At 37.3% G+C, this 72089-nt stretch overlaps 1 protein-coding gene across 3 annotated transcripts; it reads left to right on the top strand.

Moving 5' to 3' along the window:
- The first annotated feature begins 28730 nt into the window (after window positions 1-28730).
- On the top strand, window positions 28731-65776 carry LOC121304820 (leucine-rich repeat and fibronectin type III domain-containing protein 1-like protein). 3 transcript variants are annotated; one of them, XR_005948005.1, is made up of 7 exons: window positions 28731-28862; window positions 40656-40821; window positions 50350-51751; window positions 59373-60016; window positions 60537-60636; window positions 61150-61413; window positions 65525-65775. XR_005948005.1 is itself a non-coding variant. In XM_041236226.1 (5 exons), exons 1-4 carry the CDS (start codon window positions 28844-28846, stop codon window positions 60590-60592), a joined length of 2121 nt encoding a protein of 706 aa, XP_041092160.1. In that variant the 5' UTR covers window positions 28731-28843; the 3' UTR covers window positions 60593-60636; window positions 61150-61489. The 3 variants fall into 3 exon arrangements, 1 of the variants encoding a protein (XP_041092160.1); XR_005948004.1 differs by lacking the exon at window positions 40656-40821 and having other exon boundaries at window positions 65525-65776; XM_041236226.1 differs by lacking the exons at window positions 40656-40821; window positions 65525-65775 and having other exon boundaries at window positions 61150-61489.
- Window positions 65777-72089: the final 6313 nt, after the last annotated feature.

The following is a 72089-nucleotide window of genomic DNA, read 5'->3' as shown; positions in this document are numbered from 1 at the left end:
TAAACCCCTCTCACATATGCACCAATTAAAGTGTTTATCTACAAACAAAATTATTTCAAAAGCAGCAAGCTTTCTACAGTCACAATCCATTAATAAACATGTAACAGCTGGCGTTGGAAGGGGAGCCCAGACAATTAAACCTGTGTTTCAGAAGTCGTGAATAAACACATTAAACTAGAACTAAAGACCAATAATAAAAGTCATGTTTGCACAGCTGTGTTTTTGGAGGCACAGTGGAGTAGTTACCATGACAAATCCTTGAACATTCAGTGCTGTTGCAGCCGTATCATCATCAGGTATATAGCCAAAGATCTAAGCCTCATCAGCCCTCGGAATATAGGCAAGACTGGACCTCTAAGTGGTTTGGCAGCACTGTTTATGAAAATGAGAAACATCATGAGAAACTTCCATCAGATTGTAGTAAAACCCCGATTTAGGTTCATATAAACAAGTAGCTAGGAAACTTAGGTTTACATTAAGCGTCTCTAATAACTATGTATTTACACCATAATACATGTGTACTTACACATAATTACAATGTTATTATGCACAGTTACAATGTACTTAATGTGTAAATCTTTTTGCACAATATATTTAATTACACAATTGTATCAGGAAAGGGTCAGATGTTAACAGAGGCACTGCGAACATGGCATCCTGTTTTTTATTTAAACTGCTAAAGAAAATGTGTAAAATTACAGAAATAGGCAGCCATAGACCAGAGACCATTCATGTATAATAAGCAATATGGAACAACAGGGTGTGTGTTGTTTTGGGATACAGCAACTATGGTTATTTTTAATGAACATACAGTATATGTGATAACATTCCGCCCAAGAAAGTAGTTCTCCAACTGTGTTCAATATTAAACAGATAAATATGTAGATACTATGTGGATAATACATTGATAATACTAATATTAACTTTTGAATCTGCCACAGATCTTTTTTGAACATTTCCATTGAAAACACAACCTTGAAAGTAGCTAGATGGCATAAAAGTAATGTTTCTTTACTGACATTATTTCCTGTGCTTGGAGTCGTATTTCAGACATGGTGAAAGAAAGAACGAATTTTGAAAGACAGAAAGAACTGTGATGAAGCTGTAGTTTCCGAACCGTGGGGACGTCTGGAGAAATCGTCCCAACTCTGACCTAACCCTAACCCCCCCCTATGAAATGAATGTCAGGTTGATTCTTGCCATTGCATAATTCCAATTAGCACCATTGCTTGTAGCTCCATGTCTTTGATAAACCTTGTTATATTGACTTTATAATATTGCTTACTAATTTTATTGACTAATAGATATTATCACTGACAGTTTGATGTCTTATTAGCTCCTTGAATTAGGCAATTGAGGAAGACAAGCAATTTACTAATTCACTTACTGTCTTGCATTGTGTGGAGAGGGTTTCATGCAGTTGGCAGTGTGCCTCTAGTAATTAGTTGATGTAAGATCTTTATGAATCCCAACATTAGATTTCCGAGGTACTGGATGTCTTTTCACTCTGATTATCACTATCTTTGATTTAGCTTCCCCCTGCACTGAAAAATATCGCTGGCTAAAATCAATTTTCTTGCCTCCTCATTTATTTAGTGCTATGAAACTTCATTTCCATTATTATAAAACAGTCTAGGGACATGGATTGTTTAAAGGAAGTCCTCCAGTAGAGTGAAGTTCCTACCCAGAACTACACGGCTGTCTTTCTTTAGACTCATTTTGAGAGATGTTTCCTCTATTTGTGGTTTGTGCTTCAGAAAACACATTGAGAAAATGGTGCTAGGACAGGTGCTGTGTAAATAAAAGAACTCACAAAATGACCATTTATTTGTGAGACGACCTAGACAGTATTTATTGATCTACACCACTGGCTTGGCAAAATAGGTCCATGGTTTTACCACTGTCTTGTACCTATTATCAATGGCTTGTTGTGTTGTCACTGCAGGACAGACCCACAGTGTTGCCACTGAAGATAATTCGGTAAGGAGGAGGTCGTTTTAACTGTGTATCTATTGCTATTGTTCTAGTCCCTTAGTCAAGTCACACTCCCTTTGATTGTCCTCCTAGTTAGTGAGTCTTGTCAATCTTGGTATTAATCTGATGGCCATCTGGTCCCATTTTCCATCAGTGCCCATGAGGCTAATAAATATACCCTGAGATAAAGGATTGCTTGTTACAAAGTAATTTCTGCAGGCTTTTAACTTAATGACATGATTTAAATGTGCTGCACTGTTAGCAGTGAACAATATCTATCCTTGCCTATTGTAATAATGGACTAATGTCAATTTGAGTTGCAATGCCTCAGGGATTTTCCAGGTTTCAAACCAGGTCTGGTTAGATCATGCAGGTCATCTTTGATTGCTGTCCCTAGTCAGGAATCAAGCAAAGAAGTAGTCAAAGAACCTAGTCAAAGAACCTCCAGCTGATGAGTACTATAGGCAGACTAATTTGATGTCTGTAAATGAGTGTGTGCAATACCAATTGTTATGTTAGTAAGGTTCCATTTATTGATTCCTATGTTTAAAAAAAATTACACACACACATTGTTTCAACATTATTGTTAGACACAACAATGTAGCACCTAGTTATAATTGATCACTATCAGAAATCAGGTAGTGATCATTTTCCTAACTTTCTGGAAGAAAGTTCAGGAATGGAGACAGTCTGTGGTCAGGAGAGGATTCAGGTATCTTTTCTCCCTCGCATTAATGAGTGCCTGTCTTACATATCTTGCCAAAATGCGTGTGTGTGTGTGAAGTTGAACTTGACGAACACTCAGTTTTCTAACAATATCAAAACACTCAATTTCTTGGCGTGAGTTACAATGTTGTTCCAGACACAGAACATATATCTCTTCTGCACAACGTCAAACGTACCCCGCTTTATCGATTCTTTGTTCCAATTACCTTCTTAGACCCCTACAAAACTATTTCCACCTGTAACACAGGCTGAATCATGTCCTGCAGTAATCTAGAGATGTACAGACTACAAGATGCTGGAAGGTATCTTCAGCGATTCATTCAATTGTTATTATTTCAGTCTTGAGAAGAATCTCTAACCCTTTTTTTTTCCCCCTTCTGTCCAACACCGTTGCCACTGCTGTCTTTTGGAATCCACGTCCCTCTGTCCTCCTATTGCTGACACACTATTGTTACTAATGTCTCAGAGCAGCCAACCAACAAGATTGTCCTTGCAACTGTCTCACCTACCCGATGTGCACCCACTTTCATGTCTCTTTTGAAATATGTTTTACTATTACTATTAATAACAATAATAGTTTTGCACCTTTAATTGAGGCACTACTACAATGGCACAGACGACACACATGTGTTGCTACAATGGATCGTTTTAAGGTTTCTGGTACAAACAACCATGTTTAATAATTATCAACAGCCCACTACACCGTTCACAGCCAGCTGGAACATTTTCAGACTAAATACATCAGGAAGGGTGAATGCAGACACTACCAAGAGGGAATGAATCAGCACAGGGTCTCCTGCTGCTCCTATATGGGCCACTTCAACCTGCTCAATTACTTTTTCATCACTGAGAACGAGAGGAAAGCCAGACTGCCCCCCCCACCCCACCCCACCCCACCTGACAAACCAGATGATTTGTAGATGCAGAGACATTTTAATATGAAATGAATCTGTTAAGAGTGGAATGACGTTAAAAAAAAGAAAAGGTGGAAAGAAATAATATAAGATGAGGTGAAAATAATATACTTTTACTATGTTTATTAAACTGTTTATGTGAATTAGTTTGACATGAAGGAACAACATTGTTTGTAATTCAGAGAATGTGCCATCTGGGTTTATACCAAATATGTTTGAGTCTTGAATAAATTGGGTGTAAATGTTGATATTTCAACTATGTCTACTACTACTACTACTACTACTACTATAATAATAATAATAATAATAATAATAATAATAATAATAATAATAATAATAATAAAATAATAATAGCAACATTGTTTCATTTCATATCTCTAAATTACAATTGTCTTGCCTCTCCAATTACAATGCTTGTGTTTATACAAGCCAATTAGCATAAGTCAATTACTTATATATTATCACTTTGTGGCATAATGAATAAATCCACATCATTTTCGACTTACATGATTACTGTCTTCCAATTGTTAATGAGTGGGCTTATCTTATCTCACTTTGCATAAATAACAAGGGACTTCAATTAGGAATCGCGCTGCTATTGTTCGCTATGCACAGAAAATGATTGCCAGTTTGCTTCATTTTCACATCCTAGGGAACTTGAGACAATGCGATACAATACAATTAGCATTGCTGTAGCACCTTAAAGGGAATATTGCTTCCAATGCCATGTTTAATTCCCCCCACTTTTTTATTTACAATGGCATTCATTCTGACTGGCCCTGAATTCATGATGAGAGTGATACACCTGAATACATGCATTGTGCTTGATAAACTGTAAACTGAAACAGCCTGGCCACCCATTTATTAATATAAGGGTGATTAAACTGGTGATGTAAGTATGTAACCAATTTGTCTGCGCTTTCCTTTGGGGGATGTGCCGAGAAAAACATTGCATTGAGGAAACCTACAGAGATGAACAAGTATCTTACAAGCTTCAGTGGATAAACCATCTTCACACGCCAAATCAGTTCTGCAGAATATCATTCCATTTTCTTTTGCCTTTAGTTTCATTATGTAATCATTCGGCTAATTTGAAGCCCAGGGTTTTCCAGGAAACAGCACTGAAGAAACAAATGCAGCCACATCCTCAGAGACTAATTATCTTATTGGTACAAATAACGAGGCAATTATCCCACTTCAAAATGAAAAATGCCAATAAATCAGACTACTGACTATAAGTCTACTGATGTAAAGTCATTATTCTATTGAAATCAACCAATTACTTACAGTACAGTATATTATCCTGCATACAAGATTAAAAAAAAACAACAATACTTTTGTAAGACAACTAATTAATGTGATTTATTGATTCCAATATTCAAAAGCTACACATCTATAGTGTAAACATTTATCGCTAGACACAACAAGTTTTAAACAGAAATCAGATAATGATCAGTTACCTAATATTCTCGGCGATAGGTCAGGAACTTGCCATCTGTTTAAATTATTCCTGTGGAATACTTGCCCAGTCTACAACGAGTTAAAGTCAATGGGGACGATAAAGTGTGAAAAGGCCAAGACAGCATCCATAATCCATAAGCCTATGTACGTGTCTTCAAATCAATGTTTAAGCTATGTGCCATTAAAGATGGTAAGCCCTCTGGTTCGACACAAATCTTTCAACTTCCAGTACCCAGAGTTGCAAGGAAAATGCATTTTTATACACACACACACATAGGTGTTTGTTGAGGATTTGTCTTCAAAAAACATTACACAGTGATGTAACCTGTAACACCTTCATTGCAATCCTTCTTTAAAAGAAAACCTTTTGACATCACGGAACCAATTAGAATTTCAACATCAAAGACACCAATTGCCAGTGACACTTAGATCTACAATTTACAATACAATTTATGACACACTAGGCCTTGTTTGCCTTGGTAAATATTTTAAGACATATGTAGATGGTTCTTATGGAAAGCTGAGATTCCATTGTACTCTGAATGGCAAGACAATGAATTTGAGACAATACATTTTTATACTGGCCTTAGCAGCAACACTGCCTCTAGTGTATTTAAGTAATGCACTAACAAGACATATTGGTAATGCTTTATATTGTGTGGCATAAATTAATATTAACTAGATATGGAATTGATATTAATGTTAAATTAATATTTAATAAATATGCAATAGCTGGTTTCTTGCTAAATATTAACCAAATGTCGACTGAAAACGTAATTGCACATCACGTCCATTTATATTGCGTTTTGTTACCCTTTGAAAATATGCAATAATTTCCCATTGTTGAAATGTTTTTTAATTGAAAATACAGTTAATCTGACTTAAATGTTAATGGAAAGTAACAAGGAATAATTGAAGTAAATTTAATATCAATTGCATATCTATTAAATATTAATTTAACATTCATTTAACATGCAATTGCATATCTATTTAATATTAATTTAACATTCATTTAACATGCAATTGCATATCTATTTAATATTAATTTATGCCACGCAATATAAAACATTACCAAAATATTATATTGAACAAACTGGTATTTCTTACATCCACTAGGGGCAGTGTTGCAGGGGGACAGGTTAATCGTTACACTCTGATGTACTGCATGTACTTAAAGATCAGCCATGATTCTGAGAGCTATTTTAAGGTATTTCTAAATGTAGCACTATTGCATTCTTAAAAATGATGGTTGATACATTTATTTTTTTATCGTGTACTACTGATTGCTTGGGGAAGTTTAAAAAAATAAAGTCAACAGAAAGTAAGGAATTGGTTCTTTGCCTCAAAATTGACAATAAGCAAGACAGCTAGACCTCCACTGAATTAATCAAGAAGCCAGTCAGCTAAGACCAGACAGCTATTACAGAAAAAAAAAAAATAACATATTAGCTTTCTGACTTCTGATCCATGGAATCCTATTTTCTTTCAATATCATTCAGATTACTGCCTACTGTGAGACCACTTGAAAACCCTTCCTGTAAAAGTATAGGTTGCCGATGTGAACATATTGATCACGTCTTTGCTCACACCAGTCAATATCAAGCTGGTGTCAACGTGGTATTGATCTGATAATGCAGATGTTTATCACTTAGGTGATAGTGTGAATCCCTTGGCTGTTTTAAATTCAGATTATAACGGATGAGAAATACTGTTTAAATGTAGTGAGCTGTCAATCTGTCTGTCAGTCTATGTTTTAATGCTTTGTTTAAAATTGACACAGTGAGGCATGTTTTAAAGATGTATTCAAATGATCTTCAATGGAAATGGTTTTGTACAAATGCCTTTTTGGATAAAAGAACCATACAATCTCTCTCTCTCTAGTATCATAAAATAGTAACAACTTTGATTGGGGTCACTTTGTTATTGGCGCTGGTATCCTATTTAAATGACTCATTTTCAATACTATATGCATGTCATGAATGTTAAAATGACTGGAAGGGTATACAGAGACATCCATACAACCTAATACTCCCAATAATTTCTAAATAATGTTGCTGTAACTGTAACACATGGTCGCCTTCACTATATCCCAGTTGCCAGGGATACTTAATGGGGGCCAAGACATTTGCAAAAATAAAGATAAAAAAAGAGTTTCTACTGACTGATTTTTGTGATTTGTTCATTGTACACAAGCACAAGAACTGATAATTTATTGGTGCTATTTTGTGACAAAAGCTACAATTTTTTATATAAAACACACACACACAGAAAGGGAGAGAGACAACCTCTATAGTACCTGGTGCACTTGAGCTGGAATGACCCAACAACAAGCACCATTACCAGAGTAAAACCAGATGTCACCTGATAGAATGCCCTGTATTACTGACTGTGTTATAGTTACGCATTAAATATAGTTTGCAAATGTATTAATTTGCTTGGGAGGTTAGTCAAATCTCTCAAAGATTGACCTATGTGTATCTGTTTTTATCTGTTGCATTTATAGTGTGCTTTCACACTTCATTCAGAATGAAAAATATTTGCTTATTAAAATCTGCAATTTTGAAGGGGTTCCAAAATTAATGCTGAAGCCTACTGCAAATCTGTGAAGGGTTGTGTGTGTGTGTTGTACCACATATATCATGTCAATATGGCACCGCTACATTTAACAATGTATCTTTTTGTTCGTTGTAGGTTTTTTTTTGTGTCATTCTTTTTAAATTAAATTAATCGATTCATTGTTTAAATGTATCCAACCCCTAACCCTATCCCTTAATGAGAAGTGTTAGCATAAATGTGTGCCAAAGTGTAATAAAGCCATAGTGAAATCAGGGTAAAGCATAGGTAATAAATCAATGTGAAAATGTACTATGGGGGTGTGTGGGTAAATGGTTCTGATTTGGCCAGTGAGCTAAGCCCAAAAAGCAAAAAAAAAAACAAAAAAAAAAAACAGCAGTTCTCTATACTATGAGGGTTTATAGTTTCCATAACATTCTGTTCTTTTTTTGTACACCAAGACTTTATTTTATCCATGTTTCCCTGAATCAATACCAGCTCCCGTTTTAAATAACCTCCATAATGAAAAAATTGATTCTCCAGGAAGAGTAATAAGTAAACTTTACTTAGCCTCTCATTGCCTCAGAGGGAATCACAATACATAAACATGGTCCATCTTTCTAGCTTCCAAAACCTTTGTTTATTCACCCCATACTACTAAAGTAATTAGCACCTGTGATTCATTTTCTAATGTTCTAATCACGGTTTTAAATGAATCTATGGATAAATCTAAATTACTTTGAAGTTTAATTTGAACCTCCTGGCCCCAAGAAATGGAAATCTCTAGAAAATATGCAGGTAGATTGAATAATGGATTTTACTAATGTGTAAAAGAGAAGAACAAATAATTCACTGTCAAGTTTGTTTTTTTCCTTCAACAAACTTATACAATGTTAAACGGAGATGTACCAAACTAGGAAAACACCATTCAGTGGTACATGTGAAGATGGAATGCTCCCTCACCCCTCAAGAGAGAACCGGTGGTCTCACCTGTCCAGGGAAGGCTTGAGGCATGGAGACTGAACTGCTCCCTCCCCGAATTCATTGCAAAGTAGTTCCATAACTAGGGCTATTTAGCTCTTTTTCAAAGTTTATTTTTCAGGGCCTCACAATATATAGTAATGAATCACTTGCCTTTATGTATTTGACTGGGGTTTTGCCACTTAAAAGGGTTTCACTTCCAGGTTAGGAGTCATTTCTGACCATGTGAGTTGACGGCATGTCGTGTCTGTGGAGACATTGGTATCCACGGTCAACAACGGGAAAGCATCAGATATGACTGACAGCCGTTTGTGTTGTGATTTTCTTTAGCTTGGATATCTCCACCTGGCCACACCTGGTCAACTGCTGTTCAGAAGCAATGAAATAATTAGAAAAACATTAAGTAGCAAAGGCCCTGAAACCCATTGCAAATTTGACAGGTGTTTTTTTTTTCCTGTCAGGTGCTTCATTTATTTATCATTTCAAATAGCATGAGGAGGTCATAACCCTTAATCTTTATTCAGATATTGCCCTGACGTCAGTATTCATTTAGCTGTGTATTCATATTAGAACTCCATGAATAATGCATGACATTAATAACAAACAAACACACACAAAAGAAAAAAAAAAAATCTTTGTTGACCTTGTTAAACAGTACAGGATGTTCTGGAATTCTCAGGAAGATTATTACTCACTAACGCGTAACGTGAATGTATGTATGTGTTACGATCCTTCCAATTCTTCGACAAGTCACTCGGTGACACTGTACAAAGCATCAGTGGTTTATTAAGGTCCTTAAGAAAATTATGGGCCTTCTCACATAAAATGCCTAAATGGTTTTCAGACACTGTAAATGTAATTTTTATGGCCGAGTTATTTAATTGTCAGTCATATATTTGTTTTCATGTTATTGCTGATGTTCTTAATAAAACAAAATGACACAATATGTTGCTCATACTTTTGTATAATAACGAATGCAATAAAAATCTTACTGCAGTATGTGTGAGATGTGTATACACATATATATTATATATATATATATATATATATATATATATATATATATATATATATATATATACACACACAAGACTTTACACTGTCACTAATTGTTATTATTGTCACTAATTACTATTTATTTACATAGTAGTTACTTTGTAAATACACATGCTTACACATAATTACAATGTTATTATGCATAATTACAATGTAGTTAATGTGTAAAGCTTTTTGCATGAGATATGTAAGTACACAATTGTATCAGAATAGGATTAGTGTTAAGATTAAGGGTTATGGTAATATTGTGCAAAAAATATTTACACATTAAGTACATTGTAACTATGTAGAATAACATTGTAATTAAAGGGATTTTGAAAATTCTACACCAAAGTCAATCTTCTTTTTCACCCCTTCATCCCTGTCGCTGTGCTCAAATCTGTCATTGTAAACCCCAGTGCCTTTCCTAGACTATTGAACATCATGACTTGAATCTGGTGGACCCCTTTGGGTGTCAGTAACAGCTGTCACTTTTGAAAGGCCTATCCTTGCAGAAAACTGGTGTCACTCTATGCAGCGGAGTGTACTAACTTAAACAGAACCCTTTTAACTTTTGTGGTGGCAAGTTAACTAGAACACTATACACCCAATACATGCCACATAAAAAAAGTTATTTTCAATAATAATAACTGTAAACTGTAGTATTACAATATTTAATCCATAGCAATGAAGCAGTCAATAGCCCTAAATTAAGAACTACTAAAAATAACAACAAGTTATAAACTCAAAGACAGTCATTTTGACTAGATGTCTTTCTTAATGCTTCAATGTTGAAATTAGTTTTGTGGATTCGCGACCCAATGGTTAAAGTGTAAAGAAACTCCTATTGGTCCCATTTAGAGAAATTTGCTTATGTGATATTTAAATACAAGATATTTATTTTTAGGAATGTAGAATGACTAAGAGATTTTATCGCCCAGTTATTCTCACTCGGGGACGCCAATCTCACTAAATACCTTGGTATCTCTGAATAGATAATCACCGGGCTCTTTAAATATATGCAAATGATTTTAATGAGCAATCTATCCCACTAGCGGTACCCCCAATGTAATTTATTTACAGCCAAGTGGGAGACTTGTCATGTATGTAAGTTTCTCTAAAATGGAGCGCTCCAAGTCTAGAAAGTTTTTAAAACAGCAGACTTCAAGTGAATAGAAAGAAAACACAACACTGCTATTTTTAGTTAGAACATCTATTTTTAAGTGCAGGACTGCTGCACAGCACTTTAGCTCAGAGAGTGTTGTTTCAACACCACAGCCTATTTTTGCATTACGCATTTCTATAAAGAAGAACGTTACAGGGGCATTGTGATGCTTCTTTAAAATGCAGTTCTGTACGCCTGGTCTGGCAGCTGCAGTAATTGATTTGTGGCACACAGTGATTGCAGAAATAAAACCTTCCGTTTATTGACCCAGCAATTGTCGCTGACTACTTTTATTTGTTGTTTTTATTTTTTTTTATTCATGGCTTTGTCAGCACAAATCAGTGTGCTTCCTCTGGGGAAAAAAAGGTTAAATTAAAGCACAAAAAGATGCACAATGAACATTTAATTGTCCATTTAGTTCCAATGCATCAATATTTCAGCCTGGGTTTTATTTATTGAGAAGATTTAATGCACATTTTTATTTCAATTAATATATGCTGTTGAGTCTGTTTGAGTTGAGCTTTGGGTGTATGCATATTAAAAGCTTTTTTTTGTTTTTTAAGTCGTTTATTTACTGGTTTATATCGGTGACCACACCTCCAGGATCATCTTTGGCAATTCAGTGTACAGCGACAATGATATGAGGCTGCTGTTGGCATAATGATACAACCATTAAAACCTTTTTCATAGTTTTATTTCACAAATGCACGGCATCCATCAATCCTTCAAGCCTGTGCTGGCTTCAAGACTTGTCAGCAACCTTGAAACAGAATGACTGGGGTGGAACATTCCTACTACAGTAACTAATTATCATGGTATCCCAGAATTCTGACTGCCATGGTATCATATTTGTCAAACAGACAGGTGTGATATCGTATCAGGGCCACTCTACTGTTAGTACAGATACCCTGTGTTGCCACTGCTGTGGTGTAATTGTTCTGCTAAGATTTCTTCAGAGTACCGCACTTATATTATTATAAGACCCAAATGCAAAACTTTCTGTAAGGGTAACCCTATTTATACATCAGTGGCTGATTATTAAAGCGATGCATGGCTGTTGGAATTGAAAATGTCTTGTTTCAGTAAAACTAAATGTTTTGTCCCAGTAACCTTTTCCCTAGCAGGTACGTGTTTGAAAAAATTGTCATTTTTGCCAAGGTTCCGTCATTTATGCTGACTGGGAAAAATATTTGTCAGTACAGGAACATTCACAACTTTAGCCATGCATAATCTTTGAAAAGCTAAAGAAACTTAGTCTGGAAAAAAAAAAAAAAAAAAAAAAAAAAAAACACAACAACATTTGTCTTCTCCTCACTGAAATAAAGAACATTACAATTAATCACGCAACATCCACACACTGCTTTCCTGTTGTTTCCTTTGTTTTCTATGGAGATCGGCCTTCTGTTATTCGTGAATGACAGAAAAGATGACATTAATTAACAGCTCCTGTTCTAAAACACTGTTTACTGATGAAACACTATGAGCCTTGCTCTCGAAAGTTAACTCTTTTAGTGGACGTCATGACAGTAATGATGGAACTTATTTAATTAGTGCATACGCCCTCTGAACTTTATTGGCTCAGGGGTTCCATTATTGTATCATAACATGCCACAGTAAGGCATTTATCCCTTAAATATAACCAGGATTATAATGCTCTTATGCAACACCTAAATAGGCAAGAAAGAAAGAAAGAAAGAAAGAAAGAAAAGAACTATAAATATTAAGAGAAGAAAGAGAAAGAGGATTTATGAATAGGCAAGAGAAGCTTAGAAAGAAAGCCAGACAGGAGAAAGAAAGAAAGAAAGAAAGAAAGAAAAAGAACAGGGTGGAAGAAAGAGAGAAAGGATAAAATAGTGGTAACATGTTTTGATAAAGCAGCAGTATCTTATATTGCTATATAGTGTATGCTGGCCCCAATCTCTCCTACGTTATTCTATTCAGTCCCCACCCCAAGCTATTACCATGGACCTTGATTCTGATACAGCTTGAAAGACAGTCCCCATCTTTAGAAGAAGCTAAAGTGAACTGGTGTTGTCTCTAAACGAAAAAGCCACGGCCAGTGGCCTCTCCACATCATGGCACAAAACACTAATCACTTTAATGATTGCTCTCAAATGTAGATCACAAGACATTATACAGATTCATGCAGCACTGTACTCTGTGCAAGGTTTGAAACTTGCACTAGCCTCGCACCCAGTCCTAGGTTTCACAACTTCCCTTGTTTGGGAGTATTACCAGATGCCAGCAGTCTGAACAATCCTGTCAAATCTGCTCTGAATTAATCACCGTGCTTAAGGGAGGGAAAACTATGTGTTTAACATGTTTTGACAATCTGATGCATCTATGTATCCCCCAAATTATCCTACTCTTAACGACTTTTGCTAAAGGATGATTAATCATAGCTAGATTGGTGGTTGGTTATGTGTTTGAAATTAATGAGTGTTGTTACTTCAATGGTGAGTTACTATCTTTTTTGTTCTTAAATCTGTCTTTTCTTGGCTTTGAGATTGCATACTACTCCGTAAATGTCTAGAAATAGTGAGGATACACACACACACACACACACACACACACACACACACACACACACACACACACACACTTAACATTCAAAGCTATTTACTCATAGATTTTGGAACATAAATATATTATCAAATGCATGCAATCACTGCATGGTCCACACCACATTTACATCTCATTTCATCTTATATATATATATATATATATATATATATATATATTATATATATATATTATATATAGTATTGTTGTCTGCAGTACTGAAGTCAGTCCCCTCCCTCCCTCTCCCACCACCACAACACCCCCTTTCAAGTTTGTAAGAGGCTTTTACTCTTTGAAATTCTTGCCTTCCAGACATACAAGAAAAAGACATCTTTGTAAATGGCCATTAATAAAGCTTTTTTTTCTTACCATATGCTCAGAGTCCTGATCCCCGTTGTTAGCATGTTATTATGCATAGTTACAATTCACTTAGGTTATAAATGTTTTGCATTAAATAGTAAACCCTAACCCTAACCATTTTCTGATACAGCTGTGTGCTTCAGGTCCACCACTGTTAAGATCGATTGTACAGTCTCCACTTTTTTCTGTTCAGTTTGTATGACTGATGTCTTTTTCAGCATAATATTTTATTCAAAGCCACCAAACTGAGCAGCCTTTTACAGATAGGTTGGTGAGGTCAACACTACCTTACAACCACTAAGGGCCATATTCAACGTCTCAGTGGGTTTCACTAATGGCAACCTGTTGTTTTTTAAAGTTCTCTCCTTTTTCCTTTAACAGCTGTTGACCCGAACCCCTTGCAAAGCATTCTTTTTTTTTTTTTTTAAATCACACTGGAAATCTTCACAGAACACAGCAGGTCGGTTTCATTTCTAATCAGTTAAGACATTTTCTCCTTCCCACTGCCAGGCACTGTAAATCAAACTCTTGCATCTTTTAAGTGAGTCTCTGGGTAGCAGTGGTTCTCAGTGTAAATTGCCACGTTCTGTCTTTAAAAGCTGGCCACTCATTCGAAAGCTTATAATTAGGTAATGTCCGGTCTCCAGGGAGACAGAGAGATAACATCAGAGCATATCACTGCCTTTTATTTCCTTTAATTCCCTTCTGCAGTAACAGGAAGAACCTGTACTCAGAACTCCAGTCAATTACAGCAATGTGTAGCCAGCCTAAGGTTCTGCTTGAGCTCGTCACATGAGAGAAAATTACTTTTTACCATTGCTGTGAATTCAATGAACACAGCAACTTCAAAACTACACTTCAAAATACAGGTATACTAGGAACAACTGCATACAAGTGAGGAGGCTCAAAAACAGCGTACTCTTCACAAAAGCCTTCAAAACACAAAATTTCAAACAAAATCTTCCATTTCAAATTCATAACTCATTCATTTTCTAGAGCGTTTCAGGTCCTACCCATACGGCCTCTGGATGTAAGTAATGCCTCCATGATGCCAGACAGATTTCAGCCCAGAAAAACTGATTTAACTTTGAATAGTGTGCCTATCAGTGGTTAAAGCCATTATGATTATCACCCTTTAGTAAATACGATGTGAATAAAGCTCATTTCATTATTCAGAGCGGGGTGTCTCATTTAAATGCATTACCATACAAATCACATATTCTGATTACCCATAGTGTGGCACAATAAAATCACTGTGTGCCATAAGCAGCCCACTATTTCAATGAATAAAATAGCAATAGTAAACATGAAAATCATGAACATGCACACTAATTACAATTATGTTACACCATAATATTAAGTGCCCTTTTGTAAATGAGGCCCTATGTGTATAAAACAAACAGCTAGATTCAATTGTAGAGTTAAAAGACACACACACACCACTTGATGTTGACTCTGTTTGAAGGCAACTAATACATCATAGGAGCATTGATCTGCCAATTATTTTTGACCTCACAGAAGCAAATTAATTATCAAATAAATACTTATTAAGGTTTTAGCATTGGAGGTAAAGTCACATGTCTGAGTTAATCAGTTCTACTTTGTCTACACACATTACGTTTAATTAGTTTTATACTTAATGTCACTGCAATATTAATAATAATTTTTGTTTGCACCTTAGAGACTTGTAAAAACACATTCCATGTTAAAAAAACACGTTCTGAATAGCGAAATAAGGTCTGGAGAATGCCAGTACATTAATGGCCCTCGGTGAAGACTGCGTGTTGTTCCATGATTTTTCCACCCCTCCCTCTGCAAAACGGGGTTTATTTTGGTTTTCCATATGGAGACATAGTACGGTCATCTACTTAAACACTTGATTGCTAAGCTTGCCTTTAGCTGAATGGTAAGGCATCCATCTCTGATTTGCCTTTTCATTTAATGGGTGAGATGTCAATTTATTACAACAGTCTGGCTCAAAACAAGATGACGTATTTGAGTATGTGTGCCACCCTGTTGATTGGTAACACTGAATTGCACCTTTTGAAGATTTATAATTAAAATAAAGATCTTGTCAGCTCTTTACTGCAGGTGATAAAACTTGACTGATAAGAAATGTGCTTTGCCATAGACTCTATGAAGTTTTGGAAGAATGTATCTAAGCACAGCAGGTGGAAATGTATTTTTTTGGGGGGCTACATGAGATCATTTGCACACACTCAGTACTGTGACCCATCACAAAGGCTTACATGTATGTATCTTTCTTGTAGACTATAAACCTTACCCTTGCTCTCCACTTGTGTAGTTTATGGGTAGATCTTTTAAATACAGCACTATGTATTTGTTCCTTTCACCTAGCCATTCTCTGTGCTATAGGTCACGTGATCCGATTGCAGTAACGCCATTGGAGAAAAACTGACCTGCAATTCAGGAAATGATTAGGTGTATTCCAGATTAAATTAAATTGTGCCACAAAAGACTGCCTGCTTGACAAAGTACTGGCATTTATCCTTTTTATGGTTTTCATCCACATTGACAGCAGATCGTTACTCGAAATTGTAATGAAGCTCATTGGAGCCAGTGTTTGTCAATATCAAAGGTTGCCAAATGCGTGTCCCTGTATTATTTACACCTACATGCTGTGCAGAGCCATTGTGCAGAGCACTTTCTTCTTTCGTTGTTCACAACAGCTTTTATTCTGAAATACAAAGCAAAGTCTCTCAAGATTTCTTATTTCTTTGTATATTTTTCCCATGTGTCCTACTACATGTTCAATGCACCTGTGTGCTCTACATATACATTAGACTATAATGAAAACACTGGTAGACAAAACTGATTTCTAATCCAAACCATGGTACTGTAATTTCTGTTAAAAGCAGCTGTAGAAACTGAATTTCCACACAGGTGAACTATTACTGCAGAATGTAATAATATAGTAATAGTATTAAAACCATAAATGGCTACAATTATACTGAAGTCACTAATAACATTTCTCTTTATATGTTAGTCACAGTAGCAGATTTAAATATCCCAAAACTCACATATCTATTACCATTGTATTATTTTATTATATAGGTGATAGCAATAAACTAATAGGAAAACTGTTGTTGTGTTCATACAGTCGTGTGTAAATGTATGAGAACACCTCATTGCTTCTGTTGTTTTGATTGTTGGGCATATGAAATCTTAACACTGCAACTGCAAATTTATAACATGTGTCAAAATAATCAAATTAGTGATTTAATTGATGAATTTAATAGGCCACACATGCAATGCATTTAAGAAAAGGAACACATAGCCACACATGGTAAAATGCATGAGGCTTTTTAGAAGATGCCTAATTAAAGCACAAAGTGATCTAACATTTTCACACACATGAGTGCCTATTGTTTCTATATGAGATTGTCACTCCCTGATATTTTCATGTAGGTAGGTTATCACACTACTGTATAGGTTTGTAAAGTGCCGATATTTAGGTCTGCCACTGTTTAGATAATTAAAATAGACCTCAGACATTTAAACAAATTAGTTTGAGGTGTGGTGGCCAGGAAACCAGCTACTTACATCACAAACACACAATCATATATTCTACTTTATGCATTACCCAACTTTAATCATAACTCACCCCCCTTCATGCTACTCAGAACTCCCATCACCTTCTAATATGCTGTACAGTGGCACAAAGTCTGAAGCATTTGTGAGCAATCTTTTTTTGCGATGTTTTGCAGAGGTTAAAACAATACAAAAATAAAAACAAAATCCAACAAATAAATGTAAAATATTGAACTCTCTTTCTAAACTCCCTACCACTAAATCCCTGTCTTGTTAGTGGAGAATAAAATGCCAGATAAATGTCATGGCTGGCTTTTAAAGGATGCTAGACAAATGGCAGTTTTGCTTTCTGTAAAGCTGCAGAGCTTCATGACTAAAGGGAGTTCTGCAGTGCTATACAAGGGAATATAAAGCCAGTAAGTGGTGTGGTAAAAGAAAAGCAATAACACTCCTAACTAAATTTGGTGCAAGCCATCTCACTTGAGAAACATCCCAGAAAGCATTTGTGTCTGTAGTAGTGTGCACATCTATAGAAACACCTTAAGATTTGCCATTTCTATCATTTATATTCTGTTTCTGAGGTTTGACATTACAGTTTTTTTTTATTCACAGTAACAAGAGACCTTAAAATTAATAGGCACGGTTTATAGATTATTGATTATGTTTAGGAAGTTGGATTCACTTGCTGAAAAGATTGTGTTTTGAAAGCCCACTCCCGCCCCCAGTACATTTCACCTGCATTTACTTCCAAACTCCAATACACTCACTAAAAAGGTCTAATTAAGCGCATTATTAGTTCAATTTAACTCAATTAGTTAAGTAATTGAGAGTGGTTGGAATGAAAACCAACAACAAAGGAGGTCCCCAGGACCGAGTTTAAGAAGCCCTGAGGTAGACAATCATTGAACATTTGAGTTAAACATACAATGTCTGTCAACCTTATTAAGACCAGTACCAACTATCATGCTATTTCCCCTGATCACAGCCTTGACACAACCTGACATAGACTCCACAGGGTGCTTTCAGTGGCCTAGAAGGGAGTCATGCAGTCATTACATTTCACGCAGATGGCACAGAGAGATAGGTAGAGAATCCCAATTCTGGTCATTCAATTAATTTCAAGCATTATCAATTGCATTAGATTGTGGTGGCACTGGAAGACACCAGAAGTCATTGTCCTCAAACCAATTGCACACAACTCTGGCACAGCGCATGGGTGCATTTAGAAAGCAGCCATTGTCATCAGGGTACAAATGTAATATTATTAAGTGGACCAGATCTGTTAAGATGCTTCAGTAAATCCAGGTAACAGTAAACAGATCCTAATAATAAAGTGGTCGTCAGCGTGTGTACAAACACGAATGCAGTAAGGCGAAGTTTCAATACAGCTGTAAGAGCTCGTATTGTCTTGTATGACACCCAGCTCAGCACATAAAGAGCAATTTAATTAGCTGATGGTTTAGGCACGTTGTCTCTTGTCTAACTGAGTTAAGCACTTACGATGCTTGCAGGGAAGACAAAACCTTACCCCTCTGGGAGTAATGAGGGCTTGCCACTGAAAATGAAAAATAGACCTTTAATAATGAGAACTAATTATGTTATTGGAGAACGAGAAAGGATACCATGTGGGTTTTCAGCACTCAATTAGGCTGCTGAACAGGTAACTGACTTGCATGTAGAGTTTGGTAATGGAAATGGCAGTGCAATACTGCTGGTGCTCTAGGAGGAGTTTTCTAACAAAGACAGTGTGATCTAATTAACATGTCAACAGTGTTTTCAGAGCCCTAGGCTATCTCTGACCTACAGTGCTGTAGCAATGATGAAACTCAAAAACGGCATTCTTTAGTTATTAAGAATATCAGAATCTGGGGTTATATACACCTGACACAGAAAGAGAAGCTTTCAATACCTCAAGATCATTTGGACCATCAGTGTAGCAACTGAGGGCTCTCTCCAGGGGAGGTAATCTAATTAATTGCCTAACTCTGTTAATGCTAGTGACACATTATATCTAAACAATAAATTTCAATGTAGAATGTAGTGTGGGCATTTGTTAAGATTTAAAACATGGTCCATGCTCATGCTTACAGTGTAACAAAGTAGTTAATTCTAAGTGTACCATAATTAATAAACCAAATTGATAATGATCTCATCTTTAAATATATGCAAAAGATTTTCATTTCAAATAAGTTCCACAGGTGCAATGACATCCCAAATATGTACTACCCATTCAGAATGGCTGTGGGACAATGGTCCTTATTTGACTGAAAAACATGTTTCTGCAATGGTGATACACACTGATTTTTTTTCAATTGTGATGAATCTTGTACATCATTTGTACCTTATTTAAATCATTTGGAGCATTGGAATCTTGGGGTAGATGGATACAGCTGTCTGCATCTGATCGTTGCCTGGTTAATTACCCAGTTTGGTCATTTCTGTCTCCAATTTTTTTTTGTACCCATTGTGTATTGAATCAGGCACTCACATAACACAGAGAGAGATAGAAAGATTCTCCTAGTAAATGCAATTATGAAAGGATAACAAACCTGGGCTCTCTTTCTATTCAAATCAATGCTGTTCTCACTATGTCTGGAAGAAGCAGGGCCCTGTCTACATTTACAAGACAGGGCATATAAATACTGAATGCTCAAGTGGCTTTCATACCAGATAAAGCAAAATAGTAGTATATTTAAACAGGGGGAGGGGAGCTGCTTTAACAATCCCATGTAAAATAGAACAGTTGATCACAACTGCATCTAAACAGGTGAGGGAAAAAAAGGATCATAGCGGATCAGGGCTTGGTAATAGAGGTCGGCAAAATAGCAGAGATGCAATCGGCAGTCAAGAACGAAGAATGCATTGAGAACATTTTAGTATTTAGAAGCAAGCAGAACAAAAAGTGAAACCATGCATGTGCATATTATTACACACAGCATGCACTGAGAGAAGCAGCTATTATTAAAACGCAAGCAGGATGTTTTTTTTATTATGTCATCGCATAATAGATGCAACGACTTTAGTCCAGCAACGTGCAAGAAAAGCACATGTTTCTAAGTAGCTAGCTACTGAGGCCCCTAAGAGGGTGATTAATCGATTCAAGTTTAATTGAGGCTAGCGAAATTAAAGGCATGGTGTTCGAGTGTTTGACAAGTCAAGCACAAGGAAGGTGCAGCTGTCCCTATATAGATTTTCCATTTAGCAACTCAGTTATTAAGTTGCACAGGAGGCAGAAATTACAGGGGTGGGGTTGCTTATGTTGCAATATCTTACAATATGTCACATGTCTGCATCCATGAATCAGTAGATAATAATCTAATCTTATGTGCATTATATTATTTTAATGAACCGAAAATATTCTATATTCACTACCTCAATCAATCTTAATTTATATTTGAAGATGGTTATCAATTGAGGGGTACATTAGTTTAGTAGGCAAGGTGTCTAAGAATGGCAACATATGCATTAAAAGCACCTATAAAATAAATAGCCATATGTTTCCTTGTTTTTGAACTGCAGTATTTTGTGTATTAGTTATGCATCCAAAAGTACAACTATCAATACTTTATTTGCTGCTGTTTTTTCAAGGAAAACATCCAGTCCTCTGTGTGACATAAAACTTTGAAGAGAAGCAATAAAAGCATTGTATCTTCCACACAGGAGAAAAGAATGAAGCTTACAATGGCAAATAACACTCAAACCTATAGAACACGGCTTTTAAAAATCAATTTCTGACAGTGTATTGGTGTTACAATTTCCAAGGCAGCTAAAACACAGCACACCACAGTGTTCAAACAAAGAATGAAAGCACTGTTTAAATTTTGAACAATGAATCATATGAAACATTTATTAATGTTTGTCTAGTTGATTTCTAGCTGAACATTTTTCATACTGATAATAAATGGAGCATTCAAGCGAAAGTCTATTGTGTATAAAATCTATGTTAAATACTGTATCTAATGCAGACACCAGGATCTAGGCAAACACTAGATCACTGCATTGTAGGAACTATAGATGTACTGGAAGGTATTATTAGAAAAAACTAATTTGCAGCAATTTCAGCACCATAGACAGCTCACCAGAGAGCTAATCCACCACATGAAATGCAGAAAACATTTACATTTGTCTTGAAACATAAGACCATTTTCAATCAAGGTTATTTGGCACATCAGTGCTGGCACAGTTTCTAGCAGCTGATTGTTATCAAAACTTTGAGAAATTGGGTCTTGAAGGATACCAGGGAGTCAGGACCAACAACATAGGCAGGTAACCCATTCCATACCTTCATCGCTTCTATCCTCTGTTCTCAGTTTGTTTCTCTGTCTGTTTACATTTGACTTGGTGGATAGGCATACAAGATCAATCACTATTGTTATTCATTTTTGTCCCCATTTCAAAATTGATGGCTTCAAATCTATCCCTGCAGTGTGTGTGTGTGTGTGTGTGTGTGTGTGTGTGTGTGTGTGTGTGTATCGTTAGTGAACAATTCCCAAGAGGAGTTATGTCATTTATCATTGCAACACCATATACACGCTCACATACCAAAACAAAAGAAGAACCCTTGTCTTTTCTTTTCCTTACAGTTGGTTACATTTAATCAAACAAACAAACAATACATCGCATGACATTGCAGCTTGATGAATGGATTGTAGCACTGCATTCAATATTAAAAATGAAGATGGTGATCAAGAATTCCAGGTCTATTATTTGGAAGCTGCATTCTGAGAATTAGATGAAAAGCATTGTGTAAATAAGCTGTATTTTAATACATCAGAAAACACTCAGGAGTTTGCGAGTGCTCACATAAAACAATGTTCATTTGTCTGCCTAGCTCGACATGTTAAACACATTACCAGTTTTCATTTTGCACCAATCTTTACAAAACTAGTAACATACACTCAGTCTCCTTTAGGTGTTTAATATTAACCTTTCCAAAAGTTCAATTGCAATATAATGGCTCTACAATGGTTTTGCACTAAGTTATATAAACAAAATACACACTGCTAGTAATCCATTGCAATATATTTGTTTCATTATGTTTAGGTTTATCCAGGATAAATTGATGTTTGTTCATAATCTTTATAAATTTCCACTCTTGTGTTCATATTTTCAATACACATACAGTAATGAGAAAATGTATTAGAACAGCCTGTTGCTTCTTTTGTTTTGAGTTGTTATGCAAACCATCTTGGAAAATTGTCAAAATAGGCAAATTGGTGACTGTCTGATTTAATTGATGACTTTAATATGCCAGACATGCAACTCCTTTCAAATAGTAAGAGAAAAGGATCACAGAGCCACAAATGGTAAAATGCATGTTTTTATTTTCAAAAGTTGTTTAAAGAGTAAATAGCAGGATTTCTAAGAAAAAAAATGTTTTCCATCCCCATGTGTTGCTACAACTATTTAAAAAACATACCTGTCTTTTTTGTGTTCATTGTTAACACTCTGACAACGTTTTACACTTACAACTTTAAAGTCTGTTTCAAAGCTCTTTTCAAAATGTCCGCTCTAGTGCACTAGGGTTTGGGATCTGTCCTCTAAATCAGGGGTTTCCAGTCCTGGTCTGGTTTTCATTTCAACTGAGTTATCCATTATTTAATTAGACCCTTAATTGAACTAATCTTTAGCTTAATTATATCTTTGTATTTGTTTTCAGGTCTTAAACAGTAGGAGATTTCAAGTTACCTATACAATTTTATAAGTAACTTGAAATCGGCAACTTTTTAGGAGCTGAGAACAATTAAAAAGGTCTAATTAAGCACATTGTTAGTTATCTAGTACTCACTACAACAGCCTAGCTCACTCCCTGGATCCTGCTGTCCGACTTGCACAGTCACTCTGAATTATACAGCTTGAACCTCCACTGAATTGCATTCTCATTCAATGCACTCACAAACGGGCAGTGATGCTGATAACACATTACAGAGTTCTACTTAATTACAGACCCTTCCAGTACTGATAATGAGACAGAATGCTGTTACATGCTCTTTGCTCATGTTCATCTCAAACATGCTCAATTGAACTGAGATATGGGGGAGACAAGAAGTCAAGAATTGAACTGAGATATGGGAGAGACTTGAAGTCATGTCCCCCAAGTCATTCATGCACAATTCTGGCATGGTTGATGGATGCATTATCATCTTGAAAGTAGCCAGGATACAAGTGCAGCATTGCTGTGTGAACTTAATCCACAATGATGTTCAAGTAAACTATAGCAACTTTATAATCCATGAAGAGTGTACCACCAAATATGCCCAAATAAAGTGTGGAAAATGTAATTAAAATCAATATTAATTCAATGCTACTAAAAATACTGAAATTAATAGGGGGTGTCAATAACTATGATCACCACTGCATATTTAGCCTGGGAATCATGTTCCTGGTTCAACAGACACATCCAGTACTTCTGGAACTGCAGTGCTTTTATAACATCTTCTGGGGATAATTAATGTGTTTAATGAAAATTATTCATGGCCTAATGCCAATATTGTTGGATAACACACTTACATTGCCAAAATTCCTGCAACATGACTTTTGGCACCAATCCAGTCTTCTTTTAGGTTTAATTGTTTTTTTTTTTTTAATTTCTCCAATTAATCATTGTCGTAAAGCCACTGCAGAAGTACAGTTTCTCTTGTGTAGATTTGCTGATAGTGTAACGGAATCCTTTCTCTCAAGACAATTCAGACTCAATAAGGTGTAGGGCATTGAGGGTGTGTGGTTAGCCAATGTTAGGTTGGATTTCTGCAGATTTTTTTCTTCTTCTGATTTTTCTTATTTTCACTACCATATTCCTAATGTTGTTTATATTCACTTTGTATCATTTTTTTGTCAGCACATTCCTGATGACTTAAAAAAAAAACTAACAATTTAAGTCTAATCTCGAGTACACTGGAGTGTAACGATACACCTGTCCCCCTGCAACACAGTGTATGTAAGAAAGCTCACATTGTTTGAAGTGGTTTTTATTGCTGATATATTTGATATCAAAGTGGTGCAGAGGTAAAGGTTACTAGTTTTATATTGGTGTTCCAGATGTGCTTTAAACAGGATTCTGAGAGTTCTGTTGTGGCTACAAAATCAATGCTTTAAAGTTCTCAGTTCACTAGGGTGTGGCGACTAAAACATGAAAATAATAGCATGTCAATCTAATCAACAAGAAGAACACATTAGGTAAAATAACTTATATTTTACTCCCATATCTAATTGCCCTTTAAGGGTTTCTGACTCTGGTTAGCCTACTAAAATGTATCAGATTAGGTACTATGGAAATTGAATTTTGGGTGCCACAGAACATACTGCAATGGTCACATTTTAAAGTGAGAATGATAACTTATTCAGTGATCCCAAGATATTTAGTAAGGAAGTGTGTATTTAAAAGAGCAATACATGTCACAGATATCATCATTACTTGAAAATGCATCTTGGGGAACCACTGGTCTTGTGAAATAGCATATTAATTATTTGCATATATTTAAAGATGACCTGATTTGGGCACCCCTGTTCTACAGTATTGTATTTAGAGTAATGTTCTTTTGTAGGTCTGTTGTTTGTTTTATCTGAGATTTTCAAATATAGGAATCTGCAGCTGTAAGGTTTCTCCTTCAAAATAATAGGATTTGCCCTCGCTGCAAGCGGAACATTTCCATCTCCTTAACCCCTACCTTTTCTTTGACCTTCTCATAAGGGGAAAGGGACGAACAAAAGCTTTACTGAGCACCCGCGGCTCCCTGTAGTAACCTTCATCTCAATGTAATCACTCCATTCTGATGGTGCTGTTTCTGTCTGGGAGTTATTTTTCCCTACAGAGAGCTAAATGAACAATTACCGACACAGCTGTAATAATATTTCTGTCACACACATACTTGCACTTGTAGTGGGGTGGATGGTGTGTGGGGGAGGATGCTGCTGAATTTATTGTAGAACCTTGAGGCATAATTAATGGTAATATGGTCTGGAACACAAAGGCGGCTTGACCCACCGATGATAAATGTCCAATGTTAATTGAAAGTAGACACACTGTTGTGTTATAAATGATATACGCTATAAATCACTAGACTCCTATTACCAGGTGTTGCTCTACCTGCAAGATTTGAATGCTGAACCTGATAGAAACGGCTAGAGAAATGACATTGGTTTGTTTGTGGTGATCAAAGTGCTTTTTCTCTGCAACTGTCCTTCTAGAAAAGTGTACCATTGACAAAAGGTTTTAATAAGAGTTCAGTGGATGGAATGAGTTTAGTGGAAGTCCTGCTATGGTACTGGAGTGTACTGCTATTATTTTACAGGGTAATGAATTACAACAATGGCCAATGCTTTGCCATTTTCAGATTGTTGTAATGCATGCAACTATGCTAATATCGTGTACAACTTGTGTGCATTAAGGACATGCTTTATTTTAGATTTCACTAATTAATCCTTAACTAGTATTAGCATTACACTGGAGTATCAACAAATATACAACCTAGGCTCTGGCAGGAGACACTATGAAGATTAATTACACTATGTAACACAATTTTTGTTCCTGGGTAGTAAGTGTTATTTCCTAATTGCTTATGCCTCAAAAGTATAGAAAATGGCTATTACTCCCCACAAACTTTGCTTTTGTGACCAGGACAGTGATATTTCAAATCGGGCAAATGTGTGTCTTTTCGTTCACATAAAGTCAGAAAAAAACAACATATAAATCCAAACTAACATGTATTTATACCAAAGTAATACAAAAATGACTACAGAAGATTTAGAAGTGAGTAGTTTTTCGAGATTTACGATTATACTGTAAATATATATTCATTCCACTGGACAATTTATTTACAAGGATCTATTAAGTTCTCTGCAAAGGCATATCGTTCACAGAAATAGGAGATGTTCATTCCATTAATACCCCTTCCTACACCGATCAAGTTATCTATCTCAGTCTAAGGTTTAACTTGTTACTTTTAAGTACTTTCATATATTTTATTCAAGCGTGTTTAAAAAGTTATTCAATCTGCATTACACGATATGACAGAGATTGATGAATTCACTCATTTGCTCAGTGAAAACTGGTTGGCAGATTGCAAAGTCTCCACTCTTTTAAAATTACAGTTGACCATAATTGACTAGGCGCTGTCTATGGTGCTGAAATTGTTGTGTCGCGCTAATGCCCACCACACAGCCTTTGCTTCGATAGAGATAAGGGTGGAGATAGGGGTTCTCGCTTCGAGCCGACCACGCCCACTTTTGCAAGCTGGTCCTGTTGCAAAACCGCTTCTCTGGTTAATCTCTTTTCAATGCACCAACCAATAGCGTTCTGCACGACTCCTTGTTAACACACAGGACAGACAACCGGAGCCCTGTTATTACACAGAAATTAAGAAGGAAATTAGCGAAGGGAACAAAAACGCAGTCATTCTTTAAAATCTAGCACCTGAACCCTGCTGCACGGTGCTGCGATAGAGGAGACGTTAAAATAAATAAATATATAGTGCGAGTCAAGTCGTTTCAGACTGTGTGCTGCATGTTTAGAGAGACACAGCGAAGTGCAATCGGACAAGAGCGAGGCATCAGATGAACGCCAAAGCGGTCTTACCTGAGCTGTCACATTGAGACAAGGAGGGGTGCCCTGTCTTAGGTGATCGTCCATTCTGAGCGTAAAACAGGCGTGCAGAACTACGATCAGTTTTATCTGATTTAGCTAATATAAGAATGGCACCGTCGCTCAGAAGAACAAAGAGAAAATAAGACTGCCTTGTTTTCTTTCTACTGGTCTGTGTCTGACTCTTCGGACTCTTTTGCCAGTTACTATAGCACGGTGAGATGGATTTATTCCTAATGGACCATACGCTTTGGGATTGAGTTATTAACCATTTTGAAGTCAACAAACTAAAACTAAAAAAAAAAAAAAAAAAAAAAAAACATGTTATTGTATATGAAACACCTACAGATATTTAAATTTTAGTGTTCTTCTTTTTTTAATTGACGTGGACATTTTACTTTAAAAAAAAAAAAAAAAAAAATCTTAAATGGACCTAATCTTCTGCTAATTCATTATTAATAATCATTATAATATATAATATATATTTATATATCTACTTATATATATAATATATATATATAATAATATATATATATTTATTTTTTTTTTTTTTTTCTGAGCTAGTGAGCTACTTTATCATTATTGACAACAGCATGTTGCTTTGTGTAAAGCAGATTTCATTAAACAGCCTAGAACTGAAGAGATCTTGAGAGCCATTGGATTTAATTTTTCCTTTTCTCTATTGGAAGGTGTCTCAATACGTGATCGTTTTGAGTTCAGTTGGGGAGGGTCTTTTTTCCCCCTCAGTGACTTATCATATTTCAGGATCGAGTGGTTTCCATTTTTATTCTTTGTTGGACTTTCTCTGGATAACAGTGAACCGAATTCTCTATAAACCCGATGCAGCCGGTGGACTGCAAAAATATCACGTTTATTTATTCTGTGAGACGTGAATAGGCTGGAAAATGCTACAGCAAAGGTGCGGTTCAATCACGATTTGTTAATCATGGGAACATCCGGGGGGTCGAATTAATGTTCATCAGTGACTTTATTGGACAAGACAGAATAATGTTCCTATACAGGAATTGAAGATATTATTCTGTGGTTATTGATTTCGTATTGGGGAGTAAAAAGGCGATTGTTTGCTGGCGACACGAGGTCCTGCTTGCTTTAAACACCACTGCTGCGCTGACTTGGCTATTATATAAAAACGCTGTTTGATTTGTGAGTGAAACAAAGGGCCGGTGGGGCTACACAATCCCTGTACACAAGGAGAGAACTGCAAGCTATCGTTAATCTTCATAAACTAATGTCCACCATTCGAAGGAGAGTCGAAGGAGTTTTCCCTTGCTGTAGCTATACAGAAAAACGCGGACTGTGGTGTAAAATTGGAACATTTACTTCTGGAAATACATCGGGCCAGCATTGATAAAAAATAATATAAATGCTGAAGGCGTACGGGATATAGCCACTGAGATATAGACACTAGGAACAGCATAGACCTTTAGGGGTAGTGGCCAGTGAAGAATCTCCATCGCTAAATGATTCTTTGAGAAAGATAGTTGGCGGGGACTTTTAAGAGGTCGTCTCGGGTGCCTCTAGCCAAAAAAATAAATAAAAAAGAAAGAAAAAGAAAGACAGATCTAAGAAGCGAGCATTTTCTCCTATGCAACTTGTAAATGTACGATGCACCCCAGACCTTGCGCGGATTTCTTTTGCGAAAGGTGAGCGCTGGCTTTTTGATGCGTTCAGCGGTATCGACCTGCATTGCATAGTGACAATCCACACGAAAAACAGTCGTGATAATACTGTCAGAGTGAATCCATCAGAAAAGGAGCAGAGAGAGAGAGAGAGAGAGAGAGAGAGAGAGAGAGAGAGAGAGAGAGAGAGAGAGAGAGAGAGAGAGAGAGAGAGAGAGAGAGAGAGAGAGAGAGAGAGAGAGAGAGGCCAGGAAATCGGAGAGGGAGGGGGGGAAAACAACAACCTACCCCTCACTGTGAGACGAGTCGCTAAGAAATAGAACCACGTTCTTTAAATCAAATGCACCTCTTCGGCAAAGGTAAATGTCTGTTCTGTGAAATTTTGCTTAGTGCTTGGCGAAGCGTGCCACAGCCTAAATATTGCATTAAACTGTTATTGTAGGTTGAGGGTCACGATAAGAAAGGGGGTACTAATGGAAAACACTATTATGCAGCGGGCTGGTGATCAGTGCACTTTTAAGGCAACATCATATACAACCCATTTCCCACGAGTAAAGGGGAACGGTTTAACGAAAATATTGTTTTACTGCACTAGTATGTGCTGTTTATAACTTAAACAAACAAACTCACAAACAAATAAACAAACAAACAAAAAACCCGGTAGTTATATAAGCTGTATTTTTGTTTTTATTCACCGATATCTGAAATGAATAGCAGTAACACTATGCTTTGTATTATTTTTCATCTCGGTTATTTCTGAATGAGGTCGTCATCTTTGATCACTGGATGTCAAGGCTTTGCATTATAATTCTTCAGTCGATAATCTATTTCACGCTCTGAGCAGCGCTACGTTGTGTGATGCAGGAGAACTTGACAGTTTCGCTTTAGTTTTTTCTGTTTCAATGTTGTAGTGGTAAGTACATGCCTAATATATTTTTTTACTGTCAGACTTTGGCGAAAGGGAATGCCCCAGTGGTATTTAGACTATCTGTGTGCGTGTAAACTGGCAATTAATGCAATGTTAACAGGGTGCCTATCTGTATTACTGATGGCAAGAAAATGGAAACACAGTGGAAAACAATGCCAGTTGCTGTTACAGTACCTGGGTTTATCTTGCTACTGAATTACATTCTAGTTTTGCTTTACTGAACAAAATGTGCGAATCGTGATTCGTGTTTTGCTCATATTAGAAGCGCTTTCCTTCACTCCAAATGAATGCCAATACCGCGTCTCATGGAATACTAGATTAACTACAAAGATGCAGTATATTGTAAATGTTCTGCCAAGTGTTCCCATTGATCACTGGTCTGTTTCTTTGCGTATTTGTTAATATTCGTTGCACCCCTTGCTGCTCATAAACGAAATGGACGGGTACAACCGGTATTTAAGTTCTTTATAATGATTACGTATATAAGAATATCATAGCTCCAAGCTTGGAAACTAAGGGCATTGCACATTTGAAATTAATGTACCTGACAGGAAAAAAAGTGTGTAATTTACCAGTTGCAAAATGAAATCTTTTAACTACGTTTTTCCTGTTAATAATATTGTTTCAGTGTGTAGGCATATACATTATGATTTGAGCATCCTAAATGCACATGCACATTGACAAAGAGAATATCTGAGCACAACATCACCTCCATGCCAAGACAAACAGTGCCAAGCTGTGATCCAGAACAAAAACAGAACACCAAACAAGAGTGCAACGAAACAGTTAGTCTACACATTACACAAGTTGTATTTTGCAAAGGTTTGTTTGATATAATTTAATGTGATTTGTCTTTAAAATGTTTTCATCTGAGGAACAGTTGCTTCACAGTCTTGTTAATTCATTACATTATCACAAGCAAAAAAATAAATAATACATGTATGTATGTCTGTCTGGACAGTATTTACAGTTTATGCAGTATGCATGAAGTCACTGCTGCTATTAGCTAGTACAGCTACAGCAAGCTTGTCGTCTCTATTGGAACAGGCAGGGGGCTGTGTGGTACTGTTCGTTGCAGCAAGGGAAACACACTTCCTGGTTTTCCACCTGACAGATATTCTTCATTCTAGTTTCACCGTCCTTAAAGCAGCAGTGTGCTGCACCTTTATCGTGTTTCATTTACATCATCATCACCATACAAGCTGTTGGTGACTGTTTCACAATATAATGCATTCCCTGGAATGTACTTTATAAGAGCAAAAAACGTATTAATGCCCCCAAATGTAGATAACAGTAGATGCAAATGCTTCCTATTGCTTGAATGTTGCTTTGTATTGTGCTTCAATGAGACAAATAGTGATAAGTGATAACAAAGACATCAATGCGGATTTTAAAACTGGTAACAACCAACATTTTAAAACATTAAGATAAAAACATTCTTACAAGTCCTTTATTATCACTTCCTGTGTTACAAGTAACAGGACCCCCAAAAAGATCTTGACAGTGTTTTGTGCTGTGTATAGGAAACAATGTGGGATCAGGTGAGATCCTATTACTTGTCACACAGGAAATGCATTTGTCATGGTTAACTGGCTTAAGTCAAAGTGAAAAAAAAGTGAGAGACAGGAAATTGTACAACGTAAGTTCTTGAAAACCCAACAATCCACCAGTAGTCACTTCACTTGAGATTTGGTAGTCAGCACACTTTTTCAAACAGAGACAGTGTGCTAGTGCTGGGGATGAGAGAGAGAGAGAGAGAGAGAGAGAGAGAGAGAGAGAGAGAGAGCGAGCGCATGACAAACCTCAGTAATGTATTCAGTAGAATCTAGTGCATGGGTCCTCTCATTTTTTATTGCATTGACCTGCAGTTACAAGACTCTGCTGATTTAGCACAGCGCCCTGTGTTGTCACAAACCGACAGAACCAATTAGCTCCTTTTAACCCTATATTGACAAGTGTTCTTAAAGGGAACACACTGTTCTGTTTTACATTTATTTTTACTGTAATGTGTCCCAAACACTGTTCAACAGCTCTATTTGATTAGACAGGCACTCTCTTATTCAGCATGCAACTTTAAAATAAAAAATAAACATCACAATAGAGTGCAGCTTGAAAGGCAATTTAAGGTTTGATTTCTTTACAACATATCCAGTGCAAGTCTTTCTCAGATTTCCAGTTAACTGGACAACTATATAACTGGGTACAGAGCTTGACCAAGCGAGATCAATCCAGTCTAGCTATCCTCAGTTGAGGAAAGATATCCTCAAATGCGAGGGCTTGGTTTTCTTCAGCAACGACTGAAGGTTATGAGTTATATTGAACCTGAAGAATTCCCATTGAGATGAATCTTTTCTCTAGAAGGGCATCCTGGAAAGCATTTAATTTCATGTTATGTTACATTACTCATCCAACAATCCAGAAAACAATTATATAAAACACTTCTGCAGTTCTGGGAATAACTAGACAATTTACCTGTGACAGTACCATATGGCGCTCAAATACATTTTGATCAGAGTATTAAACAAATGATGACTGAAGAGGTTTTTTTTTTGTGGGTCATTTTAAGAGTTGCCTAAAAGAAACCCAGTGAAGAAAAAAAACACACACAAATAATTCTTTATTAAAACATCATGACACCTGTTAATTTTGCAAATGTTTACAAGGATTTTGCGGCTTTACACAATGAGTTTCAATTTATTCTTTGATTCTGACCAGTGCCTGATCAAATGTAACTGGAGCAGAGATTACCAAAGACAAAAGTCAAACAGACAGCGTATATGGTAAATTCCTATTACTGCATTTCATCCAGTTCATTTATGATGTTTCTTCAAAGAAACTAGATGAATTTGCTTGACTGTGAAAACACACTGGCTTAACCCTTTCAGGTCCCTCCTTCTCTTAGTGTTGTACGTTAACGCATGTCGTCGAAAGATCACGTTGAAACCTCACAGGACTCCTAGGTCCCAGCCTGAGGTAGTGTTGAAATATATGCAAGCAAAAATGTTCTTTCCTGTACTCGTGCATACTCAATAAATATGTTTATTCTTTAGCTCGACCAAAATAATTTAAGCTTGAAAAGGCCAATACAACACTGCATGTATTGGGAAAGAACAAGTTTCACAAATATGCGAATAATATGTGTTTAGTAAATGTGACACAGTGACTAGAGGATGGTGAAGCCAGTATTAGTCATGAGGGGTAGATAAGCTTAGTCATGAGTTTTAAAGATGCTGTGATAACCTAGTGACCTACTGCTGCACTATAAAGGAAATGTAGGCTGAACAAGCTTGGCCTTTGATCAGAACAGCATGCATTTGAATGAGCAGCAGGTAAAAGGCACAGATGTTGTGAAGCTACGGGGATAAACACACAATTAAAGAGTGGAAAGAAAGAAATGGAAAAGTAACCAGTGATAAGCAGTGTTTCTGTATTATGTTGTTTTTCACTTAGTCATCTAGTATATCTGTATTTATTTAAAGCTACTGTAGTGAACTTGCACAGTCATTTGGTAGTCTACCCATGGTTATACACTGTGCATTTACCATAGTTTACTGTCGTTTGCTCTGTTTTTTTTTAATATACTTTACCATGAGTATGTTATATTAAATGTCTTTGTGTACTGTGTATTTTCATGTTAATTACTTAATAAATACATGTGTACTTACACATAATGTTATTAAGGCTAGTTGCAAAGTACTTATTGTCAGTATTTTTTGCATGATATAACCCTAACTTTTTCTGATTCAATGTGCACTTACATATATCGTCCCAAAATATTTACATGTTAAGAACATTGTAACCATGCATAATAACATTGCAATTATGCGCAAGTGCACATGTATTTACTAAATAACTACTGTGCAAATACACAGTAATTAAAGACACAATGTAAAGTATTACCACTTTACCTTACCTCTCTACAATACTTTCCTATGCTTTAATACACTTTGCTGTGCTTTTCCCATGGGAAACCTTTTTGAGGAAGCTCAATGTAATTAAGGCAATGTAATTATGTTATGTTATAAATATATATAAAAATATATATAGAAATCTTGTTATAGTACAGTATGTGTATTTTATCCACCTTAGCCTTCAATTAGAAAAGTCAAGGGTTTAAACTGAAAGATGATTATAAATGTGCTGTCTCTTTAAAGGCAGGCTGGTAATCCATGTAAGTCATAAGCTTATTTTGAGAATAGGAGATTGTCGCTGCCCATGCTGTGTAAAGAACTAATCTCTAGGTTGTAAGTACTTCAGCGAAAGACTGCGCTAAGGGTTTTATGCTGCCAGTGTCAAGGTGGTTATCAAGAATGCTTTTCCAACCTCTCTCAAATTACAGGGAGACAGTACTTGACCACACAGATTTTAATAGCAACGTGTACCTAACTAGTAAGGACCAATAGTAGCAACAACAGTGTTCTGGGGGAGACATCAGCCGGTGATGATGAGGATGGCGATGGATGTGTTACTGGAATACAGCTAAGTCTGTGTTCTCCTGAAATTCCCTTATCAGGGTCTGCCTACTGATAGGCTTTCAATGCCATGGTAACTACACTTGCTTGTTTCTATTTAAATATATTAACATGTTTGTGATATCATTTACTACATAGCTAATGATGTAACAATCTACTATTCATTGTTATTTAAACCTCCAGGCATCCTGGTATTGAGTCTATTTGTCCATTTACTGTCCTTCCAAAAGCCCAAATTATGTATCACTGGGTGATGAGGCAGTTGTTGATCGAATAGCAACATAGACAGTGGTAACATTATGACATGGCAATTGGTTGAACAACCAATACATTGAAGCACCATGGTAGCATATTCATATCAGACTGTACCAGGACCATTGCTCCTTCAGGTTTATGCACTGGGGACTGAAACAGGATCCCAATGGGTTTGCAATTCATTTTTAATTCACTTTGAATGGACAAAGGATGTCATGTTGCTTTCTCTCTCTGGAATTGTGATTTTTCACCACTAGGGTCTTCATTTAGTTAATCTGTTCTAGACAAATTCTACTTGTCGTGAGCGGTGAGATTTTTATTTCAGTCTTATCTTGACAGTAAAAAAAAAAAAAACCAGCAGAATTCTCTGCAGAGCAGCTTGTGTAGCTGAGCACAGCTATTTTAAGCCTTTGAAAAATTAACAGCAAAGACAGAGGCCCCAATTCCCGCAGCGCATGATGTGAAGCAGCAAATGTGACTTTCCTCACTTAACTTGGCTCACGTTAGTGTGGGGAGATGAAAACATAACAAATCCACTGTCAAGAAAATAATAAAGGAATATGTTTACACCTCTTTAACTGCTGCTACTTATCATGGCAGTAGAAACCTCTGTCTGTCCTATAATTTCAAACTGTGATTTCTGTCCACTCTGTTTCCAGCAGCTGTTAGTAAGTAAATGAAAAATTGCACTAAAAAAAAAAAAAAACACACCACCACTTTAGAAATTCCTGTTTCAGTGTCTGGTTCAGGAGCTGCCACCTCAGGACATATTGGATTTGTTATTGTTTTTGTAGTTGGCATTTAGGTTTTTACAATGGAAAGCACAAATGGCTCCAGCAGTCTCTATTTAGAAATGCTCACTTGAGTTCAGTTTTCTGTAGATCGCATTATACAATATATCATTTCTGAAAGTTATTTTTTTGTGGCGAGGGGACTAAAAACATTATTCAAGTAAAAGCAATGAGAAATACGCCAGTAGCTTTGCACCTCCAGCTTTGCTAATTAGATTTTTAAGTCTCAAAATTCAACCTTTTTGACCATCATCCAAAACTTAAACACTCAATAATGGCAAATTAAACAGGGATCTGCCAAACAAGAAAGATTATTAGAACATAGGGTGTTGGACTTGCTATCTCTATGGAACAGGGCTGAGGTTGGGCGTCAGCTGGCTACCCTGCGCACCACAAGCGAACATCTTAACCATAATGCAAAAGAGCAGGGCCTTCCACTTTTTACCTCCTCTCCCCGACAGGAGACATAATCCATAATGTCAGTGCATCACACAGCACTGCCCATTACATTAAAAACCCAAACAAGGAGGTGGAGCAGTTGAACCATAGTCACATTGACTGCTTTGGTTGTGTGGAAAACAACAGCCAGCAACATTGACAAACTCCACCCTGCTGAAACTCATAATGAATTTGAACTGTTGTCATTAGCCTAAAAAGTGCCCAATTAGCAAGGCAATTGTTAGGGCAACAAACACAAAAACAGATGTATATTTATTAGCCCTTAAAAACACCTTCACTGTAATACCGGCATTAGCTGAAGGAAATGCATCTCCTCCCCATAACTAGAGCAGCAAGAATGGAGATGTAATCTTAATTTCAAAGAACTTCTGAATGCAGAACAAGAGAGATCTGCTGACACGTATCAAATTATCTTCAGTGGCATTGCAGCAATGGCACTAATGCAATGTGCTAAGGGGTAACGATTTCACATGCTGTTAATAGGATGCCAGTGATAAAAATCAATGCATTGCAATACATTCTTTAAACAGTCATAACGGCAGGTGAATTGGACCCTGGACACTAAATTGCTATACAAAAAGTAGCTCTCAATTTTCCATTTGTAAGCATTCACATACATCCTAATGGCTTTGACAACTAATGCATTGGCATGACTTTGTTGAAATCACTCAGGATCGTTAATGCAAATGAAGAGGAAGTTAACGCATTCGCTCATGTTTTCGATGCAGTTGGCGAAATAGATCAGCAAAGGCACCCAAACAAGTTGTGCCTTTTCAAAAAACAGTTACTCAGGCATAGTTAGCTTTATGGAAATATATGACACCAACTATGCAATCTGTACATCTCTACATTATGAATGCTCCTTCAGGTTACAGATAGCCACATCGTCCAGATCATGATGAGAATCACACTGTTAACATCTGTGTTAAATTCCCCAAGCCTTACTGATCCTGTGTATCCCAGACAACTCCACCACTGAGCTGTCTTCCCTGTTGGTTTACACAGTAGAGTTGTTAAGCGCGTTGTCTTATAAAAGCACATTTTTAATGACGAGTGGCTTGGAACCTGATTCTAGGAAACTGGGAGACCTCAATTTGAGGCAACTTTACTGTATCAAACCCCACATCTCCCGTGGTGTGCCGTGCAGTGGCCTGAAACCTAGTCTCCTGAAACAAAGTTCCAAGCCACAAAGTGGCTTCATGTTCCCTCAGCTTTAGAAGCAGACAAGCAAAAGTAATAAAAGTAGACGTAAGGAAGCAGCAACCAGTACAGGAAAAGAAAGAAAAAAAAACACATTTCTTATGGAGCAGTCCTAACAGACATCTGATTGATACCTGGTTCACTGGTTTTCACTGTATTTCGGGAAAACTGTTGCATTAACTTGAAAATTGAATGCATAACAACTGCCAATGGGGAATCACTTGAGTGACCTTGACTCGACCACGATCCAATCAAAGGTGACTGACTGGTTGCTTTTTAATTAGCCTGTGGGTTCTTAATTATGTGCTGTATGTTTATTGTCTGAATGAATGTGAATTGTAACTTACCTTTAAGTTACCTTACCTCACCCTCCAAAACAACATGGCACAATGGTTATGCTTACCATATAACTCCATGTGCACTGGGGCAGTTTGGGGCAGCTTTTCAATGCACGCCCCAATGCATTCTGGTAAGTGTAGTCCTGCTGTGAAAGGTACCTGAGACAGCTCAAATGTACCAGAATACACTGCAATGCGAATTGAAAAACGTGAACTGTCCCAAACTGTCCTAGTGTATGTGGAGTCATATGGTAACCATATCAATGGTCTATCCTGAGCTGAAACGTAAATCAATCAATTCATAAACTCAGGTCTAGGTTGCAATACTATAACATAAGAGAAAAGATCCAAATCATTACACTGTACACAAATGGTATTTGGAAAAAAAGATCAGGACAGCCTTTTAATCAATGTCTGTCATATGGGGATATTGACTTTTTTTGAGTCATAGTAGGTTATTGTACAAGTCACAATGCTTAAGATCCCAGCCCACTTGCGAATCAAATGATGACCCTAAACACAGTGAGAGCTCAGTTCTCTGGCAAGGCTTCTTCTCTGATCTTTGCATACAATACAGCCTTTGCTACAGCCCCAGTACAATAGATATTTAAAAAAAAAGTCACTTTCAGGTAGTGGTCTAACAACCTTATCCCCATTCTCCAGTCCTTGAAAGAATTCAGGCCAGGGTTGGGGTGACTTGCGATGTGATGTAGCCTGCAGGTGGGTGTTCACTTAACTGTCCAAAGAAGCGTATCCTTTATTAGAGCGTTATTGGAATCTCCATTTTAAATTCAGGTCACCTTTGGTTTGTAGTGGCAGAGATGGAAGAAGCTAAATTAGATGAATTAAAGAGAAGACAGCTTCACAAAAAGGAATTTGTTTTTCCGAACCCGGGACCTCGGAGGTGAAAGGTTGTTAAATGAACATGTTTTGAATGGAATGAAGGCGGCAGTCATGTCACTCCCTGGATTAAAGCTCAAAGCTAGTTCAAAACCAGGATAAAGGATACAATTTGGGGGAAAAAAAATGATACTAATTCAATATTGGAATCACATACTGTACTGTAACCCACAACCACTGAATCTGGTTGCAAAAAGAAAAAATGGTTATGTGACTTTAAATCAGAGGCGACCAAAGTTGGCTCTTCCACTCCTGGTCCTTGTTCCATATCCTTCTGAATCATTTCATTGAACCAATTCAATCTCCATCCAGACCCTGAAGCTGTTTGTGATCTAATTTTACCTGTTAAACCTGGAGCCAAACGGCCCTCCAGGACCGGGATTGGACACCACAGCTTTAACATTTATGAAACTATGTTTTTAATCAGAGCGGTTCTGAGTTAGTCCTAAATATTGTGCTTCAATCTGTTTTCTTTTTAAATTTTTATAACTGTCTTCCTAGTTAATGCCCATTGCTTTATTTCCTGTTTCAAAAATGTTATGCTTTCACCTTTGAGAATGTTGGCTCTGTATTTGATGCGTTTGTTTGGATTGAAAAAAAAAAAAGTAGCTCACAAAATATCAGACTTCATGAAAACGGTAAAAGTCATGGTAATTACATTGCACTTAAACTTTAAGTAGGGTTATGTTACATGGAAAACTACGCTTAGTTCTGAATAATTCCTTCCCCTGTGCCTCTGTGACAGAATAGATCCTATGAGACAATTTAAGTATGCGTTCATATATATTTGTTTTGTTCACGCAATTTCTCAAAGATCCTGGGAAGCACAGGTTGCTGTCTGTGACATTTGTATGTAATTGGTCTTTCAGTCATTTGTTTTTTTATGTTGCAGAGGAGTCATTAATTTATTGGATGTAGGCCACAGTGGTTTATAGCATACTGTGTCCTTACTCTATGGGATCATAGAGCTCCTGAATATATTATGAATAAGGAGATTTATTTTGAAATATGTAAGCCTTTAATTGAAAACACAAATCAACATGATCCAGTCTGTCCAAATGCTTTTAATACGTGTGGCCGATTAGCATGGCGTTCTTGACATTTAACAAGCATCTGGAGCTGAGGAATTCTCAGCGCTGACTTTTTACAGTTGTATATTTAATCCATGTGTAGGTATTAACTCCAATACCTTTCCAAAAAGTATCAACTATTTCTCATTGGATTCAGCTCCACTATGTCTAAAAATCAAGAAAATTCAATCATCCATAAAGTTGCATAGGTGGTCCTGAAAAGCATACTGCAGTAAATTCTCACTTTAGTTTTGCAGTTTTTACAGAACACAATCTTCTATGTACATTAAATAATACATTTTACTTTCAGTTGGGAATTTATTTATTTTCCCTCAAAAGACCCAGATTCCCAGCCTGCACTGGGACACATCCTATTACCTAGTTATTAACTAACCATATGCTGCCATTCACAACTGAGCTCATTAAAAGCCAGTCATTGAGGCTTTTACAGCCACTAGACAGGAAATCTGTTAGAACACACACAGAGGCTGCAATTGACCTCAGAAAGAATTAGTTGCGAAAAAAAAAAAAAATTAAATAGCTGCTTCAAACTAACCCTTTGGAGTGACTCCATCAGCATTCGAGGCTCACGTATGCAATCAAAAAGAAACAAGAATTATTTCATTAGCCCCGTAGATGCCAACAGCATTGTGGCTTGCATTCTGTGAAGAACCATGGGCTTTAGACATGTAAATGCATTGGAATTATCATTGCAAGGCACAGTTGCTTGGCTTGTGTCTAATAACATTTACAATTAGTGGTATTTATTTATTTTTTTTTCAAGCAGTGTGCAGAGGGCACCTCATTGCAGCACACAATAGAGAACTGAAGAACGATTTGCTTGTGATTAGAACAAGCATTACATGAGTCAAGACATGCATTCCTAATAGGGGAAGTAGATTACCTTGAGAACAAACTTTTATGTCATTACTCTAGAGGATTTTTAAATGACTTGACTATTTTCAGACAGACTGTATAATTCTAGATATTACAAGAGAACCTTCAATCAAACTTAACAAAACATGTTGCGCTGCTTTATTATAGCCTACAGAACTTGATATCATTATGAGCAACATATAATGCTTATCTTAGTCTTTTTTCCTGTTTCAAATACTATAATACATAATTTGACTCACACATTTAATTTTTGAAATGTAATTATGTAGATTTTTTTTTTTCGGGAAAACTATAAAACTAAATCCAATTTAACATCAATGTTTTAAGTTCACCAGTGTGTTACATTGTATAAGAGAAAGCTACATGGTTTGCATATTAATTGTTTTTAAGTTGTGAAATGTAAAATAGATATATCTTATTTTTATGTTGTTATTTTACAAGCACAGATGCCAATTCATCCGGATAATATAGTTTTCTCCTAATGAATTCTGGCAGAATACCACAGGACTCACACCTGAATATATTCTGTAGCAAATTATGTTGATCACATGTAAAGGTATGCATTCAAACCCTCTCACTCGCCGACCAGGGGATCATGAGAACCGTTCATTCATACAAGAAAGCAAGTCTCTTATACACGTAAGCAACACAATTTGTTACAAAGAAACATGGAATGAAACCTGATAATTAAATGCACATGAATTACATTCAAAATGAATTAGTCAGAGGAAGTGCAAAAGATCTTCATGTGATATTCAGCTGGAATTCTTTAGTAATTTGTGGGCATTATTTTACACTATTATCATTTTTCCTCTATTCTGATTTCCCTTTCTTTCCCACAGACCCATGGACATCACCTCACACTGTGAGATTTATGCCTAGCTCCTTAGGGAGTGAATACTAACCCTCCCAGGCCAGCGCCACTTTACCCTGACCCACAGTCTGTATGTAGCTGCCTGGGCTCTAACCCTTCTCTACCAGCCTTGGACACTCAGTAAACAGAGAGAGGTGAGAAGTGCCAACTGTTCTTCCACTAGTTTAGTCTATTTCAGGGAGTTTAATCTAAACAGTTTCATATCTAAATACCATGTATGGAAACAACTAATTAAATGTTATTCAAAGCCAATAACTGATGTTTTAAAATGGGTTAACACTCTAATTGCTGTGTATTTTCATAGTAGTTACTTAGTAAATACATGTGTACTTACAGAATTACAATGATATTATGCATATTATGTATTGTACAGTACAATGCACTTAACGCGTAAATCTTTTTGCATGATATGTAAGTGCATCAGAAAAGGGTTCGGTTTAGAATTAGGGGGTTAAATTTAGATTAGGGTTAGGGTTGTATCATGGAAAAAAAAAAAAAAACATTGTACACATTAAGTACACTGTAACTATGCATAACAACAATAACAGTCAGATTAATATAAATATGCCTAAAATGGTTGTAGCGAACAAGAAAATGCAATTTTAAACATTATACCTGGTACTGCGCTAGTTAAGAGTTCTGAGTCTGTCTTCCTGGTAATCTGTAACTGCTTACCTTCCTTGGTCATGTTACCTGTATTCTGAGTACTGGTTGTCAGTTGTTATGGGAAGTAGAGTAGCTGGTTGATTACTGACAGGAAAAAGGGGTACTGAAGGGGTAGGGGCAATTTCACTCTCCATGTTATCAAGACCGATTCAAGACTATCTGAAAGCAAAGCCTAAAAACAGGTGTTTTTAACCTAGGGTACATAGTTCCAGATATCATGACTTGAAATGTTATCTAAAGCAAATTTGAAACCTACAGCGAATAGATGTGCATGGTGTAGATCATTTCTTAAGATACACTTTAAAGGGTTAAGCGGAGCAGTGAGCTAATTCTCTAGCCTGCCATGCATTCTCTGAGGGCTTAGGGTTGAATCCAGTTCCAGCTATTTAATGGACTCAACCTTGACAAGACAGAAATAATTATAGAACTATGCTGTATGGATTTGAAATGGTAAGAGCCTTACTCTACTTTAGTTTCACTGATGTATTTCAGGGAGGGAGGGAGGGAGGGGGGGAGAGCACTTAGAGAGCACAAATGAGGCATGATATCCATCTAGGATCTATGCTGCAACAAAGTATTCCTGTCTCTGCAATTGAGTGTTGTCTGTGTGCTGTGTCTTGGGAGGGCAGGTTAACATTAGAGAGATTGCTAGACTGTCTCATAGGGCAGCCTGTTAAAACCCTGCAGACTTTTCAAGACAGTTTTTATTTATTTATTATTTATATTGAAGTGTTGTTATTCTTTCACTGGACAGGCCAGCCAGAGATATTCTGTCCGCCCACAGATATCCAGCTTCTGGAGCATGCATGGAGCACAGATGCTACTGCCTGCGGCTGGCTATTTGAAAATGAATCATTGGTGTTAAAGGGTTAATCGTGTGAACTATCGCTTTCTAACAGGTTTTTAGTATACAGGGGTATAATATGATAAAAGTATGGTAGTTACCGCTACCACAACATAACTATGAGCCTTCAACAGTTAAAGGAACAACACCTCAAAGTTGTGCTGAGGGCTAATTCAGTAGACTTTCATTACTGGAGGCTTGAAATCAGTTGGTTTTAGTTCACCTCTTAATTCAGCACAATTGTCAGATGTTTAAAAAAAAGGATCTGAATTTCAGTTACTGTAAGAAAAGTACACTGCATCTTCCTCATACCTAATCACATCTTGTCATGTAGTTCCCTGGTCTGACTGCAGCCAGACCATTGGAGGAAAATTCAACCACAGGAAGTGATTAGGTACCAGGAAGCAGAGACAAGCAGCATTAAAAAAAAAAAAAAAAACAATACATAATATTATATAATATATATATAAATATATAAAAAATATATATATATATATATATATATATATATATATATATATATATATATATATATATATATATATCTCACTGGTCCTTATAAGAAAACAGATTTAAACTCCTTTGTCATAATTCCATTTCAGAGTTAAACAGCTCAATTAGAAACGCATTGGCATATATTTATAATAAGTTAATGAGCTGTTGAAACTCTGCATTAAAAGGTGACTTGAGTTTTTGCTGCTCAACTAACTTTGAATTACCAGTGGAGAGTGCAGGTGGAGAGCAGCATTGCAGTTTTTTTTTCTTTGCATTTGACTTTGCAGATTTTATTTTTAGATGGAGCAGTGCTGAAATTCACTGGATAGAGCTAATTGTGCTTTTTTTTTTTGCCTTGTCTCATTACATGGCTCTGTTGAGAAGTCTGCATATAAGAGTGTTTCTAGCTGTCATATTTATCTGCTAGTAATATACTGGTATTGTAATGGTACCTCAATATAATTTTAAGTGTCCTCATTGATCCTATTTCAGAACCATAGACAGCTCACTTTTACTACAACATATATATAATTTACATGAATCCCAATAATTCCTACCTCTATCCATTCACTGTATTCATCCAATACCATTGTACCACACTAAACTTTTTTTTTTTTAAATGCTGTTATTATATAGTCAAAACACCCCAGATCAATATAAATGTGTCTCTACCAACATGCAGAAGTTTGAGAACCTTATTCGAAAGTCTGTTTTCCAGTGTAAAGGTTTATCTCAGCTTGCGTAATTGAATCTCTGGAGCGATGGATGCATTATCATAAAAATGCAACCGCGTTTTCAAGGTGAATGTAATTGTCAGTGGTACTCATTGCAAACAGTTATAAAGGAAATTTGCTGAAAAGGGGTGGATGTTACATTGGTTTGTCCAAAGTGACTGGGAAATTGCTTTGGACTAGAATTAGAGAGAAGACTGTGTCAGTTGCCAGAGAGCATTCACTTTTAAAATCTTCCATTATCACATATCTCAAATTCATTTTAGATAATAATAAAACCGACTCTAGAAGCCTGCAGTTTATCTCCTACAGTAACCCACACAAATCATAATCATTAACAGCTGCTCCTGCTGCAAAAAAACAAACAAAAAAACATTATGTTTGTAGTTTATTGGAGATTAGGATAGCAGCGAAAGTCTACCACAGCAATATACAAAAAATTCTGCTACATCTAGCACAAACTTTTTATGTAAATGAACTTGTTCATTATACATTACTAACAGGGATTCATCTGTGTCAGATCACACAGGATCCCAGATCCGGTACCTTTTTGTCTGACAATGATGAGAAAAAGAACTTTATATACATAACGTGTACAATGCAATATACTTTTCCATGAATTGAACAACAAAAAATTATAATAATAATCATACTGTTCTTAACAACAATGTCACCAAGCCTGTTCCTCTGATTAGTTTGCCCACTCACAGGGAAAGAAAACCCAATTTACAAGCAGAAGAGCACTTAAATGGGAGCTACTGTAAATCAAGATCTGTACATTCGCTCTAGAAACAGAAATGTTAGTCTTAATTACAAGATCCGATACCATTTTTCTTACAAATGAACCCCTGAAAACCAATATAATCCCTAACTTGTATTTTGTAATATATACAACCTCCATCTGTCTCTTACAAATTTCACTCAAGAGGAAGACAAATAGATAAAGGGATTTTAGTAGCGGCTCACTTTTGCCCATGGTTGTCCTAACCCTATTGACAGTGTTATGGCAGGTGGTTCTATTTTGTTTTATTCCTCCCCTTAGACACCTAGGGCCCAATTTATAAAGTGTTTACTCCGGTAGTGAATGAACTCCTATCTTTTGAAGCACCTTTTCATTTTACCAAACAACAAAGGTATATATATTTATACAATAAGATATATATATATATATATATATATATATATATATATATATATATATATATATATATATCAAGTCCTCTTATCCTCTTATGCACTCTCAGCGTGTTTTCCTTTCATACCAAAGCATATCATTTTTTTCCTCCTTTCAAAAATAAAAGGAGCGGAATAAAAAAACAACGGAGGAAACACTGAAAATATGGCCTCTGGTCTTCTATAGACCGCTTGTGGTGTTTTTTTATTTTTTATCTTATCCAATACAAGTGTGAATTGTATTTAAATATTCCTTTTATTTATCTCCTTCAAACACATGTTTCTTTTTTTCCCCGGAATTCATTTCAATGAGTCACTTCACTTGAACCAGTATATACTGGATATGTTTAACTTACAGTATCTTTGAGTATTTTTGCGGTCACTATACAAAGAATGAGTAACATAAAAAGCAGGTATACAATTGAGTGTAACCCCACCCCCACCCTACTCAGTCTATCCAAAAGGTTTTCTGTGAAGCTTGACTCAAATGAGTGTGAGAGTGAAAAGCATCTTGTGTCAGCGCTAAAAGCACCAAAGAAATCAAACCTGTTTACTGATCAGATTAACCCATGAGGAAGCTATCTGGGTTATTTCACTGAAATGCAATAAGTATCCTAGTGCACTTTGAGCACACATTACAACACTCCCCCCCCTTTCCTTGCAATGAAACCGAGATACTGCAGCATTCTGAATAATAGAAGCAGGTTGCACTATGTGAGCAATGCCCCCCCCCCCCCCCTTTCAAATCAGTTTAATTTAAACTAAAAGCCCCAGTCTAGCAGTGAATTTCACAATAATCTAGGAGGCGCTGGGATGCAGAAAAGGGCTCAAGTGTTTTTTGTTTCACCAAGAGATTAGCTGCAGATTGGTATGAAATCAAATCTTTTCAACTACCAAGCTAAAAGGAAAACAACAGTTTGGAAGTACATTGATATGCGTACAGGCGTTCCAAAGCATACTTTGTTTTTTTCATATTTCAATGGGCAGCTTCAGTGATGTCACAATAGCGGCTTCGCCAAGCGCTTATGTTATCTATCGTTATAAATAAATGGTCAAATAAGTGTGTTACTAAGAACAATCAAGACTTTATCCCTTGGCGTTTATGTCTTCCTCTCTTTCTTTCTTTAATTTATTTTAAAGTTGTTTCGGTGTATATCATTATTTATCAAGCTTACTATCAGAATATACTTTATCAGATTGTAACCAAATGCAATCCAAAAATTCTAGGATAAAGTTTGGTGAAGACTGTTGCAATATCAAGCAGTAATCGCGTTTACCGTGTGCTTTGTGACAGAGACAGACAGGCATATGATCTGGATACAGGCATGATCAGCATCCCCAAAGGACCAAGAACCCTAAATATACAAAAGAACAAAAATGATTATGACTGTTTGATATGATTTAATGATAACACTGCACAGAATATAAAACCCATCCTCATCACTGTTTGCTGTGTTGTTCAGTACTTTTAAAAAGCCATGTCATCTAAATAAAACCCTGATTATCAGACTTTGTTTTACCTTCCTCACATCTCCAATCAAGGTTTAATTGCTCAAAAAATGACTCAATTTTGAACACACCTTCCAGACCTGGGGTCAAACATAATTCTAATTACAATTACAACCTAATTTTAATTCCATTTTCTGAATAGGGATCAATGATGTAACAAAAGTCTTCATTCAGTTCTTTCCTAAAGATCTTTTTTCTTTTTTTTTTTTAAATACTGGCTTGAGGTAGATAACTGGGTACTTTCAGCAGTACCACATAGAGCTCACAGCTCTTATTATTGACACACTGCACTCTCTAGGGTGCACCCAAAGCCACAGCCTTGTTGCGTTGCATTGAAAACAGAATACTGTGTCCTGAGGCCAGCCTGATTGATCTGATTGCATGTCGTTTGCTTGTAGTCTCATGCTGGCTGCTCCACCTGGCAGCTCTCAATCTGTGAGACTAAACTGCCTCTAAGGGCTTCAGTTTCTAATTCAGCAGCCCAGATTATTAATATTATTAGTAGTAGCAGTTTTTAGTAACACTTTCCATTAAGTGTCTCTAATTGCTGTGTATTTGCATGGTAGATACTTAGTAAATGCATGTGTAATTGCACATGATTACAGTGGTATTATGAAGAGTTACAATGTACTTAATGTGTACATCTTTTTGTAACCTTAATCCTAACTCTAAACCAAATGCTTTTCTGCTACAATTATGTACTTACATATACTGTGCAAAAAGATTTACACATTAAGTGCATTGTAACCATGCATAACAACATTGTGGTTATCAACCTTGACTTGCCATAAGACTGTTCAGTCTCTGTTGCTTTGGAAAGCAAGAATAACACATTGCCCTTGATAAATGCTCCTGCTTTGGCTCTCCATGCTTGTTGCACCTCTTGTTTAAGGACCCGAGGGTTTTTTTATATAATGGGTTGTCTTGGGATTGGAGATTTGGTTAGAGCTTCACAGAAACGGCCAAGCTTTGCCAAATGCATCAGCAAGTCAAACAAATGCTGCAGTGCTATTTATAGGGTCATTATGGGTTATAGGGATATCATAATGCAAACCTGGAAGATTTGTATTAAACTAATGGAGCCTCTGAGAACTAAGAGGCTGGCACTATAAGAACTTGACTCACATAAACAGTTCTTCAGCGCGCCCAACAGGTTTTAAAACCTCACTGATAACACTTTAAAATAATGGTACAAACTATGGAAGACTGTATTCTTAGATAATCTAAACCTAGAAAAAGGCTCCTATTCTTCAAGTAACAAACTTGAGAATTTTAAAAACATCTGATATAAGGTCTCAACTTATCTCACTAACACTGACATGTATGAACAACCCATGTTGCTCTCTTTGTATTTATATGAACTCTGTATTGTTATGAATTATAATGTGTTCAAGTAATGGGCTGACTAAAATGAATTGAACTGGATGCAATATTTAAATATTATATGTTTTTATTGTATTTATTTATTTATTATGTTAATATATATTTATTGCACTGAAGTGAATAAAAACATATAATAATACTAAATTTAAAAAATTCACAATGAATTCTGAGTGAATCCCACAACACTTGAATATCTTCTGCACTTCCGAGTTCAGCCCCAGTTAATTCATGTGGATTTAATTACCCTTATTCATTCCTTGTTCATTGGTAACAAACTATGTTGACCACATGTATAAGGCATGCATTCATGCACACATTAACTCTTCTCACAATCGCCTGGTGGGAGAGTAAGAGGGGATGAATGAGTGAAGAATAAACAATGGATTGAGGGGAAGGGGGATTTATTTTTCAGGGCTGAATTCAAAATGAATGGCTTCAGAACTCAAAGGAAGTGCATATGATATAAATAAAAATACTTTGAAAGTTATGGAGATTATTAAAAAGAAAAAGGGAAGTGAAACCATGTAAAACAGTGTTTTTGATTCTCCATCACAAAGAGTAATGATAGCCAGTGTGAGGCGGTATTTTTTTTTTTTTTTTTTGTCATTTTTCTGTTTTTATCGAGGCGCTCAGATAGAGCCATCACTCTCTCTTTAAGACTTTGTATGTTCTTGTCAGAAGACAACAGTGTAATCCATCATTATCAGGCTGCTGGCTAGCTGAGGTCCTTAGGACTCCTACTTACAGAGATGAGTCATGACGGGAGGACCTGGTCTATTTGAGATAAATAGGGTTGAGGGCTAACTGTAAATTTCTAATTTATTGGAGGCCACAAGGGGCCAAGTTTCCTTACCTTTAAAGTTTGAAAGTGCCTTTCTATAGTCGCTGGTTCATCCTCAGCCCTTGGATTGGATACCACTCGTCAATCTCAACCAATCACAATACGAGTTGCTTCCAGGTGTACGTGATAGGCTGCATTTGATACCTGCACCACACCAAACTCTAGACAATAGCCGATGCTAGATGCTTTTATAATGCTAATTCAACAGTTGACCGTTCATAGAGAGCTAGTCATCACTTAGAAACACAGTATCTAGCACGTCCTGTAGATCAAGTCTATGTAGTACAGATTGCTATTCTACATTTTCCTTACTATCTTGGTTGTACCCATTCGGCGTGATTCTGAGTTCTCTTGCTTCAGTATTGAGTTTAATCTTTAAACTGTTTTGAGCTTGTCTGCAGAATCCTAAGTGCCAGCTCAAAACAGCCTTCCTCATATCATTCAGCTCATGTGACAGTGTGATCTATAAACTCTGTCAGACACACCTACTCAAATCCCACCTCTACCACTGACTGACTCATTGTGTGACCCTAAGCAAGTCACTTCACCTCCTTGTGCTCCGTGCTATGGATGAGATGTTAAATTAATGTCCTATTGTAAGTGACTCTGCATATAATGCACAGTTCACAGCCTACCTCTGTAAAGCATTTTGTGATGGTGATCCACTGTGAAAGATGCTATATAAAAATAAAGATATGATTATTATTATTATTATTATTGTTAATATTATTATTATTATTATTGGCCTGGTCTGTCCAATTAATCCCGATCCTGGAGGGAAATTCCATTCCAGGTTTAACAAGTAAAATGACAATGATTGACTTCAGGGTCTGGATGGAGGCTTAATTGGTTCAATTAAACAGCTGAGAACAGGGTTGGAATAAAGACCAGGACTGGGAATGCCAACCCATGGTAGAGACAGTAAATAAGTAGAGCTGGCAGATTTTAAAGATCACGCTGGTTATTTTAATGGAATGAGGAATCAATGCCCGGCGCTTAGGATTCTCCACCCAAGCTCAAAGTCCGGTAAAGGCAGATAGAGAAAATTACAATCATTCAATGTTGGAGCAACAATCCCAGAATGATTCAGAATGTTTTCACATATTTGAAGCTACTTACTCTATCTCTCTGTCTGCCTGTCTCTGTGCATAATAATAGCACACAATTGCCTGTAATGCCCTGGACCAGTCTGCATAACAGTGCATTAAGTAATATAATTGATAAACGTAGTCTTCAGCATTAAAAAAAAAAAAAAAAGCACTGGTCTTCAAAATGTTTCGGCTTAATGGCTCTTTTTGTGGTTGATTTGTAATGGGAGCTGCACGGGTGGAATTGATTCGGTTTGCTAATAAACAAGTCAGGCAGGGGTTTGAGGAAAGAAAACATAAAACAAAAAGATTGTTTGCGGAGGAAGAACCTTTGAAGAAACGTTTGTTTGCTAAGCTCTGTGGATTTGGAGCATCTGGTTTTCAGGTCACACCGGGAACTAGTTTAACAGCCCCCTCATCCAGAGCAGATATTCTGCTAAAAAGAGCATGACAGAATTTTTAACAAGCCTTTCTCAAAGTCTTTATTCCTTGTCACCACAATACTTTCTGTGGACTGAGATTTAAACATATTCAGTATTACATGCTGAAACAACTTAGGTGGACCTCTGAAATCGTTAGTTGAAGTCCCTTATATATTTTTTCCAATTGAATGTAGTTTTCAGGGTTATTTTTTAAACATGGTGTGTAAAAAAACTAAATGTTGGTGGATGGTTCATGTTAACTTTCCACTTGAAATGTCTAATATATCTCTAATATATTTTACTGTGGTAAACTTTTATAAGGGTGTTTGCAATTGTGCTCCTCCAACAGCATATGATTCATCTAATTCATTTCTCCAATTTAGGGCAACGCAACATCCAACTATTAATATTTTGCTGTTTAGATCATTAACATACACCCCCTTGACTGTTATAGACAATCGTTTCCATAAACCAGAATGTTTCTAATATTTTGTCTTTTTCAACTTTCAGTTTCACAGACTGGCTGTACCATGGAGAGACTGATCCTCTACCTGCTGATGCTAAGTATATCAGTAAGGGCGCAGGTGTGCCCCAAGCGGTGCATGTGCCAGAACCTCTCCCCATCCCTCGCCATCCTCTGTGCCCGGACTGGGCTTCTCTTTGTGCCTACGGTCATCGACAGACGGACAGTGGAGCTGAGACTGACAGACAACTTTATAACGGTGATCCGGAGGAATGACTTTGCCAACATGACCAGCCTCCTGCACTTGACACTGTCCAGGAATACCATTAGCCTAATCACACCTTATACCTTCTCCGACCTAAAAGGGCTTCGGGCTCTCCACTTGGACAGCAACCGGATAACCGTTGTTGGAGACGACCACTTCCGAGGGCTGACCAATTTGAGGCACCTGATCCTCAGCAACAACCAGCTGGTTGACATCTCGCCCAACGCCTTTGATGATTTCCTTGGTACTTTAGAAGACCTGGACCTTTCCTACAACAATTTGGTCCACATCCCTTGGGAGACCATTGGAAGGCTTAACAATGTCAACACCCTAAACATGGATCACAATTTGATAGACTATGTGCCCGAGGGGATCTTCGCCAACTTGCACAAGCTCGCCCGGTTGGATATGACCTCCAACAAACTCAAGAAAATCCCACCAGATCCTTTATTCCTGAGGATCCCTGTCTATGCCAAATCAAAAGGTTCTCCTCTAACGTCTTTGGTTCTCAGTTTTGGTGGGAACCCGCTGCACTGCAACTGTGAGCTCCTTTGGCTCCGACGCCTAACCAGGGAGGACGATTTGGAGACGTGTGCCTCCCCTCCCGATCTGATTGCTAAATACTTCTGGACCATCCCCGAAGAGGAGTTCATTTGTGACCCTCCGGTGATCACAAGGAAGTCCCCTAAAACCTTTGCCATGGAAGGGCAGGCTATCAGCTTGAAATGCAAAGCCAATGGTGACCCCGATCCCTCCATCCACTGGGTGTCCCCTGAAGGTAAACTTATTTCTAATACCTCCCGGACAGTTTCCTATGATAACGGGAGTTTGGACATAAATATCGCCACTGTGAAGGACACTGGAGTTTTCACCTGCATTGCTTCCAATGCTGCTGGGGAATCGACAGGCCCCGTGGAGCTAGTTGTGAACCCTCTTCCTCATCTAGCCAATAGTACTAGCCGGGTTCGGGAGACAGAACCGGGGCCTTCTGATATTCTCACCTCAGCCAAGTCCACCTCCCCCTCCAGCAATGATACGAAGGGTCAGCAGGGACGGAAGGTAGTGCTGGTGGAACTTACCACCAACTCAGCACTCATCAAATGGCCCTCACAGCGCCAGGTCCCAGGGATACGGATGTACCAGGTTCAGTACAACAGCTCCACGGACGATACCCTTGTCTACAGGTAAAAGCAATCAAGTTTATCAGGAAATTATATATGGTCCTGGCAGGATGACACAGAAAGCAGTGGCATTCCTCAGAATCCATGATGAGAAAGACAAACATAGACATAAACATTGGTATATGTAGTAAACATGTATGGCTTTTTCATGTGAGATTGTGCCCTGACTTAGTAGCGCTTTCATCTAACCTTCATTACACAGCAGCCCCCTCCATCGTCCTAAACTATATAGATGTTTTCTAGCTGCAGTGTTTTCAGCAATTAATTTGTGTAACATCACAGCAAAGATTTATCATTGTCTCCCTCCCCCTCCACCCTGTATGCAGACATAACAATGCAGTCCTATATATTTGACAGATCCTGGCAGATCAGTGTGTTACAGCAGTGAGTTAAAATGAGTTCCCATTCCCCAGCTCTGGCTATATCAACCTCTACATTAACGCAAAAGCCTTATGATCAATATCACTGATGCAGTCTTGCAGTGCGCCACACTATATCATCCCAAGCTGGCAAGCCCGGCGCTTTTCACTTTAACTTACTCTGGGGATTCGAAGAAGGCTGGCTCATCATAGTCATCCCCCCTGCCTCCCTCCACACACTCGTTTTCCATATTCCCTTTTGCGTCTTTGTTCAATAACTTTTAACCAAGGATCTAAAATTATTCAGACACATGTAGGTCATTTAGTCTCAGCAGGGTCTTCTAGGTCAAAACATGTTGCAGGTTAAAAGGGTGTCCAATCAGTAGAGGTAGCAGCTGATTGGTTAATAACAGGAAAGAAGCCGTTGAAGGGGTGGGGACAATTTCACCCTCCAAGTGAAAGGACCAAGGAAGTGCAATACTAGCTAAAAGTATGGCATGCAAACAGAGATGTCTCTAATCTAGTGTAGCATCAGATATGTTTTAAAATAAACAAAATAGTAACATGTGTTTTCTTTCAAAAGAGCACATTTGAGACCTATACAGCAGAAGTGCACAACAATGATTTAGAAGATTGTTACATCATTTGCAATCCCTTTTAGCTGTTGTCAAAGAATACAGAGATTCAAGGAATCACTGTGAATTGAATAACCTGACAAGCTTTTTATAAGGCATGTTTCAGAGGTGTATCCGAAATGGACCGTAGAAATGACATATTGCAACTACCACTACTATTGTTTTACCATATATGTCATTACCAAGTTGACCAGTAACCTAAGAATCTCACCTTGACTGACACCTGCTGGGGATCCAGGCAGTATAGCAGTGAGCTTGCCGTAGATTTGGGCGTTTTTTTTTTTTTTTTATCAACTTGATGAGAGGGAGGGGTGGATAAGCAATCAATTACAAATTACAGAATGCATCCCCGGTCCAGTCCTCATATCCCAATACAGTTACATCAAAGCAGCACCCAGGCAGCTGGCTCCTATACTGTAGGCATATTTTTTTAATAAGCCACAGGCATGCCTAAGTGGCTAAGCGAAAGAAGATGGAAAATTGGATTGGCTTGGACTGGCGCTGCCCACAACAAACAACCTCTCAGGTTGGTGCTAAAAATAGGCAGGCCATTATAAAAAAACCCCAAAAAAAAAAACCAACTCTTCCTGTGACTAACGAGGCAGGGATGCATTATGTTCTTCAGACAGCTTGGGAATTTCAAACAGGCTCCTCGTGCTCAGCTCTGGTGTTTTTTCTCCCGTTTCAAGGAGCTTTCAAAGTTCAGACAGCATGCAGGGATGGCATCAACTGGCTGGCCCTTTGAAACTGACAAACACATCAGAGCCAAGGCCGCTGGGAGGATATCCAAGCTCAGCAGGGTCGAAATGCTTTCTGTTTATGTACAGAGGATGGTGGAACCGGGTACCATACAAACACTGAAGATTTGAGCAGCTACTGAGAGTTCAGTACAGTAGAAGTCAACCAGTCGGATTCCATTTTTACAGCATTTGTTTTGTTTTTTCCCCCAAACCTGTGAGAAGGGTACGAGGGGACAGAGCTGCAGTGTCCTTTATTCATAAAGCAATCAATAATCTATTACAGAAGATTGAGTGAATGCTCCAGATATCTGACCGCACTAATGCAGAAATCAAATTTCCACCCACCACCCCCCCAGTCTGGTATGTATTAGCTGAATAATTTCTGTGTAAAGCCTCAATGTGCTTTACACAGGGAGGAGTTTAAAGGCCAACATTTTTTGGAACTCTGCCTTGAGCTGAAGCTGAGGGAACACAAAGCCAGCTTGGCTTGGAACTAGGTTTCAGGCCACTGCACGGCACACCAGGGGAGACTTGGGGTTTGGTACAACAAAGTTACCTGGAACCAGTTTTGAAGCCACTGTTCCCGAAAAAGTGGCTTTGTGTTCCCAAGGCTTTAGGTACTGGAACCATGACTTTCAAACAGAGATTGGAATGTAATACCAGATGATATGTTTATAAAAAAAGGCATTTCCTTCAAAACCTGTCAAATATTAATTGAAGTGCAGAACAAGATTTATGGAATTATTTTGTCAGCTACAAATCGCTTTAAAAAAGATGACATACATTTTCTTACTGTAAATGCGACTTGCCAATCTAGTGAGCCACCAAGGCTCCTGTTACTCAGAGACAGTGTGAATACATTGGCTCATTTTAGTGGAAACTGTGGCTTCTTTCAACAGATGCCAGATGAAGACTGCAAAGACAGGTCAGTGGCAATTGTGATCTTTGCCAGAACAATCCATTCTCAAAAGAGGTTGCTGTAGCAGCTTAATTATCACTCTTCCTTCACAATTAAGCAATGATCAATATGCTTGGAGCTTTGCCAGTACTCGAATCTATGAAGCAGCAGCCTTGCTTTTTTAGAGCTTAATATGTAGTGGAAAGGTTTTTAGATTGCCCAAATCTCCTTTCAAGTCTAAAGGAAGCATTATTTGAACCATCTGTGTTATATAGCTCGCGTTAATGTCACAACTCCCTGTCACTATATTGTTAATCACCCTGCATCTGTTTGGTTATAAGAGATAGCGTCTTGCCCAGCTCTATCCGATGCTAGGGGAGATATATGCAAGCTGCATCTCCCTACAAGGCAGTTTCTTTCAAGGTACAAACTAACCAGGGCACCCACATGCATTAATGTATACGTAAACAAACAAACAAACAAATAATAAATCAACATTGTATCGGATTACGCCGAATTGTAATCTGGAAGGTGTATAGGAAGCTCAGAGTCTATGGTTAAGGTCTGGAGAAGATTTGTGAAAATTCAAAGACGTGTTCACCATGGAGACTGGGACAGACAGACAGACAAACAGACAGACACGATCAATGCATAACGGTCCAAGTTTTGAATCAGTAACCTACAAAAAGGCCCCATATCTCTTTTTTTTTTTAATTTAAAAATGTATTCAACTATATTATTTGATCATATGTACATTATGTTATGTGCAGCGAGACATTCTCAGACACCTGGCGACCACAAATTGAAGCAGCAAAGAGGCTAATAGGAAATGAAATGCTACAGTCAATCCAAGACATAAAACTGTATAGTCCCACTGTCATGTAAGTTTTAACACGCACATCATCCAACAGCCTGACACCAATCTGCTTAGGCAACAGCAAACAAAATACAATTCGTGGAATCATTTAATTTCAGTGTTTTCTTTGTTTATGCCTAGATGGCTGACTCTAAAAGTTGAAGTGACACGCTGATAGCGATACGTCAGTAAAGGGAGGAGTCCCTTTATGACTAGGCCTACTCCACAAAAGGAAAAACGTATGCACCTGTGCAGATTCAGAGAGGAGTGGATTAGGTCATACACATGGACTAGGGAAAGCGCAAATGATTCAACAAGAGTTTTCTGCATTTTGTAGAAAATATTTTAGAATTGGACACAGAGGTGAAAAAAGATATTAAAAAGCATTCGAAGTTGATATTCCATTTTGAAATACTGTTATTAAATATACAGTATGCAATATGTAAATATACAATACCCCCCCAAGAAAAATGGCATTTTGAAAAGGTGGTAGCTCGAGGGGACTTACAATGTTATTAAGCATATCTGAAATGTGTATTACTCTGTGATCAACAATCTCAGCTGAAACGTAATTACCAACCCCCTGCTCGGGAAAGGAGAAGGGGGAAAAACAACAACTTTGAAATGAAGTTTAAAGCTTAGTAGACTAAGTCAGTTTAAGATATCAGAGTCGGTACTTGATCCTACTGTTTAAAATGTGTCTAGCCCAGGAGCCTGTTCACTTAAAGTCATGTTTAATATAGAGGGAGTTTGGATCTACGAACATGTGGGATGCACAGCAGGTAGTGCGATTGAAGATCACAAGCTTGGATGCTGCTGCAGGGAATTTAAGCATGCATTACAAACTATGGCACGGAGAGCGGGAGGCAGCAGCGTGGTCATTTGAAAAGGAGCAGTGTGGTAGTCTTGCTCTCTTACAGAGCTTTGCGGATGCCCTTTTACTATGGCCTCTGCAGGTGGTAGTATAACTCCAGTTGATTTTCAAATTGAAAGGCAGTGGAGGGACTGTTTCGAGGTAACACTTTTGTATTCATGAAATAACTGTTTTGTGAGATTTGGTGTCAGAATGATAAACAGTATTCCCATTTCCGACAATCTGACATGAACCAGGGCTGTCCAATGCATGGCTCTTGAGCCAGATACTTTGTTGAGACGCTTTTGAAATATGCTTTTTAATAGGGTTGAAAAAAGTGCCTGTTGGTGTTCCCCACCTCCCCACGATCAGCATTGAGGAGTCTTTTCAGAAGCATGACTATGTGCAGGAAACCTTAGATAATGATGCAGAAAACACATAAGTAGATATTAAACATGCATGCGATTAGGGAATGCTGATTTACAGTATATATATGTCATGATGGTGGTCCATTATGAACATTATGAATATATGTATATGAACAGCTTGATATTTTTGTTTCATGCACTTTGTTTTAGTTCGCTTTTAGACTGCTAAGCTACGCACATACGATACTGTGTGCTCCTTTCTATCCCAAATCACATCGTTTTTATATACGCTATGATTGCTGCTGAATGTTTACCCCCTGGGAAATCCAGTGCATTCTTTTCATACAGGTTTAATGCCGTGACTGAAATATATAGCGTCGGTGAATCTTTTCAACACTAAATCCCAACTCTCAAGAGTGAAAAGATTTTTGCAGAAAACAGACAGACATTATCAAGAATTACGAAGACAGCAAGAGAATGAAGGCACAATATACTCTGAGGATTCTGTAATATTTAATATGACACTAAATCAAGGCAAAAAAACCCCAAATTGGATTCAGAATAGGAAGGAATAAAAGCATTCCCTGCATATTGCATGGCATATCTGCCTCATCCCACAGTGTCAATCCCATTCACCACCAGTTTAACTATTTAACTTAAAACTGTGGTTTAAATTAAATAAATGAAAATGCTGCAACAGTGTTTTTTCAATAACTGTAGCCTATGCGTGACAGCATATAGAAAACACGATTAAATAGAATAAAAAGAACTTATATATAAACAGCCTGTTGGTGGTCTCTTTATGCTTTTGTTTAAACTAGACTGCAGTAGAAGCAATAGGGATGTTTGCAGATCTCGAGTTCATGAAAAGTTAGGCACAATGGCACCGACAGCATTTGGGTAAGGTGTTGGCAGACATCATGACACACCGCTCTACAAGAGAGAGCACCTCAATCCTAGCCTGAACATCGCTTGCCTGCCTGCTAGTCAGTACCAGACTTTCTCAAGCACAGACTGACAATTGAAGGGCATCCTGGGAAAACCTTCACATCGAAATGTCACAATTTTTCATTTGTTTTTCATTAAGTATATGGGAAAACTACAAAGCAGTATACAATTCAATATGTTAGTGTAACATTCAGCAGGCTTCAGTCGACTTTATAAAGCAAACTTAGTTAATTCCATGGGGTGATGCAAAACCTATGGCCATAGCTCTGTGCTCAACAATGGAGTGTGTTCAGCTTGACAAAAATAATTCAGGAACGAAAGGGTTAAATAGAAAAGCAACATACAAAAAGCAATTAAAATGACATTCGGTCTCAACACTAGGACAGAATTGCCAGTTAACGGGAAAATAAAGCACTTATTTGCCCTTTAATGTCAACTTAACAGTACAGGAATGATTCAGCTCACATTTCAGTTATGATGATACACTGGCTCCAGGCCTCCCCTGGCCATTTTAAATTCTGTATTTGAAATGAAAATCCCCTCCTTTGTCCCAGGTGCTTGCTGTACATCATTTTGCGTTTGATCGATATCAATAATGCAGAGTGTCTTCGCTCACCGCAGTACATCATAAAAGAGGGTAGTATTGTGTCCAGTTTGCTGGCTGATTAGCCTCAGAGCTGGATTTTTGAAGGCTGTGAGGGGAATACCTAATGCCTTTCCAGTGAGTACATCCTTTATGTGTTTGTGTGTTGCTAGCTTTTAGAGCACAAGCGTTTCATTATCTGTGGGATTCAACAACGGTTGCCCTATAAAGGGGCACACTTTTGTTTTTGTTTAAAAAGCGTATCTATAGTCCTTGGGGCATAACCATTAGCTTCAGAATTTCATATTTTGCTGTTGCTGTTGCCGTGGTCAATTACCAAGTACTTCTACAGAAAAATTTAGTAGCTGTGTTCACTACTCTTATGGAGCATTTGCAGAGAGAGCAAAGTTCATCTCTGTTATTCATTTTAGCAAAATGAATATACTCAGGTTTCTTCAGGGTACGAAGACCAACCATCCTTAATGGAAATATGATTTGCCTTTAATTGAATCCACATTTTTTTCATTCACCCAAATTAAGGGCATTGATTACATCTGCATTTTTAAAAAGGTTCATTAAAATGCTAATGCCTTCCCAAGTAGTACAGCACAGCCTTTAATACATGAAACAATAACATATAATGCTGCGGCTTGAAAAAAACATTTTAAGTACTGTAATGAGCTTATTATGCTACCATGTGCTACACTCATGCCTGTGTTATGCAAAAGTTCTGACGTGTATAATGCATATTAAATAAAACTGATAATTCTGACACACTGTGAATTTATGATTGAGTGTTTGAAGTTATAAGTAGGACAGCACAGAATGTATCCAACTTGGAATGTCTACCCTTCTTTAAAAGCTTGACTCTTATAATCCATCTCTAGGATGTTACAATAAAATAAAGGGTAGGTCATTATAAAAACGCTTATGTATGGGTTAATACACGTAGTCTTGCTATCAGTGATACAGAGTCAGTAACACATTACTTGTGATCTAATAACTTAAAAAAAAACAAAAAAAACAACATTACAGTAAGGTAGTAATATCGACAAGTAATCAGATTACTTTTCAAGTCCAAAAGTAACAGAGATTACTTTTCGTAACTTGGAAATCATGTAGCATAGGCAGTTGGATTTTTCTTTTAAAAGGGGAAGTTAATTAAAAGATTGAACAATGATTGATTTATACATTTGAAGCACAATTTAAAAGTAGACAATACAGTGTTTCTTCTTCTTCTTCTTCTTCTTCTTCTTCTTCTTCTTCTTCTTCTTCTTGTGATAAAAAGTGATACTGCTATAAGAAAATCAGATTATCTTTTGGATCCAGAAATTAGTAATATTCATATCCGTGATCCCAATTTCTGTCATTGGTTTTGTTCCAGAATGATCCCTTCTACAAGCAAAGATTTCCTAGTGAAGGACCTCGTCTCGGGACGAGAGTACGAATTGTGTGTGTTGGCAGTCTACGAGGACGGGATAACGACACTGACAGCCACGCGAGTTGTAGGCTGCCTGCAGTTCACCACCGAACAGGAGTACAGCCATTGCCAGTCCATGCACACTCAGTTTCTAGGTGGGACCATGATTATCATCATTGGAGGCATCATAGTGGCTTCAGTCCTGGTCTTCATCATCATTCTAATGATCCGATACAAGGTGTACAGCAACAATGGGGAACCCAAGAAATCTGGAGTCAGTAACGTCTGCTCCCAGACCAATGGAGGCCATGCAGGGCAGGTCACCAGGTCTACCTCCAAAGGAACAGAGAGCCAGGATGAGCAAGTCCAGGCTCCCTCTGAAAGCATCGGCGGGGGAGTTGGAGGATGTGCCAGCGGTTCCATGGTGCGGGACTCGAATACCATGGCCCTGGTAGTGGAATGCGAAAAGGTCACCCAAATCTCAGAAATGACCGCTGAGGACATAATAGTGCCTGTGCAGAGGCGAAAATCGAGGACCAGTGCAGAGCTGGTTCGCCAGACCTCTTTGTCTTCAAAGGAATTGAGGGGTACCAGCGAAGGATCAGGAGGTACGTTTTACTAAATTTTGGGTGTGTTATCCCCCCAGTTACAGGATGGTGATGAAGTGTGCATCACAACAATGTACATGCAATCTTACACAAGCAAATGTGGGATTTGTATTGTAAATTGAGATGGTTACAGTGATTTGTAGAAAGACTGTTTGAATATAGTTTAGGGGGAATCGGTAACACTTTAAATTAAATATCTGTAAATGACAATTTTATTATGCATAGTTACAATGTTCTTAATGTGTACTTTTTTGTGGCCAAATAACTGTAAACCTAACCCTAGCTATCTCTGATTAAAAAACGAGATTCACCGTACATTTTAATGAACTGATCATTTGCTAATGCAGGCTGTGTAAATATTCCCTTGGTACCCTGGTATTGCTACTTAGTTATTTACTACATATTGGGAGCCATACATAAATATTAGTTCCATATTGAATCTCGTAGAAAACCATTTTTCAGCACGTAAACCTAGGCATGGCTTTGTATTTGTATTTCATGGACTTTTGGTCTCCCACAGATCAGTTCGGGGAAGAAAAGAAGAGTCCTCGGGACTGGAGTGATTTTAAAATTTGATGACTACTTCTGCAACACCAGGGAAACAGCCATCAATCTAAAGAGTAACGTGCATTTTTTTGTTTGTTTATCTGTTTAATCATTTTTCGAGTTAAAGAGCTTCTCTAATGAATGCAGAGCTGGGGAAACCCACCAGATAAACGGCTATAAAAAGGCAATGGATTAATTGATCCACAGCAAATAGGGCTGTTGAGCAGGACAGCAACACGCACCCACGCAAAGGTTTTGTTACTGAGGCAATGCTCATAAACAGAGTTTGTAATGGCATCTGTTTGTAATACCCATTGTTTTCTATCACAAGTTATTTGAAGCTCAAAGTTTGTTAGAAATTCAGATTGGCTGCATAAACCAGGGGTGGCCAACCATGGTCCTGGAGAGCCACAGTCCTGCAGGTATCTTCAAATCCTCAATGGCTAAAGACCTGTTAAAACTGTTGGTGCTGGCCAGTTAAGGAAATAATTGCTTCAATTAAGTAACTGTGAACTCAGGTGGAATGAAAACCAGAAGACCACCTTTGATCTTCTAACCTGGCTTATTTTTCCTTATTTCCCTTCCAGAACATTCCAAGTCGTGTTGTACTACTGGAACTGGCAAGCTGACTCGTAGGGAACGTTTTTTGTTCCTCCAGCTGGACTTTCCCTCCCTTTTTCCGTTTCCGAGAGTTTTCCCACCCTTGACTGAGAACCTCTTACACAACTGCTTTCGCACTGAACACATCTGTTTTCATCACTGACTTTTCAAAACCAACAGGTTTTATATATATCGCTACATATGGATCAGTCTGCTTCCACACTGCACGATGGAGGAAGTTACTGCAGCCGGTGAGTCCACCAAGCTCTTAAAGAACATGGATCTGCACCAACACCTACTGCGTTTTGTATTGATTTGCAAGGGACACTCCAGCTCATGTGGAACATGTTCTCTGGTGGTCTTTCCTCCATTTGAGGTTGATGAAACCAGTAACTTAGATTTCAAAAGTATGTGGTGGTCCCCGGCCCAGGTCCCCCCCGCAGGGGGAGAGATTAGAGGGGGGGGCATGTAGTAATAAAATTTTTAAAAAGTTATTTAATTCAGGTTGGCACCTCTTTGCGGTCATTAACTCCCTCTTCATATATACCCCTAACCACACTTCTTTTCTGATGCAATTGTGTACTTGCGCATATTGTTAAAAAAAAACAAAAAACACACATTAAGTAGATTTTAACTATGCATAATAACATTGCAATTATGTGTAAGCACTCATGTATTTACTATGTAACTGCTATTTAAATACACAGCAATTAGAGACACAATGTTGAGTATTACCCTTTTGTAATAGTTGGCAAATTGTGGTATGCAAGTTTGGCTATATAACAAGAGGGTTGTCATTGGAGGAAATCTGTTCTTTGTTATTACAAAAAGACCATTCAGCCCATCTCTTGTTAGCACACTATTCTCCCCTACAGGGGGGGGGGGGGGGGGGGGGGGGGGGGGGGGGGGGGGGGAATCAAATAAAAAAGCACAGAATTGAGTCTTTTTTTAAAATGTTCCCAGGCTCTTAGATCCTACTACTTCACCTGGTGGGTTAGTCCATGCAATTATAAAAATGCTTCCTAACACCTGTGCTAAACTCACTTTTGCTTGAGTCTAATTTTAAAACATAGGGCAATGGAAGGAGAGTGGTTTGCATATCCGAGTTGCATATTTAGTTCCCTGCTTGTATCCTGAGAGGGTGATCAGGACAGTAACACATGAGCACAATTTGTAGAACAAGCTAATTACAAGGTGATCGGGCATGGTTACATAAGAGCAGGAATGATCTTTCAGCTGATAGCCTGGCTATTAAATATCATTGTTCATGATATCAGCTTCAAAACAGAGCCATGGGTCTATTAATAATGTATAATCACCGTACCGCTACAGCTTGTTTTGAGCATATTTCATACCGCAGGACTGTGAGCGCACTTCTGTTCGTCAAAGCTTTCAGAACTCAAAATTAAGGTCATGGTCTGCTTTAAAAATTCACCAATCAGGACTTGTTTAACACTCCCAGCTGTATGGTGCTATAGAGCAGAAAATAATGCAAAGTCCTATTTGCACATGGTTTGAGTGGAATAAAGAGGCATCTTCAAGCTAACTTAGATAGAAAAAACATACAGGAGGAAAACCTGATGCTTCAGTATCCAGTCATTATAATGTGCATCTGTATCTGTCTTTATCTGGCTTTCAGTTGGTCCAAGGCTTCCTAATTGCCCAGTACTGAATATATTTCCTCATTCTATTCAAATCATGAGACAATGTGACCTTTCAACTTGGCTGGCCAATTCTATTCTACATAGACGGCAAGTAGGTAGGGGCAGTCAAGCTGAAGGTCATTTTGTCTCATGATTGGAATGGAATAAGCAAATAAAATTTATAGACAATAGAAAGGTGAAATGTTTCTAAAAACTTTTGAAAACGCTTGCTCTTTAAAAAAACAGCTTTGTGAAGAGTAATGTTGTGCCAGTTATTAGAGTAATAATTTTAAAAAAACTAAATAAATAAAATAACTACCCATCTTTCTTATTGTGCTGTCTATGTAGCTATAGATTGCTAACAACCCTTCTGGGTTCATGAAATCCAATACCCCTGCAAGACAGTAGGATTTATCCTCTGCTCATTCTCAATCTAGTGATATGCAGTCTAAATCTCGGGCATTGTGGCACTTAACACAGCTGGGATCACGTCTCAGTTACAGTACGTTGTAATTAAGAAATCATATCCGGCCACATGAACATGCGATAAGGGTTATGTGTATTTATCCAAAGCGCACGTGTGTTTTTCACCACTTTCCATGGAAACTGATTTTAATCAACCTCTGCCAAACCTCACTAACCCCACAAAAGTGTTTAACGCTCCCAGACAGTGATATCCCCTTCCAATTTAATTAACTTTAAGCATCAGCTGAAATACCACAAGGGGGGGTTTATTTAGCATTGCTTTAATATATGAGGTTAATTTTTAGAGATATACAGTACGTGAATGCTGCTCTTTTTCGCAATTGGGAATTCAAAAGGGAAAAGCTGGCAATCACAAGCCTCAGCCCTAGTGTTGAGAAAGAAAGTTCAAGAAGAGCTAATTAAAGCATTGCACTGATGGTTTGGTAAGGAAATTCCTAATTAGGATCTCTGAACCTTGCACTGATCCACATATAACCAAGGGTTTAAAAAACGCCTTCTTACCTAAGGGATAGACAGGTTTTTCATCAGATTTATGAGTGACTTCCTGTTGTAGGTTAGCTTCACTCCCATTCTCTAGGGCCTGCAATCAGACCACCAAAGTGAGTCTGACCTGCAAAGCAGGACGTGATTGGAAGCAGCAGTTTGAAGGATCCAAACACTAAATCAGTTTAAGACTCCCATTGTGTATTCTCAAACTGGAATGGCTCAAATTGCTATGCATTGGCGGCAGTAATTATACCCTTTAAATGTGTGAATGTGTGTTGTTTTGTAACCATTAGATGTTGTATGCTAAATTCAGCAGCCTGAATATATTTTCTTAAACAGGGGCTCATAACAGGCATATTAAAATATACCGAAAAAGCAAGAAGGATCTTCCCTTTGCTTCCCTGAGCTAAAACAGAGCTTAAAAATAGCCTTCATGCATACTATACCTCCCTCTGCTGCTGCAGGCAGCACTTGAAAGATGATCACTTAGTTAACAGCTTGGAAGACAATGCAGTTTTGGAGCCTTGCTTTGAGATTTTTGTCCATTGCCTGTATACAAGTTTGCTTGTGAAATACAAAAGACTTGAACTAATCCAAATGTGTTCAGACTGGTGATTTGCTGCGTCTTCTGTAACATACAATGTCCTTGTCCATTCTTTTGTTTTAATGTTTTTAATACTTATATTTTTGTCAAAAATCAGTAATAACCTTTTAAATTACCGGATTCTGTCAAGTCAGCACCCCTATTTGAATGATCCCCCCCCCCTCAAAAAAAAAAATGAATGTTTGCCATTGGGTTCTGTTTCTTAACAACCATGCACAAATAATGCATGAGATAGAAATAGTTGCTCTGTGCACTAACGTTTCAGACAACTGCTATCATCATCAATGATGAAGGTTCAGATGAAGACATGTAGTTCGGATCAGATGATCCTGCTGCTATCCACTACAATACACTATATATATATATATAGAGAGAGAGAGAGAGAGACCCTGAAGAGTTTATAACTCAGACATTTTTTTGGATTTTAATGCTATAGTGCTACTTTGGATGCAACGTTATTTTATTATTTCCTGTTGTGTTTTTGCACTGAAAACTCAGATTTCTTACTTACAGAGATTATGCAAAGCCATTCATTTTAGACTTATTTTGGACTGAACATTTCACGTGTTTATATATATTTTTCATATGTAGCGACTTTTATTCTTGAGTTTTCCACCTACCAATGTGGTTTTTCCATGATGTGCTTTTGCACTGCGCACTGTAGCCTTAAAGCGTAATGTTTGAGTTGTGAAGATATTTGAAATGACAAAACAGTGGACATACTGCAGCAACTTTAAATTGTATTTCACCCATCAATTAATATGTTAACTGTGCTTCTTGATTCTTTAGCGTGACTGTGTGCTGTTCTCTATCTTTGCATTTTAAGCATGCCTAATTGTAAAGGTAATCTATCTACCTAATCTTAATAATGTGTGTGATTTCTACCCCCCCCCCACCACTTTTGCCTTAACAACTTTACACCCCCTCGGCGTTAACTTGGCAGAATCCGATAATTAGCTCTACTCACACAACCAAGCATAATAACATTGCAATTATGTGTAAGCAAAACATATATACAGTAATTAGAAACACAATGTAATGTTACCCCTTCTGGATGGGGTACTGATTTGTGAGATTTAGCAAGTTTGGGAAAAATGTGTTTTAAAAGATAGTAACTGTGAAATGTTCTTATTTTGATTTCAGGTATGCTTCTTGTATCATGAAAAAACTGAAAACGTGGGTGCCAAATCTCTCCAAACACAAAGCAAAAACGGACATTATTGCCACTGCATCACTCTGTTATCTTGACTCATGAAGAACTGATTAAAAGTGTGGACCAATTCCCACTGCACCCAGACTAGAGTGTTCAGTAACCACTCCCATTCCATCTTACTTTTCCCCAAGTTATGATTTTTTGTATCTGTACATAGCTGTGTTTCAAATCTTATAGTTTTGTACATGTAATTTTTCTATGGTGTGTGATTTTTTTTTCTTTTTATATAATAAAAAAAAAAAAAAAGTGGTCTAATACATTCTCACTGTCTCTTCTGTAAAGTAGCAATGCACATCTTGGTTTTGTCTATGCTGGATTAGCTCTGAGGTGAATAAAGACATTCTTAAGGGCAGGCAGGGGGTGTTCAGGTGAGGATTGAAAGGAGCTTGATCACCTCAGAGTTGTTAGGACTCTGTGCCAAACAGTAACCAGTGACATGTTTGCAAACACACACATCTAAATAAACAAAAGAAATGGCCATCGATATACAAATTGGTATATCAGAAGGTTTCATCTTTCCTTGCAGTACTGCAAGAATTAAAAGTACCCAGCATTATGCCTCCATCTAGTCTAATGGACAGGAAGAGTCTATGATTGTAGCTGCCATGACATCAACAGCCTACAACTCCCACCACTGTTTGTTTTCTAAACACCTTCCCTTGACAACAGTATGTTGCGCAAAACCGTGCATGTGCATTTATAAAACTGTTTTATTTGTAATCAAAAATAATGCATGGTTTTGCTTCAGCAAGAGAAGATTGAACAGATTTCCCCAGTGTTGAAAAAGGTAATTAGGGATATAGCTGATGTAAATGCAACGATAACACCGATGTACTTAAGGTGCTGTTACATATAATGGATTATCGGTCCCTTACGAGCTGCTGTCAGTGAATTATCACAATTGTAAACGACCCAACCTCAGGCTAATTCTTTTTAGCAGATAATTTGATTACCAGAACTTGCACTGACCTTACCTATGTACTGCTCCTTAATGAATATGTTCCTAACCTCATTCAGAAGTTTTGTCATTTAGTCCTCATTTTCTTTAGCTGTCAAACAGTTTGGGAGTTACACCTGATTGCATTTATTTGACTTTGTCATTGATGTAAGACCAAATACTATTGAGTGACATTTCCTCTGCAAAATGACAACAGCCCTGTAAATATTGCTGTACAATTAAATTAAACCAGGGGTTTATTTCATCACATAATCTAGTGAAAAATATGGTGATATTTGTTAATTTAGTTGTTTTTTGTATTATTTTCCCATGTTTCCTAATCTAATAACCTAATTACAATTGCTCACGATTCAAATCATGCTATATAAAGGCCAAGTCAGACAGGCCCTACATACAACACCACAAGATTAATAGTAATCTATGCACAATAATTGCTGGTCTGTGGGAAAGAACATAAATCAAACCAAAAACATGCCCAATAAATTAGTTTAAAAGAATTGCTGAAGCCAGTTAAACGTGGCCTATAACCCTCTGTATGCATCTAATGGGACTGAACATGCAATTGATTAGTTGTCGCTTGTGATGTATATTGAGCAAATTAATTCCATTAGTAACTGTACCTTCCGAAAATAGTGCTTTTCTGGGCAAGATCGGTTTCTTTCTTCTTCAATCAATTGCTAAAGCCCCCCCATCTTGAAACAACAGCAGCAAAAAGTTTAATATGCCACATGTCAAAAGTTAAACTTATTGATCCAAATGGCTTAGATTCCCAGTTCGCTGTTTGTGCATGCAAAGTAGTACAAAGCTTTTTTTGTTAGTATGCAGCAAATGCAGTCATTCTTCAAAGAGGTCTATCAAACAATAATGCTTTAATATATTCTTTAACTGGTTTGTTTTTTAATGCCTTTTTTTCTGGAAGATTTCTAAGATGAATCTGTCACTGTGGCACCCGTAGAGTAACAGACCTTCAATATTCAGTGTCAATCCAGTGAACACATTTGTCATAATTTACAGACTTGTTTGGGTTATAAGTTGAAGTAAGCGCTATCATTTGTATTACGTGTTTGAAAGAATTACACAACACCCGGTAACTTTGAACATTTATCGACTTGCTGGTTTTGTTGCAAATATATTGTTAACCCTTTCAGTCCTGAGTTACTTTTGCTGAAGAGTAAACTCCTTTATTGAGTTTACAGTAGTGTGCAAATGTATTAAAACACCTTAAGATTTGTCATTTGTACGCTTTACATACATACCTGCACGAAAACCTCAATTTGAATTTTCGATCAGGAGTCACAGTTAAAGAAACAAAAGGCACTTGTGTGAAAATGTTCAATTAGGCGTCTAAAAGAACTTTCTAAAAAGGCTAGATATAATCATTCATTTGCCTACTTTGACAATTTTCCAAGATTTTCAGTTGCTGTGGTTTTATTTCATACGCACAACCAGTCAACACAACAGAGTATATCATCTTAACATGAAAATACATCTTTGCTAAAACACAATTCTTATACAGTGAATGAATGGGTAGGGAGTGAAAAGGCTATGAGATTATTTAGTTAACTACAGTCACTTAAAGTATAACCCATTACTTTGCTACTGGAGATGGATGAAAGCCACAATGTTTTTCTGCTGGCCTAAAAGGTTCAATTCAATAAAAGAATAACCCACATTGACCTTACCATGTGGTCCTTATCTTGTTTCCTACTCAAAAGCCTTCAGGTTTCAAATTAAATATGATGGGCTGTAGATTTAGTACCTACAAAAAAAAAAAAAAAAGTATTTTCAAATTGTACTGGCTTTTTGAGAATCCTAAACTTTTATCAAGCTGTTTTATTTTTTTTTTATCTTTCTGTGGAAACAAGCCAAACTTGTAAAATACTATGAGATGGAGTCACATCATTTTGCAAGATGAGTTTTGACAAGTGAACAAAAGGCAAGGAGAAGATTGTTGATTCGTGCAATTGTAGTGTGCCCTGCATGCAATCAAATGGATGAGGCTGGCAGGAAGCTGAAGACTTCTGTCTACAGGGGCCTCAAGCCTTGCAACAACACCAGCGTTTCTGCTCCTCAGCAGTTGTTGGCATGGCAACAACAGTGGAGGCTTTAGGCCTATACAAAGTTGTAAAACATTTCTATGCACACATAATGTCCTGAGGGTGAGATGGATTGTCTTTTTCCATTGTGTCTTTGGATGAAAATAACCTGTTCAAAGACAGCAATGGATATTTGGTTGTCCAATGCTGACATTGGAACAAATCACCCCTGGACACCCCTGAAGACCAAATAATAAATAGTATATGACAGCAATGGACAGTGGTCTTTGGAACTCCATTGCAATCGTTGTCTCTGCTAGGCTCCGCATGATTAAATTACTTTCCTATAATTCTAGCAAAGTGTCAAATCAAAGGATCAGGATCTGGGTCAATTCCTGTTTTTTGATTCTAAATCAGTTCCAAATTCCAATTCCAATTGGAATGAATTCCAACACATCATTGATCATTATTGCAATTAACACTATTCTATTAAAATGAGCTTCTCACAGTGGCAACAGATTACTTAAATTGAAGTCACTGTTAGTCAAAAATTGGCTTAAGATGAAATCAGTTGAACAATTACAGCAATGTATATACCTCTAAGATATTAATTTAATTTGCTTGAAGGAATTGAAATAGGAATATAAAATTGGAGTATGGAATTGGGAATTTATAAATTTTTTTTTAAAAGGAAACTGAAATGTTATTGCAATGGACAAACAGACAAGCCTGCAAAAGATTACTGTATTATGAGCAAAAACTAAGAAATATGGATGGGTAACAAAATATACAATATAATAAAAAAAACAATATAAGATAGAGGCCCTTTGTCTATAACAAATAGATCTATGGATACTGAAATTGCTTGAGTATTGGTTTTATCATTCTATGTCTTCAAACAAAAATACAATATGAACTTGATTTTCCTTTATGGCACAAAGCCCAGTTGATACACAAACTTGTAGGAGTTTGTTCTTTTTTTTATGGTGGAGGAGTTCATTCTCAGAGGTTGAATAGAAAACAAAACAAAAAAAACACAAGTCTGCATATGCCCACTGGTTATTAACATTAAGGAAATATGTTTTCAGATGGGGAAAGAACCAGAAGCTAGATCGAGCAAGGATTACATTACAATCTAGAACATTCAAGCACTGACACCACTGGCTGCACCATGCTGACCTAGGCTTTAAAACGCATTCACTTAACTTGAACCCTTTCATGCATGAAATATTGAAAAACTTTGATTCTTGCAGTGTGTTTTTTGCAAGTTCAAGTTACACCACTAAGATCCCAGTGCCTCTACCATCTTTAGAATTCATATGGCAGAAAGTAAGATCCAAAGTCTTTCAATCAATGAGCACTTTGATGGTTTTAAAACATGCTTGCCCCTATAAAAAATGTACACTTAAAACAAGTTAGTTGAGAGCCCGGCTCTATATGGACCCACTTTGCAGGGACAAAAAGTTTTCAAGTTGAGGATCTGGTCACATATCTACTTTCATAATTCAAAACAGACTTGACACTGCCATCACTGCCATATCAAATCCCGCTGCTTGTGAGACATGAGCAGTGCTAACTAAGATACAGGGAGCTAGGGAGCAGCTGTTATAAAAGGAAACGGAACTCACTCTCATTAAAGATTCTCACTTCAGAACATCCAATAATGCTTCATAAGGTCTGACCACTGTATTGAGCCTATTAGAATAGCCACAACCAGACTACTTTGTACATATCCCTGTGGTCTTTCAGGGTCGTGGTGGTTCTATAGTAGTACAATGTGCTTCTTTATGAGGGTTAGCACAATGATATGTTACTGCAATTAAAAGACAGTTACAACACTGGGGTGCACTGTAATGATTAAAAACATAAGACAGTATAGAAATACACACGGCAGTGACACTGTATTCAGAGCATTATCAGGAGCCTGTTCTCATTGACTCCCATTATATTCTGGTCTGATTTCAATTAGGTGTTATGAAGAGGAGGTTGACATTAACTAGGGTGATATTAAATCTTTACGACGCTTACCTCTTTTGTTATTTAAGTTTTACCCGTGCAGTTTTGAAAGACACACACGTTTTTGCAAATAGTAGCTGGCGTGCTTTGAATTCAGTGACAGAATGCATTGCAATTGAGTTAATTGACCTGACCTGCACCGGACAGCCCCACTGATCCTCAGACAATTTGATCACGTTTAGATGCAAGGTTAAACATGCTAGCAAGGGCCAGGGATGTGCGATTAAGTACTGTGTCTTGCTGGCAGTTTAATCAAATATTTATATGATTGAATGTGTTAATGTGAGACAATGCCAAAGAGAGCAGCCATCCATTTTCCATACAATCAGAAGCAGACATATACAGTAGGATTTCTAAAAAAGTAACAATGTTGGCATTATTCCCCCCCCCCCCAAAAAAAAAAAAAAAAAAAAAAAAACCCATAGCAATAGAATCTTATGCATTCTAACCTCAGTTATATATACCTTAGGAATGGAGGTGGTTCGTAAATCTGAAATTTTTTCAGAGTTTTCAATGGTTACAATAAATGTGAACACCTGCTTGGGCATTCAGCCTTTCTTGGCTCGAAAAACAAACAAACAAACTATAGTTTGTTTAAAACTAAAATGTTCCCAGTAGAACTGCTGGTGAAATCTGCCTCCACATTTGTTGATAGTAATTTTGATTTCTTCATGACCAGCACACCACAGATAGGAGAGGCGATCTGGTTGCATTGCACGCATGGTTGAGTGATTGCATGCTTCCAGCTGAAAGAGGGGTATTCGTGACTGGTCAATTTGTAAGTTTGATGTTCGTAACTCTGAGGTTCTGCTGTATGCATTTATTACAAAGTATGATTTGACACAACAGGGTCTGGAGTTTTTTTTTTTTTTTCTCTCTATACAGAAAGAACAAAATTTACTGTACGTTTGTTACACACATTTCTTTTAACCCCATTGTACACATTTTGCTGGGTATTTGTCTTCCTGGATGTACTGGAATGTTATTGTTAGGTATTGCAAGGAAATATAACTAAGACAACTAAATACAATTTGAGTTCTTATTGTAGCACACTGTGGGGGTGCTTCATTCTACTTAAAAGGCCACTGAGGAAGATTCAAAGGTCTGGCAATTGCTCACAGACATACTTCTTCATTTCGGGAGCGTCTTTGTAGTATTAACGGATTTGAGCAGTGATTACATGCTGGCTGACAGCCCTAGTTTGCAGTAATTGAGAAATTTGAATAATCCCATTAAAGAAAACAGCAGAACATTATTGCTCTAATCCTTTGTTAATGGCATTTACACAGACTTTGCCCACACAGCAGCCACAATTTAGAGCACATTCAGTTTTTTTTTTCTTAGCATTCAGTGAAAATGTCTGATGGAGGTCATTCCAGCACAAAAGACTTAGTTATCAATTAATTATTTTTCTCAACCATAGAAGAAAAACCTCCAGAGAACATTTTCCAAGGACCATGGAAAAAGAGAAGAACATTAAAACGC

Source organism: Polyodon spathula, chromosome 40, assembly GCF_017654505.1.
Source record: "Polyodon spathula isolate WHYD16114869_AA chromosome 40, ASM1765450v1, whole genome shotgun sequence".
NCBI classification, from domain to species: Eukaryota; Metazoa; Chordata; class Actinopteri; order Acipenseriformes; family Polyodontidae; genus Polyodon; species Polyodon spathula.
This window is presented reverse-complemented; position numbering and strand designations above follow the sequence as displayed.

Coding starts and splice junctions, on each gene's coding strand:
- LOC121304820 (XM_041236226.1), top strand. Junction 51,752..59,372: donor GACGATACCCTTGTCTACAG/GTAAAAGCAATC, acceptor GTTTTGTTCCAG/AATGATCCCTTCTACAAGCA. Junction 60,017..60,536: donor TACCAGCGAAGGATCAGGAG/GTACGTTTTACT, acceptor GGTCTCCCACAG/ATCAGTTCGGGGAAGAAAAG.